Source organism: Saccostrea echinata, unplaced genomic scaffold, assembly GCF_033153115.1.
Source record: "Saccostrea echinata isolate AGI-Se365-2 ecotype Australia unplaced genomic scaffold, CSIRO_AGI_Sech_v1 ptg000033l, whole genome shotgun sequence".
Taxonomy (NCBI): domain Eukaryota; kingdom Metazoa; phylum Mollusca; class Bivalvia; order Ostreida; family Ostreidae; genus Saccostrea; species Saccostrea echinata.
In genome coordinates this window covers 10,512,381-10,584,469 of record NW_026889782.1, presented here as the reverse complement: position 1 = coordinate 10,584,469, position 72,089 = coordinate 10,512,381, and the positions used below count along the sequence as shown (strand labels likewise).

The 72,089-nt window shown below is 33.8% G+C and overlaps 3 protein-coding genes across 4 annotated transcripts; 1 reads left to right on the top strand and 2 right to left on the bottom strand.

The window, feature by feature from the left end:
- Positions 1-25,036: 25,036 nt before the first annotated feature.
- On the bottom strand, positions 25,037-26,191 carry LOC133198109 (probable G-protein coupled receptor Mth-like 4). The gene has a single exon (XM_061334254.1). The coding sequence runs from the start codon at positions 26,189-26,191 to the stop codon at positions 25,037-25,039; it is 1,155 nt and encodes a 384-aa protein (XP_061190238.1).
- Positions 26,192-44,535: 18,344 nt separating this feature from the next.
- LOC133198979 (probable serine carboxypeptidase CPVL) lies at positions 44,536-62,615 on the top strand. 2 transcript variants are annotated; one of them, XM_061334874.1, is made up of 13 exons: positions 44,536-44,614; positions 45,385-45,567; positions 47,111-47,229; positions 47,813-47,927; positions 48,322-48,380; positions 48,632-48,711; positions 49,294-49,360; positions 49,749-49,871; positions 50,789-50,920; positions 58,078-58,176; positions 59,577-59,750; positions 61,061-61,243; positions 61,864-62,615. In XM_061334874.1, the coding sequence occupies exons 2-13, from the start codon at positions 45,390-45,392 to the stop codon at positions 61,957-61,959; spliced, it is 1,425 nt and encodes a 474-aa protein (XP_061190858.1). In that variant the 5' UTR covers positions 44,536-44,614; positions 45,385-45,389; the 3' UTR covers positions 61,960-62,615. The 2 variants fall into 2 exon arrangements, with proteins under 2 accessions (XP_061190858.1, XP_061190859.1); XM_061334875.1 differs by lacking the exon at positions 58,078-58,176 and adding an exon at positions 57,944-58,033.
- Positions 62,616-66,035: 3,420 nt separating this feature from the next.
- On the bottom strand, positions 66,036-69,495 carry LOC133198652 (solute carrier family 22 member 4-like). The gene is made up of 8 exons (XM_061334691.1): positions 69,023-69,495; positions 68,432-68,853; positions 67,836-68,072; positions 67,511-67,645; positions 67,296-67,378; positions 66,901-67,018; positions 66,674-66,746; positions 66,036-66,493 (listed from the first exon to the last, which is right to left on the bottom strand). Exons 1-8 carry the CDS (start codon positions 69,335-69,337, stop codon positions 66,290-66,292), a joined length of 1,587 nt encoding a protein of 528 aa, XP_061190675.1. The 5' UTR covers positions 69,338-69,495; the 3' UTR covers positions 66,036-66,289.
- Between the last annotated feature and the right edge of the window lie 2,594 nt (positions 69,496-72,089).

The window sequence follows — 72,089 nt, the reverse complement described above, 5'->3', positions numbered from 1 at the left end:
ATAAATTGCTGAATTTTAATGAATGAAATCAAATTACTATATTTTATTAATTTGTTTTCTTTTTTTATCTATCAAAACAATTATTTACTGTGATTTCGGGCATCAATGATTATGTTTTCCCCTCGGGACGAAAATATTTTCCTCCGCCCCGCGTCGGGCAATATTTCATTCCTTTGTGTCTAACATACTCAATGTTGCCCTCAACCCCAATCAATATTTGTATTTTAATTGTAAATTACATTTCTTTTGGAAAATCATAAGTATTAAAGCAACATTTTATAGAGTGGACAGATGGATTATTGCATGTGACCTCAGCACAAATCCATGATATACATATTGTTGACGGAAAACCTATACACCAAAATATATTGGGTTAGAGCAAATCTCAAATAGATATTCATGAGAACTAACCCACACGATTTTGCACAAAATACCTCTTTTGAGGAGTTCAAACCTTGAGCCGCATCTGTGAGTCAATTGCGCTTATCTGTTTACTACCAAGCTTAAATCATGATTTGTATTGCAAAAAGAGGTTACTGTTTACATTGTTATACTGCCCTTCTGAACATCTTTCATTTAAGTTTTGAAACATATAGATCGTACAGAGCTTCAGGAGAAATTTAACAAAAGGACATACTGGGATTATCCATGCAACATTTTGTCAGTTTCTACGCTTAACCTATATACTAGGGATTTTAAAAGCAATTTACATGGGAGAATAGTCTATAGACCAATAAAACTTTTATGTTTCCTGTGCTATACGGTATAAGTAGAAATGTACTAAGGATTATAAATCTACTCTCTTTTTCACACACGTATATTTTTTAACACGTTTTATTGTATCGTCTGTATAATTGTGTAAATTACACAAATTCATTTTTTAAAGTAAAATATACAGGATTACATTGCTTTTTAAAATCAAAATAGCAAACTTTACTTCAGAAAAAAATTTCATTTTATAACTAGACTAAGAAGGCAAAAGGGTTAACTAAACACTCGCAATTTTTACCCTGGCAGACTACTGTAATATCGGTTATTTTCGTGGCGGTTTAATTTTCGATGTGTTCGTGGTATCGAGGAAGCCACGAAATCATATTCCTCACAAAATGTAAAATTTCATACTTATAATTACACAACAAACCCTATTCCACGAAATTAAATTCTCAGGAACCAATATTTTTCTCAAACCATGAAAATATGATCCCACGAAAACACGTTATTTTACAAAAAAGTTTTCATTTTGAAGTGGTGTATGATTTTGGGCGTAATGTTGAAGATTGTCCGCTGAAATTTCTATTTTTGCTCCAGGTTATCCTGTACAAATTCCATACCCTTTTATTACAGACACAACTGAGAAAGATTAGCAATCCCTGCAATCCGTTCAAAATTGCAACAAAGTAAGAAAATATTGAAACATTTATAAATGTGTCAAAAATCTGTAATAACCATGACAGTCCTGTCAACGAAAACAGCTTTATATAAACAGAAAATTGAACTTTATTTTCAGTTGTGCTTTCAATATCAGGAGATGAGCAAATTTTGTACGCCGTCGAAATATTAAAAAATATGTTCGTTAAGCAAAAAAAAAAAAAAAAAAAAAAAAAAAAAAAAAAAAAAATTAACGGTACCAGGACAGTGACAATAATAGCAGTTTTGTAGGTCATTAATGTTAAAGTTTTGTCATAACCTGTGTTTTTGCCATCGGATAATATAAGGGAAGTTATAATGTTTAAAGTAACAATAATCAAGGCGCTACCAAATGCATAGAAGAAATACTTAGTAACTGTTTGTCTGATGGATGTTGGAGAATTATCCCATATCTGTTTGGCAGTGAAGACGGTATATTATACCCTGAGGATAACTTACTACAATTAGTATTTTGTTAATTTTTTTTTTCAAACAAGGTTTTTTTTATTTATTTTAACAATAATACATTGATATTTCTTTTTTGGCAATGTCGACTGACTTTGAAAAAAAAAAATTATAAAAAGTCCACCTGTTAAATTTAACCTACAAAATCTGATGGTGCTTACATAAAATTTATCTTTTTATTTCAATGCTCTCCGGTAGAAAAAAAAAAGACTTTTTTTAAAAATAAAAGACAGACAGAAAGCAAGAGGAGCGGATGAATAATAGATGATCGCCGACCGGTAATCACAAAATGTACTTTGATTCAGGTGAGCTAAAACTGTTTCCCTGATAGCTGTAAAATGTTTAAGATTTGCTATTCCTGAAATGTGTTATATCAAGGATTTTTGAGAAGTATGTTTTAAATAACTAATCAAAGAGCATGACTAAAAATGGCCAAAAAACTGGGGGTAAGTGTTCATCTTACTGAGCAACGGTACAATTTACTCTACTTTTTTGCACTTAAATTGTACTTTTATGTTAATAATTTTAACCTATAACATATTATACCAAATGTTATCATGGCAATATATATAATCTTAATTTATGTAAACTATTTTAATAATATTTATGATTGAAAAAATCCTTCAAATTAATGCGCGTAAATTATTTTGTGACCTTTTCTCAAGAAAAGAATATAATATTTGGTATAAAATGATCTAAATTGCCGATAAAATATTTTCTTGTATCAACCTTTTTATGATTTGAGTGCTGACTTATTGGAAGTATCGTATATTTTAAAATAATGAAAGAAAAAGTTGGGACCAGTGATGTTAATTTTGATATATTGGTCCAAATATGCGATTTTCAAGCAAAAAAAAAAACAATGTGAATTTTACTTGACTTCTTCAATATATCTTTATTTCTTGACAAAGTCTCTTGAGTGAATGTGTAAAATTTGTTCTAAAAATATTAAATGAAATATATTTAATAACCCTAGCATATAATATCGAAAGAAATTCTCTGAGTAAAAATAGGTGGGGCTTAAGTTCCAAGATATTAAACTAAAAAGGGGGAAGATTTGAAGAATTTTTTTCTAAATAACCTTCCACCACAAGAACTAATCCCCCATAAATCTTGTTTCTTTATGTTTTGGGGAACAGTTTTTAAATGAAATACTGCTTAATGCAAATATGTAATAAATATTGAATTCTAGTTACATGTAACACTTTTGAAGTAAGAGGTTCTGATCAAACTTTACTCAAAATTAACAAATGACATACCTTTAATTAGATTAATTTTGAAACGTTTACCAAATAAAGAAATGTATTCATTTCTATAACGTATGTCTCTTATAGAGTAGCAGATACTTCTGTAACGGATGTAACAAACTACAATGTAGCTCTAATTGTAACGGGGACCGTTACAGAGGTTCCCTGAACGCTCCTCCTTTTCATTTTTTATCCCATACCTTGTTAAACTCATTGAATTAGGAAAATATGTGTTTTATAGACTATATAATTTATTTTCCTTTTTTGGAAAGAAACGGCGCGCAGATAAGAAAAATGAGCCGTCAGATTTGAGTACACGAGCATGCGCTTGATTTCAAAAATGTCCATATACAGCATCTCAATGTAGGCATAATAAAGAGCTACCATTTAGATTTCAAAGAATTTCACTGAAAAAGCAGAAAACTAGAGCAACCTGAACATTAACCAATCAGAATTCAGCACACGTGCATGCATGCCCTGGTATCAATTTCTGCTGATTCCATAATTTAGGGACTTGTATCATCTAAAATTCATATCTACATGTAAATGAAGTGTATAAGAATAAAAGATTGATATATTTCCTTAAAACATTAAACTAAATTTCAACTCTTAATTGACACATATTAAACAGAAATAATGCACTGAGTGCGAGAAAATCCCTTGAAAACGGACCGAGATATAAATATCTCAGCCCTGAGGACGAGGAAGCCCTTGTTCCCAGTCGCTGAATCACCTAGATACGTCTGTATCAGAGCAGATACATGTACTTAACTAGGTACATGACATATAACTTGATAGTGTTGAACATTTTTTTTTTAATTTCTTCCTAGGGCCTCCGGCCATCGGAGATCATGTTTCCTCTACACTATTCAATACCATTTCGTTATTATTCATTAATTAAACATTTTATATTACTGTAGATCTAATTGTTATTTCACAAGGGCACGTACCATTTGTGTCAATATATGTTTAAAATTATGAAAATATAGTGTCTGAAATGTATGATAGCTCCGATTTCGAACGTTTGAATTGACAGGGTAGCTCAATCGGTAGAGCTCTCGCTCCCTAGTTGAAAGGTCTTTGGTTTGATCCCCGTTTGACAAGCCTATGTCAATAAAAATAGGTACATGTTCGAAGCACCTACCCTAATTACATGTACCAAGCGCTCGGCACTTTGAATTAAAACTTGTGGGACCTTAAAGTTAGCAAAGGAAGTTCCATGTGAAGACTATGTCAATACAGACGTTGGTACGTCTGAAAACCCTCTCTCTCAATGACTACGAGTGCCGAGTAAAGGTTCTTTTGAAGCCCCTGAACTGTAATGGTCACATAATCAAATGATTGAAAACTTCAAAACTTAGTCTATCTAGCCTGCCAGGAGATTATATTACATGGATATGATCAGTTTCAGACAGCTGAGTACTGCCCTGTCAAACATAAATTTCATTTATCAAATAAAATCTGCAACAGTTTACCACGATGTTGCTTTGGACAAAGCTAATGAATTTTCTGAAACTGCATCCGTTGTTTGCAGAACGAATGGCGTGAAGGGAATAATGGCGAAGAAAGTACGAGGCATAGGTAAAAGAGCGGTGTGCCCGTAAGATAAAAAACTACAAGTGTGTCGTATCCCCTTAGGAATATGTAATTCTAGAGATTATAGATGAAAAAAGATTCCGTTTTAATAAACGAGTTTCAAAAATGGCAACCGTCACTGTAGCTCAGTCGGTAGAGCGCTCGCTTCGTGATCAGAAGGTCGTGTTTTCAATTCACGGCCACTACTGACCTAAGTCGATAAAAATAGGTAGCAGTTGTTCCTTCGCCAAACACTTAGCTCTTTGAAGTGAAAGTTGCGAGTCTTTCGAGTGAGACCTTAAAAACTGAGACCCTGCGTCACCGTAGGCGTTGGCACGACAAAGAACCCTCACTGCTCAATGACCCTAAGTGCCTGAGTGTCGAGTAAAGGTCTAAATTTGAAGTCTGTCATCGAAAAATGGGGACATGTCTATATGGGTGAAATATTTTCGAACGGTACGTAAAACAATATGCAATCATTCATTCAATAATTGCAACAATTTATATATATATATATTGTATGTACTACACAATTTGTTTCTACAGATGTATAATACATGTAATTATACATTAACTGCGCATGCACCTGAATCTACTTTCTAAGAAAATCCTTTGGTTAGAATCCATTCTGCATTCACACAGTCACAGATGTACATGTTTGTTACACAGGGACTTGACCTTACATACATTTCTTATTAAACGCAGCCTTGTTAAGGTTGCATAAAGGGGGCGGGGCTTAAAGGGGCGGTGGTTAATTTATACGTAAAGTTTACTGTGTCATCATACTAAAAAAACTCCTCAAACACAAGAAAATAAAATTATCTGCGAATTTAAACGGTATAAGAGTAATGAACTGCATTAAAACTTACGACTGCATTCATTTTTTTCGTACGTTAAATCCCACACAGCAAGATTTAGATATAGACGTATAATTCACTGATCGCAATACACTTGCCGATATGACACCATCATGGTAAAATGTGTCTTTATAAGCAGTGAGAGACGGATCAAGTAATTTTTTAATGGTGAAAAATGGTGAAAATTGCATTTTATTATTTAACAGAATATTATTTACAGATGTTAGATAGACCATTAATACAGAAGTGAAACCTTTGTTTCGTGCCAACATTCAATAATTATTGGGAGAATGTTTTGAATTAATTTTATTATGTTTTTTTTATGTACTGGGTTGGCATGTTTCACATTGAAATGGATCCTTAAATAGCATTTTCACAAGGGCATACACTTATTAGATGTACTGACTATTATCAATTTCACAGAGAAGCTAACTCCCTTGTAAATGCAATCCTTTATTGTTTAGTTCCAGTGACAGCGATATGATGTGATTTACTGTAAATACATAGAAAACAGATATATAAGTATTTGATATTACACATAAACCACACACTCTGCGATTGACAAATTAACATTACTCTGATTATTAAATAAATGTTCTGTTCATTGTAAACAACATTTTTACAATAAATATTGCACATGTACCCTAGTAAATTAGCACATATGAAATTCATATTACTATCAAATCACACAATTTCAAATGAATTACCGTTACTAGAAAATGCTCAAACAAAATATATGATTATTGTAGAGTGCACATGCACCAAATAATTTCACGCAAAAATCACAGCAAATCTTTAACTTTCAATATCACATTATAAATATCAACCTATTATGACATAAATATTCTGCACATAGTTATCAAATCATAAATCTTTCATGCGAACTTTCCAACATGTCACTAAAAATTACACCATAACAGGTGAACATTGAACATCTTTGTAAACAATAATTGATAACAATTATGCACGTAAAAATTTCTTATGAAACGATATACAAATAGATTTCATGTTTAACTTACCAACTTAGAAGTTTTCTCTCACAGGAAAATTGAAGACAAACATGATAATCAGCACAGTGACTAGTAAACACTGGTAAACAATTTCTAAAGTTGTAAAAAGCTCGTGCACCCGCGAAAATTGTAACATTCAAACCAAATCCGGAAAAATCTGCCATTCAAGCTAAATCCAAAAAAAAAATGTTTTGTATAATGTTAAATTTGCTGTAACATTAGATTTTGACTATTTCTTAAATATACATAAAGAAAATATTCCCTAACTTGAAAAGTGCTGCTGCTTTCCCAAAATTGAAAGCGTTGCTTAATAAATAGATATAATACTTGATAAAGGTCACACATATTTAAACTTGAGCCCAATTACTTGAAATGTAAACTGAAAAAAAATGCGATTTCTATTTAAAGCAGCTACACTTTCCAGATACTACAAGACGTAGAAACAATTTATCACTTAAGTTTTTCAATTGAACTAGGGTATACTCTTGCAATATTATTTGTTTATGACCTCAATGCGGTACACATAATATGTATTTATCACGTAACTATCAAATAAGATGACCAAACTAGATTCAATACGGAGTGGGGTATACTATGTTATTTCATTAAATATTAAAGCCATGTGATAATGTTATAGCGTTACAAAAATAATTTCAGTTTAAAAAGGTATCTATTTGTGGATGCCTATATTCTGTTGATTTCTTCATGGTACGTCTTAACATTGCTGCGTTTATATATATATATATATATATATATATATATATATATATATATATATATATATATATATATATATATATATATATATATATATATATATATATATATATATATATAGGATCTCACATGGTCTGTGGTTGGATATTATTTTTTTATCCAACGAGTTATGTATTTTTTATCCCCGAGGCTTGGCGAGTTTGATAAAAAAAAATCAGATCTAACCACAAACCATGGGAGATTCTTTTTATAACATGTTTTATACATTTTTTCCACACGTTTTACAATGTTTTATCTATATAAAAATCAATTACATTTGACTTGATTAAATTTACGCAAAAACCATCGTGACATCACAACAGTGGATATGAAAACGATATCCATGAGCTTATTAGAATTTTAATGCAAATTTCATATTTTCCTCAAAGACCTACAAGAATAAAATACAGATTTATGAGATAGTTCAGAACATTCAACAATTAAAATATAATATGCAATCATTGTTATCAAAGCTATAGACGACATTCCATGTGCATCATTTTCTAAGCAATGCAAGTTCCTTGAAATCGAAATGGCTTACCTCTCTCTTGCTTTTTTTTCAAAACATGGGTAGACTCATGTTCATATCTGCAGTTCATTTGCAGCTATTATTATATACCAACACCAATTTGAATCTTGTCAAGTTTGCATTGACTACCCCTGCAAACAATTTCAAGTATATCAAGTGTATTTATAAAGTTATGGACAAATAATGTTAAGGACCCTCTATACACTGATGAAAAATGTTTTTTGGACTTTGAGAAAATTATATAACATAAAGGAGGATATTTTGAAATTAGCTAACTCATTTTTAATATAGGGAGCGTGCCTTTTTTATTCAGGAAAAATCTTCAAAGACAATGAAGTAATAGAAAAGAAAAATTGCCCACGCTTACTCAAATGGATAAAATACATGCAAATAAAGTTTTCAAATACTCTATCTTGGTCTAATAAAATGTTTAGAATACTTTGATTTATATTAAATTATGTGATATAGTTCAGATTACAATTTATTCTACTTATATGTCAAATGGTTGGTCAGTCTAATTACACAAAAGTACCCTAAAAATAGGGTGCAGTGTAGAGAGGGTCCTTAAGAACAACAATTATGTGCTTATAAGCACGAAAAATGAAAGAATAAAATATGAACTGCATGTAGATACAAATGGGCTAATTAAAGACTTACTTGATTCTTTTGTGCATTACTGCAATTAATCTGTATTAAATTGCATCTCTCACTCTTTTTATAATAAAGTCCTCTGTCATAATTCTTTGAACAGTACCATCAGTTAGTTTCACACATCGCTCTAACCGTTACACGTCTGTCTTTGACAACGTCAGAAACCATTGAACGTTTCCGTCCAACCTCCCATCTTTCGGTCTTCCTGTCCTCTGCTGATCGTTCAGTGGTGACCCTTCACCCTCCCGAAAACACTGAAACCATTTATAAACAAGTTTCCTATTTAAATTCTTTTCACTGTAGTCTGATTAATCAACATAACTGCCTCTACTGGCGATTTCCAAATTTTGAAGCAAAAATGCATTACAGCTTGTTGCGGCGATTTTTTTTTTCATTTCTGACATTTCCTTTCTTCAATGCATCAGAAAAAAACACAGTGTTCATAATCAAAAATGACAATGACGCCATTTAATTCTCAACTGAAGACTAGAAAATGACGTAAATTAAATGTCTTTTAAATTATTGGGCGATTTGGCGCGTTTTTAGGTATTTTTTTTAATGTGTTTGTCTTTTCCCGTCTAATAAAATATAGTTCCAAACATGACCTTTAGCTGTGACGCGGCGACACCCCGTATGTTTTATGTTTTAAATATCTATAAAATTAATTCAATTTAACATTATAAAACTAATTTTTTTAAAATTTTAATTAGATTTATATAAGTGCGTATTTTAGTATGTATTTGATAATATGACGCCAAATATAAAAGATATGGACACTGTTACATTACTGTTGGATCAACCCTTGTGACGTCACAACAGTCTACCCTCGTAGAATCAATTTCTTACATGAATAGTATATACTCTGACGGCTGAATATTCAGTAAGCATATTAAAAAATGAAACTAAAAGCATTGCTCGTAAAGACATGAATAGCCTGTCGTCAGTTTAAAGCTATATTTGGCGTATCTGCGTTAAAAAAAATAAAAATACAAGATTGAGTGTAAATGAACAAGATATTTGTTAATTACGTTCAAATTAAAATTTTCACCGATTTTGAACTTGAATAACCCGACGTTTCTATAGTTAAATTGACTTTAAACTGTGTCTGATATTTAAATTTGGAGTCGGTAAATAAATCGGTTATTGTTTTAAATTTCTGTGAAACGAGATTGATTTAAATTGTATAATGTACAGGAAAGTCCATCTTTATATAAAGCAATAAAACAAATAGAAAGATCTTTTAAATTTTAATTAGTTTGAACTTATCAAAAATACGCCATATATGACTTTAAGATATATACTTTTCCATGATGTGTTTTTATGTCCAAATCAATGCTCAATACAACGTGTGGATCTAACACCTGACAGTACAGCAAACAAACTCTATTTCTGAGAGACTCCTGAAGGGTATCCTAAAACTTACTACTTTCTCTTTCTTAATGTTCAATAATATTGATATATGTACCAACTTTATTAGTTTAATAATTACTATTTGGTATTTAATGTGTCATATCTTGCTTAACAGTTATAAATTTAAAAAAAAATGTACAGCCTCCTTGCAGAGACCCATTTAAAAATACTTTTAATATACAAACACAACTTAAAGAAGAGGCAATTCGAAACGTGAAGTCGAGCGTTTTTAGGGATATCTGATAACTGACCAGAAATAACACTGGTATATGGCGTCTTTTGAAACTTTGCAATTCTGTATAATAAATAATTACATGTTCATTACAAGATTCAAACAAAGAGGTACTTTTTACATACCAAAAACGTGTACTTCCTCTAGTCACCTGTTTTTACCGGATCTTTATGGACATTCATTCTTCTATCCCCAAGGAAAGAGATCCGCGGTAAGCACCCATGTTAAAGACTTTTTAATCTTTTTCCATTAGTTTGAAAGATAGCAACAAACTATGAACAGTAATTATAATATAACTGTAATAAATGCATCCATCAACAGAAGAAATATGTCGATGCCGACCACGTGTTTCGTGGAATTAGAAAATACAAGCGATATACAAGACATTTTTCCCGGTTTGCGTGAGTGGAGTTAAATTTGAGTTATGTTATTAATCAAAAGATGCAATGCAATATATTTAAGGGTATTTAAGGGTAATTACTTAGAAATGTTATGTTTTAATGTTATTACAGTCGCATTTACTCTAAAAACAATGTGATTTGAACTTGGTGTTGGGGAGTAATGGCGGACACCATGAACACATAGCCTCAGGAAGACCACCACATGAAAACATCAAAATTTCAAAAAAATGTGGACAATGACAAGAAAAAAAGCAAAACAAATGGCTGTAGCCATATTATTGATGAATCAAACTAGCATATTATGATTGCATTTTTTAAACTCTTGAATGCTGCAGCTTGCTATGCAGATCTAAGATGTTCAATTTTCCATAATGTAAACAATAGCAGTACAATCATTCAATAATTTTTGTCTCTTAACAATAGGTAATGAGTGCATTAAAAATTTGAAAACTTTGAGCTAGGTTGTTGCTGTATTAAGTGCATTCTTAGCATGTATTATTATGGACCAGAATATATACAAAATGTCTGTACAACCCCCCGTTAAATTGACAATTTCTTCTGTAGAAAATCATTAAAATTTCTTCATGTGATATGAAATGTAGATACATAATACAGTTTAATCGAAAGTGATACATGTAAGCTTAAGCTCGGTTCTAGCAAAATTGCAAATTCGAGGTAATTTTAGATTAGTATTGTCTTCATGATATGCTTTCTCGACAGATTGTAGTTACATATATTTATTCATAAAATTCATTGCTGGTGTACGTGCTGGTCTTATCATAGGTCACATCCAGGATGAATATTTTTGGGTATATTAGAAATTTGATTTTTGTATATAATCGGACCTATCTTTCATGTATGAATTTTGATTTTTTAACAAGATAATTCATCATAGCAGTTAGCTCTGTATTCCCCTGCCTTGTCAAATTACTCATTTAAAAATGATTGGCCAACAATGTGGAAGTCTTTGGAGGCCTTGTTATCCTTTCAGAGGTTTTCAAGAACTTTAATAATTTTATTTATTTAGGGAGCAAACATAGTCCCCCATATTTAATGTTTTAATTTTATATTTGATTAAAAAGGTTATATTTCCGTGTCTAAAATTCCCTTCTGAATACATTTAAAAAAAAAACAAAACAACTATAGACTTGATGCTCTCATGTAAAGCTACATGTAATCCTGTTTTTCGACCTCTACATAATAAGTAGAATCGAGCTGTCCCATTCACTCTGAGATTCTAGCATATTGATGTATATACATTACAAGAAACGTATTCCTTTTAACCGGCGCCTTAATAACAATTCCAGGATGATTTTTTAATGATACGCGAAAGAAAGGTTTCGAAATGACAATTTTACGTCTAGCAAGTAAGATTAAATTGTTTATCTCCTGCAGGCAAATTCAGAGTGAAAATCTTTAAAATCCCCCTTATCCCTTTCAAGTCACTTGTTTTAATGCGTCTTAGTTTCATATCACAAGAAAAAATTAATGTGGTTCGCTGGTGGAATACATATAGCATTACCAGTTTAGTTATAATTTGGAACGAAAATTGACAAAAGCACTGTACAAAATAACAAAATTCTTAATAAAAAATTGGCGGCCGCTGTCGGCCATCGTATGATACGGACGAGCTGCGCTGACATATTGAATAACACACGATAGAGAATAATTGTCTGCCCAGACCCCTTATGATGACACGTTAAGCGTCCAAAATATACAATTCATGCTTTTATTTAACTTTATTTATATCATGGTAGATTGATTACATATTGCTCATACGAAATAAAAGATATGTTTAAATTCTCAATCTCATCTATCAAAGTGTATCGGCCAATTGGTTTTATTGCTTTATTATTTACTTAAATAAATCTTTAAAAATGCCGTGAAAAAAAAATCACGAGGTTTGAAATCAAAGAAATTGAACTTCTCGGGCCCTTCCTTATCATCGAATTTCCAAGCTCACCGAAAAAGTCCGAGAAGACTCGATTGAGTTCAATATGTATTGAATCTCCGACCAGCAGGTTCAGGCCCGTAGAACACGGCCCCCATTTTTTTCTGAGTATTCTATAGTAATTTTTCCTTTAGATACAGATTGCCCCCCCCCCCCATCCCACTTTCTGACGTTTTAAGGTCGAGTACTAGCAAATTTCAGGATTCGGACAATAAATCCCCCCTTTTTTGTCAGATTTTCGGAGAAGTTGCCCCCCCCCCCCCCCACTTTTGAAACCGTTGCTACGGGCCCGAGGTTATAAATCAGTCGAACTATTTCCTTCTTTCGATCGAAACTGAATCAGGGATCCTTGTTTCTTCCTCAGGATCCCAATCCACATCATCACATCATTATACACAGGGCCATTAAAACTGATAAATTCTTACATACATACAGGATAAGGTTTACCAAAAGTGTGGAAAAAAGTATGATGAAATATGTGGAGATAACGAACAGTATTCTAGCTCAAAAGACCATTAAACATTACAAAATAGGAGCAGAGCAAACACGAACCTCTAAGACATCAGAGTTGGGATCAGGTGCCATGGAGGAGTGAGTATCCCCTACCGACCGCTCACACCCGCCATGTGCTCCTTGTCATGATCGGGAAATAACGGAAAATTCCGTCGACAATTCAGTGTGTAAATAATGGCCTATCAATTAGTATGAAAAACATCAGTCAGCATTTGACTTAATGATAGATTGTATTTGCTGACTAGGTCATTGTATCGACCATAGAACTTACGAAATTATGACTTTAAACGTGACTGCTGATATTCTTGTTTCATCAACTTGTTTGTCAATAATTTATCTCGTTTTAGAAATTGTTCATAAGTAGAGCATTCTCTGGCGTATCGAATCAGCTGTGAGATATAAATTCCGTATGCAGGTGATAAGGGTATATTGTGGCATAGGTAAGGGAAGTTGACGGTTGAAAAGTTAAAGTCATCGCGTTTACCATAAAGCTTTGTACTTAGAATATCATTAACGTCTTTTTTCTAATAAAATACCCAAATATGAAACAGATGTGTCAGACTCTGTGGTATCTTTTATCTCAAGCTCAATGAGATATATCGTGTCGACATAAGAATGGAAATAACCATTGTTTATACTTCTATTTCCACTATGGAAGAGTTATACTTCTTAGTGCGCTCTTTTGTGAAAAAGTCGGAAAATGTACAAATCTCGCGGGATTTCTGGGACAAACGTAATATAAACATGTAAACAATATGTTGAATGTCACTGAACAATTCCTAAGAAAATGCAAATGAAATATTTTATTGTTGTGGACTTTATTGTTATTTAGATCGTATGGTACATCTAAATACAGTACACATGCCTCGGAAATGTCGTATTTTTATTAATGGATGATAAATTTAGGGTTCTCGCTCTCTTACATATGTCTTTTAGTTCTTCTATTCTTTAATTGGAATGACAAATACATTTAACATTTAAAATTGGATTGAGATTGACATGTTTTGTATTATTCACAACACCATGCTGTCCCAGTAAGACGACCAAACACGCCTCTAATTTTGAAGAGTTCACTAATGGAAATAAAACGTATTGACAATACGTCGTCGATATATCTTAATGAAGAGTTGAAGACCACAGCCAGTGTTTTCTTCTTTTCTCGTAAACGCTTTTGAACAAATTCTGCTTCAGATGAATACAAAAATAGGTCTGCTAATAACGGGGCGCAATTGGTACCCATGGGAATTTCAATAGATTGTTAGAAGACCCAGTCCCCAAAAACCACATAGATATTGTCAATCAGAAACTCGAGCATCTTTTTAATGTCACCATCAGAGTTTGTTTTTTGACAAAGTAATTTTGCAAATGACCAAAGACAAGGTAAGTAAATGTAGGAGTTCCATTTTTATTGAAAAAGCAGCTGTCAACGATGTCAGAAAGTCTGGACTTTAATTTATTGTGGGGAATAGTTGTATATAAAGTTGAAAAGTCTAAGTTTTTATGTTGTTAATTTTCGTAAAATTTTGTGATTTCAAATGTTCCAAAAGTTCCTTTGATTTTTTAGTATCCACATCTGATTTACACCACTTCTCGAATATATTGTTGCACTGTACTCTTAAAGTTTCTCCTTCAGTACTGTTAATATCTTAGTGAGGAGTAAAGGAAGAGGCTAAGTAGAACATTTACTGGAACCAGCTATGTATCTTTATTTGTAAGGATTTTATGAAGTTTCGGAGTCCAATATAGATATGGTAATTCAAATTCATTTTGGTTGTTGGGCATATTAAAAATATTCAAAACTGACATGTGATTTTGAAGAATTACCTCCTTAGAAAGGAAGCTATGGGTATAAGTTGGATTACCACTTGTAGAATTAAATCCAAGTTCCTCTAAAATACAATTTATATAATGAGCGTTACAAACAGGAATAATGTTGTTACCTGCTTTGTCAGCAGGGACCAGTAAGTACTGATCGTGTAATCTATCTAATTCTTTTTTCACTTCTGCATTATTGAATACAGAAGGATAGATGGTTTTCATACTGCCCCTCAATCGTTTGTTTAATGCGAGATTTTTACATATATCTGATACATTTAATCCATTCTGACAAATTGTCTTGGTCTTCGTTTACATGTCTGAACCAACGCCTGGCGTAATCCTCTACAGAATCCATAACATGTATGAAATTACCACGCCAGTTAAAGGATCGGGGTTCCCTATATTTAGGACTTTTAAAAATTAGTGATCTAAGGTTCTCATTATGAACTATATTTACGTCACCAGTAATAACGTGTCTAGGAGGACTATAGTTATAGGTTGAAGAAGAACATCAACACGAATGAGGATTATGTTTCAGATATTCGATATCCAGGCCCTGTAAAGCTTTCTTGTTATTAAAAAGTTTGGAACAATAGTCGATGTATATTTTTAGGAAATACAAGGTGTAGTCTTCAACTTGAAATTTGGTGGAATACAAGACCGGACCCTTTTGTGATTAAGAATATTACTTATATTAACCGCGTCAATTCCTTTGTTGGCATATTGGGGTTTAAGGAAAAAACAGGTTGTTATAGCAGCATTTTCTTCTGTAAAAACGTGGCGGTTTAAAAAAAAACCCTGTGATTTGCAATATCCATAATTACAGATCCGAGCCTGTATTCTGGTGTCGAGGAATCAAAAAATGGACTTTCCTAGACCTTTTTCAAGTAGACTATTCAGAAGTTTCAAAGGGACAGAGTAAAGTTTGGTGCAAATGTGATAAAGACCTAACTGTTGATTTACATAAGGTAGTAACGTATCAAATGAGACATCGTGTATTAAAGGTGTATTGTAAGACCGATGCCCATGACTACGTTTACGTCTCTGTGTATGGTTGAAAAGTCCCATCACACTGATATTGTTACACTGTGGACTGGAAAGATTCCCAACACTATCGACATTGTCATTGCATCGATAGGGACAGGCCGTCCCTAGTTTTCTAATCCAAAATTCTTCTCGTTGTCTACAGAAAGGTGTACCCAGTGATGGACTGTTTGTATGCTGGTAAATCATTTCTAGAATTCTAACTTTCATTGACAAAATTGAACTAGATGCTGTCATGAGACAGTAATACCCGCACTAAGGTGTTTGCCTCCAAATGCACACTCCTTCATATTGGGCTTAACAAGGAAAAAGTCAAAATAATTCTATAATTTACACAGTACATGTATTCGTCAAATCGAGCATAAAATGCTCAGGTGACCATGTGACCCATGAACCTCTTATACACATTTCATATTTTTAATTCATTACCAGTCTGAAATAACAAAATTTAATTAATGATGTAAATTAGGTTTTGATAAAAGGGGGGGGGGGGTTAAATTTTTGGCCCATAATTGGAACTTTTTAGATTTATTTTCTCAACAGCAAATAATATTATTTTAGTACAAAGCGTTTTTAATGAATATATCAAAATGTGCAAACTTTTTTTAGTATTTGATTAGGCAAAAACCTCCTTGAAAAGCCATACCCAATCAATTTTGTCAGCCCCCCCCCCCCAACACACACACACAATTTGCCTGTTTTTGGAAATAGGCCTAGATGGCAAAGTTATGTTAAAACATCGTTGTTATGATGATTTAAAATTTGTTCTTGTACTGTACATGTATGTGAACACCTTTTTGAAAATTTCTACATCACATTGGGCTTGCGTCACCCTACCAGTACTAGTGCTAGTTTTACCATTATCACTTTTAGATTGCACATGGTGCAGTGTTACATGTATATATCAGTGGAAATTAATTCATTTTGTGTTTTAATTGGATTATATATTTCATGAAGTTGACAAGACCTATGACAGTCCAAGTACAAGTTTAAGTATAGATTGGGGTAAAATAAACCGAAATGCAAATGGTTAGGTTAAAGTTTAAAAAGGATCAAAGATCATCGGCAATCTCCTATGCAGAGTTGTCGTTCGTTTCTCTTTCAGACACTGAATGTATGAGCCGATGGTAGAGAGTGGATCATCGGATGCCACAATAGACGAATTTCACATTCTGAAGAGTTATCTCCCGTTGTCGACATTACATTCAGTTACAGACACAGATCCAGGAATTTTTTCCCGGGGGGGGGGGGGGGGGGGGGGGGGCTTTGGAGTCCACATCACAGTCAAAAAAATTCCATCCCAGAATTTCCTGAGGAGCAAAAAAAAAAAAAAAAAACAAACAAACAAACAAACAAACAAACAAAATAAAAACAATAACGGTGGGGTCCATGTGTTTAAAGGGGGAGGGTATCCAAAGTCATTTTTTATTTGCTTCTGTAAATCAGTATATAGTCCTATTTAAATAACTCTGCAAATTCCGGGGGTGGGGGTGGGGGTCCAATCTCCCTAGCCGCTCCCTGTCCCTGAAATGACAAATGATCATGTGACTCCTAAATAGTAGAAAAACTTTTCCATTTGACTATACATAATTTTGTTTCTTGTGTTATTATGTTATGTACATCTAATGGTTTAAGGTTATGAACCCCTGGAGGTCATCCCCACTCTCTTAATGAACTGGAAATGTTCACAATATGACTACATCAAATTAAATGAAAGTGCATCAATGATAAGATTACTTGACATTTCATTCATGAATTTGGGTCAACCCATGTACCCTTCTAGAATTAGGAATGAAAATCATTCAAAGAGATGGACCATTAAACTATTTGTATATATTCACATTTTTTATGTCAAAACAAAGTATTAGTTTGCATACATGAACAAACAGGGGTCTGGGAATGGGAAGGGACAAGGAGAAGGCGTTATCTCTTTACTTCTAAATTGTTGAAAACTCCTAAAATGAATGTTAACCTCAAATCCGACTTGTACGTCTTCATTATTTTTAAGTGTTGGTGTCTCCATATGAGTGAAAAATTCCCGAGAGGGACATTTAACAGCAAACAAACATTAATGACTTAAAAAACACTACATGTTTATTAGTCAACGGATATACTTCTAGTCATATCTCTAGTTCTCCCTTGAATTAGAAATGATGATATAAATATTTTAAGAATGATTAAGAGTTGAAAAGGTTGTGCATTTTAAAATTCACTAAGCTCTGTGGTTGAATTAGCTATACCAGTTTAGCTTATTTTGCTACTCAAAGCACCTTGATTAACTATTTCTAATCATACTGTTTTCTGAAATGTGAAGTTTTTTCAACATGGATACAAGTCATACCTTTTCAGCTTCTGAAAACAATGCATGAAAAAAAACTGCTTTTCAAATACTGTAACTCTTTCCAAGTACTTGTGATCATAAGTTTTTAGCTCATTTGAGTTTTTCTGGTTTTCTGATCACATTTTGTTTGTCATTCATCTGTCCGCCTCTAAACTTTTCACATTTCTGTCTTCTTTACTAGAACCGCTGGGCCAATTTCAACCAACCCTGCCACAAAGCATCTTCGGGTAAAGGGGATTCAAGTTTGTTCAAGTGAAGGGTCACACCCTCATTCAAGGGGGGATAATCAAGAATTAGTGAAAATTTGGTGGTATCATTTAAAAAAAAGTCTTATCAAGAACCACTGACTGGACCCAAAAAGTTGAAACTTTCTTTACATAGACTTAGTGTAGATTCAAATTTGTTCAAATTATGACCCACTGGGGTAGGGTAGGGGCCACATATGGGGATCCAATGATTTACATAGAAAAATGCAGGGGATTTTTTCCATCATAAATCTTCTTCTCATGAATAGCAAGGGCATTATTGTCATCCGTTTTCGCGAAAAGGACCTAGGGGACATTAAATCTCATTTGTTTGTCAGTCTATCCGTTTGTCTGTCTGTCCGTCTGTCACAATACATTTATCCTTGGTCATAACTTTTGAATAATAAGAGATAGGGCTTTCATATTTCACATGTACATTACCTACAAGAACTTTCTAAAACATACTATGATTTTGAACCCATGATCTTGACCTTGAAGTTTGACCTACTTTTCAAAAAAATTAACATTATTTTAAATTGATCATTTTGAAAGAGAAAAGATAGAGCATTCAAATTATACATGTATATTACCTGTGACAAGACCTTTCTAAATATATCATGACTTTAGACTCTGTGACATTGACCTTGAAGTTTAACCTACTTTTCAAAAATGTTATATTTCCTTATAACTTTTGATTGAGAAGAGAAAGGACTTTCATATTTGACATGTACATTACCTGTAACAAGATGTTTCCAAGCATGCTATGATTTTTTTACCCCTTGTCCTTGATGTTTTACCTAATTTTCAAAAATTTTACCTTTGGTGATTACTTTTGAATGACATATGATAGGGCGTGCATATTTCAAACAATATGTCATAAATAATGGCATCGCATCCACTAGGACACGGAAAGCAGGGGACCACAATTCTTTGAATTTGCTTGTTAGTCATTTTGATATGGAAACATCCTCATATAGTGTAGATTCAAGTTATTTATGCCCTGCCATGAATATGGCCGAGGCATATAGTGTTTGTCATGTCCGACTTCAATCAAACGTGATATGCTGATACATACTGATGTAAGTTTTTCAACTGCATCAACCTTTGTGATCTTGACCTTTCCTTTGACCTTGACCTTACTTTTCTTAAATTAGTGTCTAGATCAGTTTTGAATAAACATTTCAAGATATATTTATCAAACTTCATATGCTGATATATACTGATGAGAGCTTTCAAATACATCAACTTTTTTTACCTTGACTTTTCCTTTGACCTTGACCTCACTTTTTAAATTAGTGTTTATCTACGTTTTAAATAAACCATTTATGATATTTTTATCGAACTTCATATGCTAACAGTAAATGCATACTGATGTAAGCTTTTCAACTGCATCAACATTTTGACATCAACCTTTCCTTTGACCTTGAACTCTCTTTTCTCAAAGAAGTGTTAGGCTCAGTTTTAAATAAATCATTCAAGATATTTTTATCAAACCTAATATGCTGATATGTATTGGTGAGAGCTATTCAACTGCATCAAAAACTTTTCACCTTGCACTTTCCTGTGACCTTGAGCTCCCTTCTCTTTAATTTGTATTTTGCTTAGTTTCAAAGAAACAATCTAAGATATTTTTATGTAAGCATGCACTTATACATAATTTGGTGAGAATTTATCATCTATATCCATTTTTTTTACATTTTAGTTTCAATTTTAAAGAAACTGTTCAAGATATTCTCATCAAACTTCATACACTCATACAAATTTTCATGTTGCATTAGTAATATACATTCGGCGGGGCATTTATGTCCTATGGACATATTTCAAGTTTTCAAATCATGACCCCCGAGGATAGGGTCAGGCCACAAAGTTTTATATAGGAATAAAAGGAAAAAAAATCTTCAAAAAAACAACAAAAGCATGATTAATATGGAAACATTCCCAAGAAGTGTAGATTCAAGTTTATACAAATCATGACCCCATGGGTTAGGGAGGGGCCATTTTTTTCCTGCCCCTATTTGCTATCCACATTGAAATGCAAATTTTAAAACCATTTTACACATCCACAGGACAAAATCAATCATCTTCCAAATGATCATGATTTAAGGCTAGTGCATAAAATATAAGGGAAGTTCTGGGAACCAGGGTGTTTAAACATGTTAAATATTTAAAAAAAAAATTGACCCCATTTGACCTCCAGGGGGAAAATAAAAATTTCAAAACCTTACTGCAGATCTACAGGACACCACCAACCATCTCCCAAAAGTTGATTAGGCTACTGTGTAAAATGTTAGAGGAGTTCTGGGAACCAGGGGCTTTATGCATAAAAAACGTTATTTTTCGACCCCTGTTTGACCCCTGGGTGAAAATGAAAATTCCGAAACCTTACTGCACATCTACAGGACACCACCAAACATCTCACAAAAGATGATTAGGCTACTGTGTAAAATGTAAGAGGAGTTCAGGGAACCAGGGGCTTTTTGCATAAAAAAAACGTCATTTTTCGACCCCCATTTGACCCCCAGGGTGAAAATGAAAATTCCGAAACTTTACTGCACATCTACATGACACCACCAAACATCTCCCAAAAGATGATTAGGCTACTGTGTAAAATGTAAGAGGAGTTTGAGAAAGAAGAGTGTGACAGACGGACGGACGGACGGACGGACGGACAGACATGAGTAACAACAATATAACCGAACTTTCTTTAGAAAGTGCGGGTATAATGATCAGGTAAATTAAAGTGCTTGTAGAAAAGCTGCTGGCCCCAGTTGTTCAATTATGATTCTTATATATTAAAGGTAGAGAGAAAGAAAGAACTGCAACCCACCCTTAAAACACACACATTCGCGTATACCTTTAGAGATTGTAATTTAATTTTCTACGTTTTATTTACTATACCAATAATAACTTTTCCTTTCTTGTTTTTTTTTAATATCTAACTGTAATTTTACGAAGTCCACGAAGTGTCTCGCCTGTCAATCATTCCAAAATGAAAGAAATATCTCCATCGTGATCTGACACATTTCTATTGGTCAACTCTGTGTTGAATGTTGTATTTATCAAACCTTTTAAAATCTTATGTCTTGACCATACCTTTATGTGTATTATGTGTTTATATAAAATAAAAGAATTTTGAAACAACAATTCGTTATTTCTAAATCAAGTTTGGGAAGAACAGCCGATCAGATTAAAGATGACATCTGACCAGATTTATACACAATGGGAATCAGGGTAAAATAAACAGTGTACTGTATGTCGACTGGTTAGACAATAGAATATAACTAGATATCCCCAAAAGTCCCTGCTCAGGAAACTATATACAACGTACAATAATATTTTGGTGATCATTTATTTTTACAAAACTTAAAATTTGATGCAAGCATATAACAAATTAAAGATTATGATTGTCAGCTAAAAGACAATTATTTCGATAACTATTGTGTTACAAAAAGAATTAAAACTGAATATAATATGTTAAAAAACTATTTTATAATATTAGTTGTTACGCAAATATTGTCAATTATTTAGCACAGAAAACCGTAAATATCTGCAGCATATTTATTGACACCCACTATGATATAAAGGGAAATAAAACTGAAGAAGATATGTTAAGAAAATATTTTATTAACTTAAATAATATGCTAAGATCGTCAATTATTTAGCACGCAAAAACCGCATCATATATCCGCAGTATATTTGAAAAAAAAAAGTATAAACTGTTTTTTCCCCCCATTTTTATCTTTTCGAAGATATATTCGGTTTTAATAGCAAAATTTTGTCATGACTCATTTTGTTTTATCCTTATAAAACAGCGAGTAAAAGAGCAAAGAATAATTTAAATCAAAAAGTTTAATTCACACCGAACATCACATCGAGCTCCAATTTTTTAAAATATATAATTAATAATATTTTTGAAAAATAAACTTAAGCATAATCTATATGAAGTCAAAATATTTCTATTTCAAGAAAAAAAAAACAAAAACATTTTTTCTGTCTACAGATGAGATAATTTCGTGTTGATCCGCCATGTTGACTATGACGTACTTTATCCGATGACGGAGCTTCGTTTTAGTCCGAGAGCAGAAGTTCAACCTTCTTATATGTATTAAAAACATGCTTCAAACATGATAGATGTATTTTCAAAAACATGATATATAACAAATATATGTTAAAACATGATACTTATCAAAAATGAAATGTAACAAACATGATATGTAAGCAAAAAAATATTTAACGACCAGGATCTAACTGAGCATGATATATTATGACCATGATACATTATGAGTTTAGCCTCGCTATATATATTAAAGCATGCTTCAAACATGAAATTTAACAAACATGATAGGTAAGATATAATATTTTAAACTACCATATGCATGATCTAACTAGGCATGATATATTATGACTATGGTTTGTTATGAGTATGATCTTAAACAAACATGTATTTAAAACATGGTTTTTAGCAAACAGGATTTATCTTAATAATAAAGGTTAACAAGCAATATTTAATAAATATGACATGGTTACAAACATGATGCATTACAAGTGAGTTTTATATAAAATATGGTATATAAACGACATAATATATAATAGTATTTGATAAAACATTAAGGTGAAATACAACGTTTCAAATGCATTTAGTTCCCTTGATATTATGATAAGAGAGATAACTCTTAATTGAATAAATGTCTATTATTTTTATAATTTTTTAAAAACAAGTTTAATTTTTTTTTTTTTTTGGTAATATTGCTGCGCAAGCTAATGCCTATGCTAAATTAATGTGCTTAGATTCAACTTATAAAACACATTTCTTTTTTGGGAGATAATAAGCATTAAAACAACAGCTTAAATGAGAGATCAGAATGATGTTGAACCTGAGCACGTTAGATGCCATTTGCTGAAGAAAAATCCATACATTTTAACAAGAATACATTGGGTCAGAGCAATCCGCAAAAAATTCAATAGAATTAGAACCGACCAAGAAGCTTTTGCACATAAATTTTTCTTGACGGGATCAAACCTGAACAAGATAAGCTTTGAGTCGATTGTGTTTAACTCTACACTGACAAAACAGAATGTGACAACCTTTCAATTCTAGCAGCACTTACAAGTATTATGAAACGCAAGCTTTTGATCTATACAAATATTATATTTTGAAGTATTTGGCTTAGTGTTGTTCTTTTGCATTATTTTGTTACGAATGACAGAGGAAAGGCTGACCGGAATATGTAAATAGCTGGTGTCTTCATTAGAAGATATAATTGATGAAAATAAATAAGCATACCTGTTTACCAAACTTGAAATCAATATGAATCACACGCGATATTCAAGGTATTTTCTTTTTAATACCCCTTTACGTATCTTTTTACATGCTGTCTTTGCCAAATTCTCGTTAAACATCATGATCAATTCCCAGGTTATTTGTTGAACAATTATGACGTCATCGGTCGGAATTTTTAAACCTAGTGACAGATACACATAAGCATAAAAAATTAAATATTTTTTTTTGCAAAAAGATGCATGTTTAGTCATTTTCAGGAGTTTAATTAAATCTCTAAACACCAATATTAAGAAAACTTGTGTTATAAAATTCACGTCATGTAGCCTACTATGATGTCATATTGTATCACTGATTTAGTCACGTCAGAATAACTGAGTGTTTCCTTAACACTCCTGCGAAGGTCCAGTTTCACAGTAGGTGCTGGCATATAAAAAAAATCCCTCACTACTCAATAGTCCAGTACATGTCTAGATTTACAGCCCTCCACCGGCAAGTGGATGAGTCTCCATATGAGTGAAAAATTCTCTAGAGGAACGTTAAACAACAAAAACAAATTAACAAAAACAAATTTTATCACCCGAGAATATTTCCTCAACCAGATTACTCAATTTCTTTCAAAATAAAGACATACAAAAGCATTGACTTCAGCTGACGAAATGTAATATAAGTCTCAATGCTAAGTAATATTGAGCTCAAATACGTCTTAGAAGTCATAACCCCGTGCAAGCAATCACAAGTCTTCCGGATCAAACTAACAGCAAGTGAAAAAGTGTTTTGTTCGTTTGTTTGTTGTCCCTCTCGAGAATTTTTCACTCATATGGAGACGCCACCACTTGCCGGTGGAGAGCTGCAAATATTGACGAGAAAAGTTGTAGTTTTACATGTTCGGAAAGCAAGAATTTACTTTCAGTAGAAAATTCACGATTGTTCTTTTAATTTTTTTTTAATTTTTCTTTTTTTTCTTTTTTTTCATTATTTTTTAAAATTTATTTATTTATTTATCACTAGTCTTGTTCTTTATTCACTTGATTCAATTTTTTTAAAATGAACTAACACTTCTTTTCATCCGGATAAAACTGAAGACATGTCCAATTATATATGAAATTGTAAATTTGATCACGTATCTGGGTTTATTTATGACGTAACCAGATTATTTGTAGGTGTGCTGGTATACAGTATTTTTTTTTTTTAAACCAAATGGAAAACTTAATATTGGAACTGATTTGATCTTATAATTGGGGGAATGGATCAAATTCAACCCCCCTCCCCCGAAAAAAAAAAATTAACACTGGAAATGTAATTTTCATTTTGAAGTTGTGTTTGTTTTGGAGCGTAATGTTGACGGTTGTCTGCTGAAATTTCTATTTTCGCTCCAAGCTGTCTTGTACAAATTCCACACCCTTTTATTACAGACACAACTGAGAAAGATTAGCAATCCCTGTAAACCGTTCAAAATTGCAACAAAGTACGAAAATATTGAAACATCTATAAAAGAGTCAATAATCTGTAACATCCATGAAAGGCCAGTCAATGTAAACAACTTTATATAAACAGAAAATTGCACTTTATTTCCAGTTGTGCTTTCAATGTCAGGAGTAAAGCAGATTTTATGCGCCGTCAAAATATAAAAAAATATGTTCGTTAAGCAGACAAAAATTAACGGAACCAGGACAGTGACAATGAAAGCGGTTTTGTATGTCATTAATGTTAAAGCTTTGTCATAACCTGTGTTTTTGCCATCGGAAAATATAAGGGAAATTATAATGTTTGAAGTAACAATAATCAAGGCGCTACCAAATGCATACAAGAAATACTTAGTAATTGTTCGTCTGATAGATATTGGACAATTATCCCATCTCTGTTTGGCAGTGAAGACACGAAACATGTGAAAAGAACATATTTGCAGCCAGAAAAATACCAACAGCCATGAAAAGTGTGACAAAGCAGACACTATTTCCAAACCAAAAGTATAAAACAAAGGACGGACGATCAAACAAATCTGTGCCAAAAATAAAAATAAAACTAGTATCATGTTGTTAATACCGGGGAGAGTTCTAATACTTGGGAATAAGCAGTACGTAATTAATGTTAGCAGAAGGGCTACAAGAGATACACATAAACAGATCAAAGTTAAAGTAGATAGAAACCTACTACCGAGTTTCAGAGTCTTCAGTTTTATCTTTGATAAGTCGCTTACACAAACTAGGACTCCAATATTATCTGCTTTAGAATGATAAACTGACAATCCAGAGAATGTATAATCAGTTTGAATATCTACCAATCCAAAATCATTGTTTTTGATTTGAATTTGAGGGCAAGTCAACAGAGGGCTAATTAGATTATTTCTGAATATGTTTGACGCACATTGTCTTTCTGCATGGAAGATAGAGCACTGTCTTTTTCTATTAAATCTCGTTGATATATAAGGCAACATATATGCCTTTTCACTAACAGACATTTCTAACTCAACAGCGGTAGTATTCGAAAGGGTCCAATTTTTAGACATTTTCATGAAATGCATTAGTCGTTTTTCCAAAGCATCTCGGTAAACCCATTTGTCTATAAAAAATTTTACATACAAGTAAAATTCCCCATGTCTAATATTCAAAGTACTGCAGCTCATAGAAATCATGAGAAGAAAATTTTCAAAAATATTGAGCATTTTAGGAGATTGTGTTATTTGACGTATGTTTTTCGTTATCAAGTGTTTCAATTTTAATAGCGTTCCCTTTACTGTTCCAACTGTTCCATTAATATCTGTTAGGATGGAAAATTTGACCTTTGTTGCCAGTGTGTAACGCAGGTTAGTAGTTGTTGCCAGAACCGATACGCAGGTACCATTCCAGAGTTTTTTGCCAGGAAAACAAATAAGGTCCTTGCATATTTTCTGCAAATTACAAAAGAAAATACAAATTGATATTGAATTCCTAGTACCAATTGAAAATAATAAAAATAATAAATAAGCATTAAATTATTTAATTTAAATCGACCGTACCTGATCATTAATAAGTATGTTGATAAATGAAGCCTCTTGTTCCAGTCATCAATTTTAAGTATGCATATTAATCATTAAATCAATTACAAATTCAATTAAATATTGTATTGAGCTGTTCAGTTTAGTTTACAAATGATATCCGTGTTTCATCCGAAAGTTAATAATTTTTCTTTGTTAACCTTTGAATTTTTAGATTAACCTCTTCTTACACCCACAGTTGCTGTGATTCAGTTCATTGAAATAAAACCTATCATTGGCTCGTATTTTGGCTGACGTGCTTATTTCATCCCCATTGTAAGGCCTCTGATTTTATATTAAATTGACTACGTCATGTTCCGTCTACCAGATTTATACATAGGGCTCACGGTAGTAGTGACCATTCAACAGGGGATGCTTACTCTTCTTTGGCACCTAATCTCACCTTTGGAAGTTTCAGAAGTCCGTTTTTTTGTCCTACTCACGCATTTGTATTGTTTGTAGCTTTTTATGAGATCGATTACTTATCTTCACCTTGTCATTCCTAATATTTGTCCTGCATGTGTGTGGATTAACTAATAGCATCCCTGCTTTTCTTCGAAAGAAGATGTTTTAAGATTTTCGTATCTATTCGTATTTATTCCCGAGTTATGTTGACATTTTTTTGTGGTCCTACCCTTATAACTAAAGCCACTATTTAAAAAAAAAAAATATATGAATACAACACTTTGAGATACTTTCTCAAGTTTCGATTAAAATTTATCCCACAGAACATTTCTGAAATGGAAGGAGGCTCGAAAAAGAATTGATATCTTGACTGAAAAATATTTGAGAAATTAAAAAAAGGTAATTGTCCAAATTCGAAAATCGTATTGCCTAGAGTTGTGGGATTAAGGTGGGTTGGGTGGGGGCTAGTGTTCATTTTTTTTTAAATACCTTAACATCTTGAGATTTAAATTTGCTATAAAAAAGTGGACAACGGGCCCTTCAATTAAATCTTTTAATGCCATTAACCCATGATACTAATTTCTCGTAGGAGGGAGGAAATATTTGTCGATAAAGCAATTTCACTTTGTGTTAAGGACGATAACATTAGAGATACGTTGTATGCATTGATTGGTATACAGTGTATATCTATTTGGGATTTAAGGATAACCATTATTATTTTTGACAACTCTTATTGTAGATACGTCAGTGTGAAAATTAATAATCACGAATGATGACATTCTTCATTAATGCAGAATTGATTAGCGGCGAGAAACATTCGGGAGTGAAAGGTGGGTGTAAAACTCACGGATGCTTTTTGCACTCGGATAAATTTACTTTTACAGAAATTTGGGTGCAAAAGATGTAAATATTAATTTCTTAGAATGTAACAAATCTGTCGAATTTCATCTATATTCAATATCGTCTCTTTACTTTTTTTCTCTTCCCCTATGAATCTATATAATTTTACAGCACTGGGTATATGATATGTGAAGATACCGAACAGTAATTATGCTCAAAGTCCAACCGAATTGTGGGTAAAAGAAAGACAGGCTTCTTAAAACAGAGTTGAGGCCAGATGTCATGAACATTATTATGAAATTCTAAAAATCCCAAAACTTTAAATGGCTTTTTATTTATTTACCATGATTTTCAGAATTTCTGGTAGAGGGGTGTATGTGGCCATAACAAGCCATTCACAGACCTTTTCCAACTTCAACTTTCTGGAGTTATAGGTTGAAAGTTGGGGTATCAAAGTGATTAGATCTTATTCATAATTCTGATTTCAAAACATTAAGTTCTTGGGAGTTAGATTTCTATTCCGGTCCTGGTGAATTTGCACTTTCAGCTCATTTTTTTCTACATATGATCAACAAAAAGACAAGTATGAAACAAATAATAGAAAAATGGTGCTTACAAGACTGTCATCGTAGATTTGGTTCGGTAAACAGCTTGCAGATTTCTGCTGTAATGACAGGTCATCATTTTTATCATATGCAGCTAGTGAAAATGGCGACCGGAAGCTAAAATCATATATAATAGTACTGATAAAATCATCACTCGTGGTGAAGTACCAAGAGACAAATTCAACACAGTTGGAATTATTCACTCCATTGCACATTTGGCAGAAAACATTTTTGTACTCGGTGCAAGCATGAACGTTTTGAAATTGAAGACAAGCATTGACTAGGCTTGAATCTGTTCCTGGCTTACAAGTCTGGATTATCTGAGATTGACTAACTTCCATTGGGTTGCATATTAAACAGAATTTATTTTTATAGAGCGTTTGACCTGACCGTACCGGAGAAAATATCAAGGCATCAACATGTTCACAAGCTATTAATACATCTTCATTATATGTTTTCCATGTCCCAGACACGTTACAAGATGATATATCTACATCATATAAATCACTACATCTCTCTGTGTTATACGGGACATGAAATCTTATATCACATGAAAGCCTTCTAAAGGTGTCAATCACATGTTGGAATGATTGAAAATGAAGATAATTTACGTATGATTTGCAGCTTACTTTCAAGGACCATGAACGAACATCGGTGATACTGTTAGAGAGTTGATTATTATATTCTCCGTCTTGGATTTTTTCACACAGGTAACAGAAAAAGTTTACGTAGGTTTCCATGTTTTCACTTGTTGCTCGAACAGGAATTGAATGATAAAAATGGAAATCCTTTCTCCCTGCACAGAGATTTGCAAAAACATTTGTTTGAAGGCATCCATTTATTGCCCGAAAGTCTTGAACTGTATCATTTCCCTTACTTCCAGGGTATCGATCACTGATGCATGTCCATTTTTGCTTTAAAGAAAAATCGTCACAGCATTGGAACGTGCACCCCACATTGCAAGAACAATTTCCTTGTAGTGGCAATGTATAGTTCGGTAAGAACCCTGGTGTGCAGGCACCTTTTCCTGACAAAGAGAAACCGACATGAATGAGATTTGTCATGTTGAGAGAATAAGGAAAAATTGAGGGATTTGAAGTCGGTGAAGTAGCAAGCGAATCAGTATGATCTGGTAGATCGGAAAATTCTACCCATGCTGGATATTCAGTCTGCATTGAATTCAGGGTTGACTTCGTGCTCTCTGTATTAAATTTAGTTGTGTCTACATCTGAATTGCCCAAATTCTTTTGTACATAAAATTTAACATGTTCTTCAAGATATCCGAATTCAATGTTAAATATGAAGTCATCCCCAAAGTATGTTTCGTCCGATTTAAAGACTCTAACATCTCCAAAGTACTCGGTATTATAATCACCATGGTTGCAAACGAAACAAAAATAATTCTTGTGTGGAAATGAAGCTGGCAAAGCAGGCAGCTTCAAACAAGCATCCTCAAAGGCGCTTGGGTTTTCACACGAATTTATCAAAAACTGTTCTTCAAATTTAGGGGGATTGCAAATTTTGCAGAATATATTTTTAAACGTACCATAACGACTTTCATAGGCGCTTAGACATGCTTTTTCTATTTGCTTGTCATAATGAGTCCAAGTACCTGTTACATTGCATGCTTTAATTTTGGTAGTATAAGCTGTAGAACAACGCTTTATGTTATTCCCGAGGTATGGATGCTCATAATAAATACCACAGGATTCTGACTTGGCGTAGGCAACAAGGTCTTCGGAAGAAGAACGTTGGTTGAAATCCGTTGGATATTCGCATTTGAAATTTAGTACCCATTCGATGTAATTTACCTCATTGTGACAGAAGGAACAGAATTTGTTTTTATATGATACCCAGGCTGTTGATTTTGTAACAGGTGGTTGTTGTAATTGATCACTCTCTCCTTCTTCCTTTGTGCAGTTTTTGGATAAACTGACGTCTGTGCCTACAGGGCAGTATGAAATAAGTAGATCTGGACTTGCTGTTCTGAACGGAACTACGTGTGTATCGACACATTCCAGAAGCCCATATTTAAAGAAAACGTCGGGGCAGCATGGCGCATTGGACCAATGGAAAAAACAGTCGTATTCATCACAAGAACAATAAGGACACCTGTTTGGAGGGACGACATCGCTTCGAATCCCTAGTGAACCCAAAAGCGACTTATTGCAGATGATCTCAGTTCCACAAAGAAGAATGCTTTGCAAAAGTATTTGAGTTGCATTAAAATCAAAGTCTTCTTTGATCTTAACACCGCCCTGGGTTGGATAAGCAATCGCACCATTATTCACAATCATAAAAACTAAACTTAAGAGCCACTGCATGATATCTAACATCTCAAATGAGATACATGTATATTTCCTGGTATCTCAAAGAGCCAAAACTAAAATCTCTCCTGAGATAGTTTTAGCATGAAAGAGGTATTCCTCGCATCTACCAATGAATCAAAAGAAGCTTTTTTCTAGAGTTCTTTTTTTATTATCTCACGAAATCAGCGATTGTTTTCATATATATAGGGTTGCATCGGTTATTTGTTTCACCTTCCTTCATGATCTTATTAGGAAATTGGCAATTAAGGTTTACAATAAGGTGCCAAAGCTACAATTTTCCAAAAGATAATTGGATATTATATCCTGCGGATCATTTACAAGATTTGTGTTTTTGTTCATATCTTTTAACAGCAACTATATCCGAAAGCCAATGTTTGGAAAATTGTGATTTCATACATTTAAAAACAATCGATGGTTTATATCAAACTTTTTTTTAAAGTGACCTAATATTTTTAACAGTTTGGTTACATATAGAGGGTTACACAAACCTTGGAAAAAAACCTTTCAAATTGCCAAAACGTGATTTTGTTTGTTTGTTTGTTGTTTAACGTCCCTCTCGAGAATGTTTCACTCATATGGAGACGCCATCACTTGCCGTTGGAGAACTGTAAATTTTGACCTATGCTCGGCACTCAGGGTCAGTGATCAGTGAGGGATCTTTTTCGCTCCAGCACCTACTGCGACACGGGACCTCGGTTTATACCGTCTCATCCGAAGGACCGGTCTCCAGGTCCCACAGTGGGATTTGAACCCGCGACGTAACTCCTTACTCCGCGACTCTAGAGCAGACGCTCTACCACTGCGCCACACGGGCGACAAACGTGACTTTGTAAACAATTATTAGCCAGACGTTAAAAATTATCAAATAAGATATTCTAGGTATAGATGACACATGATGATTTCTAGGAACAATTCATTTTGTCCACAACAAGATTAGATGTTCGCTTTAGAAACCATTACATTATTTAAAAAAAATATATACACTGTATGGCATATTTTGACGTAAATAATGATTTATCTGGTAGCATGTAATACGAAATATTAAAGGGAGACTCTTAATATTATTCATTTATTATATTTAAAGAAATATTTCATTGAAGTATAAAATTAAAAAAAAATCTGTTTTTTGCATATTATGAGCTTTGTTATTAACGCAAAAATATTTTCAAAATTTGCGAAATTATCATTTGTTCATCATTAATTAAGATGTTTTAAATTATGTATGGAATGAAAACCTAATTTATACTGATTTTTAACATTGATTACAGGCAAAGTACTATAATTCTACTCACGGGTTAGGCACAATCATTTTAGTTTTGAATATTAATCATCTCAGAAAGGTGTTCCTTTTCGCATTACGTCACGTTCGGTGCTTTTCTTAGCTCTATTCTATAAATTATTTTTATTCACTGTCTTCTAGCAGCTGATTGGTTGAAACCAAACAACATATTCGTGACAACAGGTAACTAAGTATTAAACAAGGGTTTTGACAAACCGCCGTCCAGTCAGACTGTAGTAGGTGGAATTAATAAATGCAGTCATGCTTCCCTTTATATTCAAATCGTCTATTAATAGGCATTTAGCTTCAACGAAGAGCGAAAAGAACAAGGCTAATGAAATGGGTCCTAAAAGCATAGTTTATGCTGGTCAATGTTTGAGTTTTTTCCCATTTTAGCTAAAAATAACATTTGATAATGCCAGCCTTTAGTCTATAAATAAAAAAAATTCTCCATGCTAGTTTTTAAAACATTTGCAAAGTTTGTGAATGTAGTTCCAGCAAATAGTTTGATAAAACAGTTTATGAGTCTTTTTTTTTTTAAAGGGAATAAACATATAAAGTCTGAGATGCTAATTTTAAAGAAATAATATACGACATCAGATTTCACACAATCAAAATTTCGGCACAAAGGCATTTATTTTTTTTTTCCACAAACAATATAAGATATACAATATTAAGGTATATTTCCAGAAACCTGAAATGTCATCTCTTTGGCTTCATTAATGTTACAGAATAAACAGTGGAATGTAACTTTTTTTCTGAGGCTTTACATGCAGAAGAATCGTCTTTTTAAGGAGAGGGGGGATTAGTGAGAAAAAAGTACAACTTACCTGAACAATCTTTGACTAAGAAAAAAGGGTTGTCTAAGCTCGGAAATCCTATTTTGTGGATGGTAGAGGGAAGATTTATACTTTTTTACTTTCTCGAAAAACACAATTATTTGGGGAGGATTTGAATATACGAGGGTTGTTAGAAAAGTTCGCGGACAAGTTCTATTGTAAGCGCGCTATTTGCATGAAATCAGTGAAACTCTGCAGGTAAAAACTATACGTATTTTCAAATTAATATGCAAAAAATTTGGTGTTTTTTTTTTAAATATACAGCAAAATTATTAAGATAAAACATGCTTCACGGAGCATGTTACTTTTTCACACTTTTACATTTCAGAGAAATAGTTTTGAAATTAAAAATTTCATCGTTGTAGTGCGTAAAGAATTATGATATTTCATCTCTCGCTAAGATATTTATGAAACGTCATTTGGCAAAATTCTAAATTTAATTGGAGGAGTTATGACTGTTTTATCACTTATTATAGATGGTCAACGCGTAAAAACAATGTCAAAAAATGGTAAAGTCATTGAACGTCTTGGAGCACCGAGCTATGTTTGCAGACAGGAAATTGCCCGAAAGAGATTAAAATGTGTTTAGATGGTGCTGGGGATGGCCTGCACGTATCTAGTACCAAAGTGTTCAAGTGGTAACAACTTTGTAAGAATGGAAGGATAGACATTTTTGATTATCATCTCCTCCTATACCCCAATATCCTGCTTATCGGATGGACGTTGCGCCTATGTATTTTGCATTGTTTCTCATATCTGATCGCTGAACTGCGTAGAATTGTTTTAGAGATCTCATTAATATCCGGATACACCACAAAGACATCAGAAAATATATAACATGTCTTGATATACTTATTCAATTTTTAAGTCAGAAAAAGACATGAAACGTCTATAAAAATGACTGTGAAAAAGCTTCACAGGTCTGGAATCAGGTTGTCGCGTCACCTAACGTCACAAAACGTCAAGTGATTGATCCGTGAAATCTACGAGCGCGCACAAAAAATCAATGTATATTTTTCAAAATTTTAGTAAATGGACCAGATCTTTTAAATACTAATAAACAAAAGATACGAATTTAATTAGACACACGTCATTCTTCAAAGCTTACAATATATTTCGCGTAAATCAACGTGTCCGCGAACTTTTCTAACAACCCTATTATTGCAACAAAAAGTGTGGGGAAGGGGCCTTTCAGTGAAGATTCATTTTTTTTTTTTTTTTGTACAAATGAATGAAAAATGTAACCACTATAAGCAGTATTCGTAAAATTTGTAAACAATAGTTTTACAAGATGACGGAAAAAGCCTTAGCGTTCCTTTTAGCTTTATTTCACAGCTGCTTAGCTGACAGCAGCCAGGAAGTTCTAAAGCGCTGACTTAAATTAATCCGACCTCCAATTGATTTCCAAAGATTTTCCTTAATCTTATTCTCCTAATTAAGTGACTTGGCCATCGAGCCAATGGGGATATAAAGATGAAAACGAGCTACTAGCTCTTAGATCAAAACCTTCTATACTGTCCAGATTCAAATTTTAACGCTTTGTATAATATAAGTAATGGATATATGCCGAATACTGTTCTATATGTAAAATTATCAGACTGTTTGAGGCCCGTTAGGGCCGAAAACAGTCTGATAATTTTACATATAGAATTGTATGAGGCATATATCTTACTTAAAACATTGCTATTTAAATGTCCAAAAGTTACCTGGAGGAGTCCGATAATTACACAATAGGAGTTCAGGCATCAATAGTTTCTACCTGAAACCATCTAATAAGTAGACAAAAGAAAAGAGACAGTTTTTTTTTCTTTAGACAGTACAGTCTGTAAAATCAGTGAGTGAACTCTTTTGTTTCATTCATTCAATGGCAGTTGTTTGGTTTAGCAGGAACTATGGACAGTGGTCAGGTGATGAAGGATTTTTTTATGATTCGGAATATTTTTTTTATTAAGTGCGTTTGACATTGATACAGATACAGTGTTGGATGATATTTTCAAACGTATTTAAAGTAAAAATGCGGATTTTTATCTAAAATTTTGATTGGATGATATAATGAAAATCTTGGGTTTTAAAAGTGCGGTCATTGGCGAACAAACCTCGTTAAATGAAGAGATTCGCAGACTGGTTCTTTATCAGAAATGGATTTAAATTGGCTTAGTCACAGTGCTGTATCGAAAACGCTTTTCAAAAAACCGAATGGAAAGTGTTACTTTTGAGGAAGGTTAAATCTCCAGTTTCCTCTTCTTGGATTTGTTATTTTTAACAACATAATTTCCTCGCGTTCACTTTCCCTGAATTTTTTCTCCCTAACCTTTTTTTTGGTTTCTGGACAAATTAAACCTTGATTTCACTCTAGTTGTTGTTTTTTAACTACTGTCCAATTTTGTTATCACTGCCGTCCGATAATATATTATTGGACTGCTAATTATTATTATCGGACGGCTACAGGTAAATTTTTAGACTGCAAGATCAAAGGCATGACGTCACAGCAATGCTTTAAGTACATGTATACACGCTACTGAGAAAAATGGTATAGAAAAGTGACAAAAAATGCCATCAACGTAACTTAATTTTCTTGCAATACACATAAAGCTTCTTTTAAACATATGGTTTATCCAAAGAAATAACGCTCACATTCATTTAAATAGAGGTAAAATATAAAATTTAAACGATACATGTGTATCAGCTAAAGTTAAGCATATACAAAAAATTATCTGAAAAAGAGTCCCAATTTACCATCCCTAATTTTAGGCTGTTCCAGGAAGCAATTATTTCATATAATAAAATGATTTATTTGAAGAACAGAAGAAGTGATTTGATGACTTTATTGCCATTAACCAGCAATGCAGTTTAAAATTACTTAAAAATGATTGCAGGTGTTTTAATGATAAATCCTTAAAATGTGAGTCAGGTAAAGAAATTGCGTCTTTTATGCAGGGGTAGCAACTCCCCCCCCCCCCCCCCAAATAAATATGCAGACATGCAAGAAAATATTCAAAATGATTCTTTATGTTCTTTCTTCCAATGCCTGTAGTTTCTTAAATCAGAGACATTTATGTCTCTGCTTAAGCTGTGCTTTTAATTTCTGTATTTTCCCAAAATTCATTTGCTGAATAATATTTGTTTTGTTTTTAAAATGGCAGCAAGTTATTGAATGACAAAAGTACACATAAAAGTAAAGTTTTCGCCATCAATTCATACCAGTTGTATCTAAGCATTAAATGCGAGTATTTATGTCAATGTTCTCACTTTTGAAAATTCTTGAATCCACGCTTTAGCTGATCTATTCGATGCAATGTTTAGTGCATTTTGATACACACGCGCTGACCATCATATTCCTGTTTACGCAATAGCCTAGACAACTGCACGTATTTTGAGAAGACCCATCATAACCCAAGCCTGTTTTGAGCAGTATTGTTTACATCTCTATATTTAGAAATCGCGTCATTTACCAAACCACCAGCTTATCAATGACAGCTTACACTGGGACTTCATATCCGGGATTCAAACGTAATGTGTCATCTCTCTCAAACCGACGCATTGGATTATTTGTTCGGATGAAATATATGGAGATAACGAACAGTATTCAAGCTCAAAAAGTCCATTAATCAATACAAAATAGGAGCAGAGCAAACACGGACCTCCAAACATCAGAGGTGGGATCAGGTGCCATGGAGGAGTGAGCATCCCCTGCCGACCGGTCACACCCCCCGTGTGCTCCTTGTCATGATCGGGAAATAAAGGAAAATTCCGTCGACAATTCAGTGTGTAAATAATGGCCTAACAATTAGTGTGAAAAACGTCAGTCAGCATTTGATTCAATGATAAATTGTATTTGCTGGCAAGGTCATTGTATCGACATAGAACTTACGAAATGATGACTTTAAACGAGACTGCTGATATTCTTGTTTCATCAACTTATTTGTCAATAATTTACCTCGTTTTAGAAATTGTACATACGTAGAGCATGCTCTTGCGTATCGAATCAACTGAGAGATATATACCCCGTATGCAGGTGATGAAGGTATATTGCTGCATAAGTAAGGGAAGTTGACGATTGAAAAGTTAAAGTCATCACGTTTATCATAAAGCTTGGTTGTTAGATTACCATTAAGGTCTTTTTCAAGTAAAATATCCAATTATGAAACAGATGTGTCAGACTCTGTGGTATCTTTTATCTCAAGTTCACAAGGATATATCGTATCGACATAAGAATGGAAATAGCCATTGTTAATTGACAATACGTCGTCGATATATCTAAATGTCCAGTTGAAGGCCACAGCAAGTGTTTTCTTCTTTTCACGTACAAGATTTTGGACAAATTCTGCTTCATATGAATACAGAAAAAGGTCTGCTAATAACGGGGCGCAATTGGTACCCATGGGAATTCCAATAGATTGTTGGAAGACCTGGTCTCCAAAAACCACATAGATATTGTCAATCAGAAACTCAAGCATCTTTTTAATGTCAACTTCAGAGTACTTGTGTGAACAATCAGAATGTTTTTTAACAAAATAATTTTGCAAATGACCAATGACAAGGTAAGTATATTTACGAGTTCCATTTTTATTGAAAAAGCAGCTGTCAATGATATCAAAAAGCTTGGACTTTATTTTATCGTGGGGAATGGTTGTGTATAAAGTTGAAAAGTCGTAAGTTTTTAAGCTGTTGATTTTGGTAAAATCTTGTGATTTCAAATTTTCCAAAAGTTCCTTGGAATTTTTAAGTATCCACATCTGATTTACACCACTTCTCGAATATATTGTTGCACAGTACTCTTGAAGTTTCTCCTTCACCACTGTTAATATCTTAGTGAGGAGTAAAGATAGAGGCTTGGTTGAACATTTACTGGAACCCGCTATGTATCTTTGTTTGTAAGGATTTTTATGAAGTTTCGGAATCCAATATAAATATGGTAATTCAAATTCATTTTGGTTGTTTGGAATATTAAAAATATTCAAAACTGACATATGATTTTGAAGAATTTCTTCCTTAGAAAGGGAACTGTGAGTATAAGTTGGATTACCACTTGTAGAATTAAATCCAAGTTCCTCTAAAATACATTTAATATAATGAGCCTTGCAAACAAAGACAATGTTGTTACCTGCTTTGTCAGCAGGGACCAGTACGTACTGATCATGTAATCTATCTAATTCTTTTTTCACTTCTGGATTATTGAATACAGAAGGATAGATGGTTTTCATATTGCCTCTCAATCTTTTAATGCGCGATTTTAACATACATCTGATACATTTAATCCATTCTGACAAAATGTCAAGGTCTTCTTTTTCATGTCTGGTCCATCGCCTGGCGTAGTCCTATACAGAATCCATAATATTTATGAAATTCCGACGCCAGTTGAAGGATCTGGGTTCCCTAAATTTAGGACCTTTTAAAATTAGTGATCTAAGGTCCTCATTATTAACTATATTTACGTCACCAGTGATAACGTGTCCAGCAGGACTATAGTTATAGGGCGAAGAAGAACATGAACACGATGGAGGATTATGCTTCAGATATTCGATATCCAGGCCCTGTAAAGTTTTCTTGTAATTAAAAAGTTTGGAAGCAATAGTCGATGTATATTTGTAGGACAAATTATAAATATAAGTCCAGACGAATTAAAAATCGTTCGAACAAATTAGAAAATTGTTCGGAAGAATTAGATATTTGTTCGGACGAATTATTATACTTTGTTCAAACGATTAATGTGAAGTTGAACAATTTGTGTAATCCTGAGTTTTATACATGCGGATTTAACAAGACTCTTTCAAGGTCATAAATACGTGACTGTATATATTACGGAGAGGGTTAAATTTTTTTCTTAAATTTAAACAATTGCACCATTATGTGGCTTGTTGGACGAATAGCATACACACGTTTGAACCAAACATGTGATATAAGTCAGATTAGATGATTGGTTCCGATTATTCGGAAATGCTAATACACTGTAAGATGTTGATTAATTCCCATTACATGTATTCGGAAATGCTAATACACTATAAGATGTTGATTAATTCCAATTATTCGGAAATGCTAATACACTATTAGATGCTGATTAATTCCAATTATTCGGAAATGCTAATACACTAGAAGATGTTGATTAATTCCAATTATTCGGAAATGCTAATACACTAGAAGATGCTGATTAATTCCAATTATTCGGAAATGCTAATACACTATAAGATGTTGATTAATTCCAATTATTCGGAAATGCTAATACACTGTAAGATGTTGATTAATTCCAATTATTCGGAAATGCTAATACACTGTAAGATGTTGATTAATTCCAATTATTCGGAAATGCTAATACACTATAAGATGTTGATTAATACCAATTATTCGGAAATGCTAATACACTATAAGATGTTGATTAATTCCAATTATTCGGAAATGCTAATACATTATAAGATGTTTATTAATTCCAATTATTCAGAAATGCTAATGCACTATAAGATGTTGATTAATTCCAATTATTCGGAAATGTTAATACACTATAAGATGCTGATTAATTCCCATTATTCGGAAATGCTAATACACTATAAGATGCTGATTAATTCAAATTATTCGGAAATGCTAATACATTATAAGATGTTGATTAATTCCAATTATTCGGAAATGCTAATACATTATAAGATGTTGATTAATTCCCATTATTCGGAAATGCTAATACACAATAAGATGTCTATTATGTCTAAAGTCTGCCATTTTGAAGGTGCATTTTTCTGAATGCCTACTAGTCATATGGGTCTACAACTCGAAAGTTTATGAGTAAATCAAAATGCAATTTCATTATCTTATTAATTAAACATGTAGCCATAACAAGTGCTTGTGCTCCTGAACTTCTATAAGAAGCAAGAGGTCCACGGGCCTTATATGTCACTTGAGTATCATGTAACAACTTTCCAACAATTAAATTTGGTTCGTTTTTTAAACCAGAGGCGCCGTCACGGTAGCTCAGCGCTCGCTCCGTGATCGGAAGGTTGTGTGTTCGAATCACGGCAGCGACAGACCTAAGTCAATAAAAAAATAGGTAGCAACTGTTCCTTCGTAAAGAGCTCGGCACTTTCAAGTGAAAGTTGCGGGTCCTTCGGATGAGACCTTAGAAACCGAGGCCCCGTGTCACGGTAAGCGTTGACACGATAAAAAAACCCTTACTGCTCAATGGTCTTGAGTGCCGAGTAAAGGTCTAATTTTGAAGCCCTTCACCGGTATATGATGACGTCTCTATCTGAGTGAAAAATTCTCGCACGGGACGTAAAACAACATACAATCAATCAATCAATAAACAAGAGGCCATGATATTCACAATTTTGAAAGAGGCACCACTGCTCATCATAACTATACACTTAGAATGCTTAGATTGATTACTTAATTCCCAGAGTCAGAGCAGAGGAACAAGGAAAAAATGCATTTTCACTATATAATCAGTAGTGCCCCACCCAACAGGACCCCCTGATCCTGGGACCACACATTTCACAATTTTGGAAAAGGCACTCTTGCTCATAATAAATGTTTGATTAATACCAAAGAGCAGATTTCAAAGTCTTAATTCATTTTCAGTATATATAATCATTAGAGCCCCCCACCCCATCCCACAGTACCCCTGACCCATGGGCCTTGAAATTCACAATTCTGGAAGAAGCACCCTTGCTCATTATAACTATGTACTTAGATCATTGACATAATACCCAGGAGCAGAGGAGAAGATTTTCAAAGAATTAATGCATTTTCACTATATAATCAATACAGCCCCATCTTAAAACCAGAATCCCTGAACCAGGGGCCATGAAATTCACAATTTTAGAAGAGGCACCCTTCCTCATCATAACTATGTACATAGTTAATTGGTTTAATACCCAGGAGCAGAGGAGATTTTCAAAGAATTAATGCATTTTCACTATATAATCAATAGAGCCCCGCCCTAACACCAGAACCCCTGACCCAGGGGCCATGAAATTCACAATTTTGGAAGAAACACGCTTGCTCAACATAACTATGTACTTGGTTCATCGGCTTAATACCCAGGAGCAGAGGAGAAGATTTTCAAAGAATTAGTGCATTTTCATTATATAATCAATAGAGCCCCGCTTTAACATCAGAACCCCTGACCATGGGACCATGAAATTCACAATTTTGGAAGAGGCAGCCTTGTTCATCATAACTATGCATTTAGTTTGTTTGCTTAATAGCCACAAACAGAGAAGAAGATTTTTTAAAGAAATAATGCATTTTCACTATATATTCAACAGTGCACCACCCTAGCACTAGAACCCCTGACCCTGTTGTCATGAATTTCAGAATTCTGGTAGAGGGCTCAATGCTTATTACAATCCTGCGAACAGTTTGGCTGCTTGATGTCCAGGAGTAAAGAAGAAGAGTTTTAAACTGTTTCTCATAGGAAATTTCATTGTAGAAACGTTATATTTATAAATGCTAATGATTAGCAAAATATTTTATGTAGATAGTTTATTTTTTAAAAAGAAATCACTCAACTTTTAATTTTCTACAACAAAATATTTTCGTTCGTCGGCGTGCAGTTTAAATGCTATTAAATTTAAGTTCAATGTAAAGGATTAAGATAGAATTTGTTTTTTCTTTTTAATGATAATTTTGCTGCAACATAAATTTATTTCATAACCAATTTTGCCATACCTAATTTTTTGTAAAAATAATAATAAAAAAGTTGACGTAGGGATTTTTTTATTCTATACTTCTCCGTAGTAACTTCATTTTTTCTCTTATTGCTTTTTTTTTTCAATTTGCAAACTCTTAATTGTCAATATTTTCAAATTAAGTGAATTGGTAATGAAAAAAAAAAACAATTTAATATTGTTTTTAATTGAATGCATGTAACTTTATTGGAAAAATAATACGAATTTCTGGGTTGACATTTTGTTTTAAGTTGCAATACCCCGCTCCCCATTTTTGTAATATTGGAAAGTCTTTGGCCCTAGCTATCTTTGAAACAAATTATATATATTTATTTGATAACTTAAAAAAAAAAAAATTAAACGCCTCTTCGCTATAGAAAGAGATTTTTACTTTCACGTAAACTTGGTTATTCCGACATTTATTATCAGTACAGTGTATATATGAATAAATGAATTCAAAAATTGTCTTTAAAGTCTCTTAAATAGAGATTTTTAGAACTGTATCATTCTCATTCCAGAGTTATATGTATCATTCCCATGTACACCTCTGGAAAGAGAAAGTTTCTAGATGAAACGAATTCGAATATACTATTGAATTTGAAACGAATCTGAACCGAAGGGATCTCGATTTTAGATTCATTTTCCAAAATATCGCTAATAGGACACAAAGAGTTACAGACAGTGTATTTAAAAAAACAGTGCAATGACATTGTATCTTCACCGGCATTTAATGCCGGCGTCCACAAGGTTTTTGTATTGGGTCCATTTTTAATTCTTAATATTTTGAAACTGCAGTTGGGAACTGTTTAGTGATAAATACAAGATCCACAATGCCATGTACAGAATTTATAATTATTTAATTATATATATTTATAATTATTTAGTTCCTGATTACTTATGTGGTATTATTCCTGACATGCGATGTGACGCATCCGCGTATAGAACAAAAAATTCTCAAAATTATAATATACCAATATGTGCACTGCAAACTCGTTCCGACTGTACCTGTATTTTACAGGCACTTGTTTCTGTATATATATATATATATATATATATATATATATATATATATATATATATATATATATATATATATATATATATATATATATATATATATACAATTACAATGTATAATATCTATTTGTTTAAATCATTCAGTATAATATAATACTCACCCCTTGAAAACCGTTGTCAACCTCGGCTACGGGTTAAAATATATTACAGCTAGAAACAAGTGCCTGTGAACTACGTGTGAAGTCAGAACGAGTTTACTAGTGTCTATGCTGTACACAGCCGTAGGAACCGGTGAGGGGGGCGAGAGGTGCCGATATATAAAATACTATAGAAAACATATCTACTATATGCTTGTGCCCCCTCAACAAAAAACGTCTGATGACCCCCCCCCTTTTTTTGCTTGTCAAGGAAGTTTTGGTAGTTGATAGTGCCCCCCCCCCCCCAACCGAAAATGTATGGCTGCCCCCCTCCCCCCAAAAAAAACCCCCTGAAATTGCTTCCTACGGGCCTGTTGTAGTCGACATGTGGAATTTTCTATCGTTTGACACCAAGCACATGAGCTCACTCTTTTCTTTAGGAAGTAAAATTATACAAAAAATAACAGTAGATCTGCATTAATTCAATTTTGGAAAAAAGAAGATACAATATACTGCACATCTGTGACTAGACTTCGACACATTTGTGTGCTAAAGATTGATCTTAGTATATTCTTGTAACACTATATCTAGCTCATTGACTCTTGTTTATCCAATCGCTTATGGGATATTGGAAAAACAAGAGCAAAATGAACTAGATATAATGTCTAGTTATATTATGTCGCTTATAGGACATGAGAAAAAAAATAATGACATATGTGCGTCTTCTGTGTGTACCTTCCCACAAAGCAGGGTGTGTGTGTGAGGAGGGGGGGGGGGGCAATAAAGTGAAAAAATTGACAAGCAAAAGCAAAAAGAAAAGATATTCAATAATTCTGGGATACATGTAGGATATCCTACAGTATATTTAACAGTAATTGAACAATCAATTAGGGTATCACGAAATATTCTGATGGGTGACGATCGATCGAGTTCACGCTAGCGAATGAGTTCATACCCATCAGAATATCACGTGATACACTGGCGGATTTAAAGGGATGCCCAGGGGGCCCGGGCCCCACCTTTTGTGTCCAAAATATACATAAGATTTAATATATATATTTTTTGTGTGGCTGTGGACCACTACTCCGACCCAACTGGTCGCCCCCCCCCCTTTCAAGATTCCTTGATCCGCCATTGTTCAGATACCCCAAATAATTGTTCAGTAAGGAACTTGTATCATGTCAATCATCGACCAAATGACCTTTTGATTTAATTCCACCTAAATTGACAATATTTTTCGCCTCATTTTCATTTTACTTGCTAAGTGACAAGATGGATATATCAATTTAGCAAAAGCCCCACATTTCCGGACCCATTCGAAATTCATGCTATACCTTATGAATGTGGTATTACGTATATATCTTTGAAGTAATTGTAAGTGCAATAATTTCTTAAGGTATCATCGTGCCGCTACATGACGTCTGACCCCCGGAATTAAACTTTGCTCTTGTAAACTTTTAAAGGTTCATCTAGGAACAATATTTGAAAATGTAAATATTTGAATGTATACATTTTTCTAATCTATTCTTACTTTATACCAAGTTATGTGGTCAATTTGTATATCTATCTTTAATTTAAAAGAAAAAAAAAACAAAACAAAAAAAACCCTATCGAATGCGTCTAGGAACGAATCAACAAGTCATCAAAACACGTGAGTGTCATGTGACAATTATAGCGGATGATAAAAAAAACATTTAAACAGAACGACCAGGAAACAGTGTCTGATCGCTGGTTTTAAACACTTAATACATAGGTCAAAAAGGTAATTCCCCTGTATTAATGCATATAATCAAACTTTCTTTTTAGGATAGCTGTTATGGTTTCGAATTTCCTCATCTTATATTCATAATGTTGCATGTTCATACCCCCCCCCTTTTGTGTATTTTTTGTTTTAGCTTTTGCTTGTTTGATACTTGTTTCTTAGGGAGAGGGGGTTTCAATACCATAAGTCATTTGTAAAATAGTTTATTATTCGATATGGTTCATTTCTATTAATTTTATGTCTATTAAATAATACAATTTAGGTTAAACCTTGTATCTTAGAGGTGTCTGTAAACAGGAACATATTTTTTTTCTCACTTATCCATATTTCTTGATTATCAGTATAATCAAAGAAAAAGTCATATTCCATTTCGAGAAAATCTAAATTTACATATTCACAATATTAAGTCTAACCTGTCATGTGATTATGAACACATGATGGCTTAACACTTAACTCTTCAATATCAGAAACTAAACTAAATTGCTAAGGTGAGAGGAACACGGAGAAAAAAAAATTGACGTGGCACTGTAGGGAAAATTATTGTCAAAGAGATGTGAAAAACAGTTGAAAGAAAACTAGCATTTGAAATTATGACACAGTAAAAAATAGTTTCTTAGGCCTGGCAGTATTTATATAAAATACTATATTCTGAATGGTCACATGCATGCCTCAAAGGTAGTACTTATTTATTTAGATACATGGTGGGGTCTGGCCAATCTATAAGCATCCCCTGTGAGAAGATCCCCATCTATGTATTTTTTTTATTCTAGGGAAGATGTCAATCATCACATATAACCTTTTTGGTATTCTGTGCCTGACACCTCTGATTACAGCCAGGAGTGGATTTAGGGGGATGTTTCCTGACAAATACCCACCAATGCTGCACAATGGAATAGACCCAGGCAGTCCACTATTCTTGACTCCGTATGTGGAGAAGGGACAGTTTGATATGGGTAAGAGTCAGACAGTAGTATATTTAACATTCTCTAAGCATAAAGAAGGGACAGTTTGATATATTTAGCATCCACTTTTCTGGACTCTGTACAATTATGTACATGTACATAGAAAAGGGACAGTTTGCAGGCACGTAGCTAGGCATACGCAAGTATGCAAGTGCTTCCACATCATTTTCACAAAAAAAAAAAAAATAATAATAATAATAATAAAACAAAAATTAAATCCCATCATAAATCAGGCAATACTTTTTCTTCTTTATCTATAATTTCATGATGAGGAAATAAGCATTTTAAACGTTGAAACTCAGATTATTTTGATGAAACTCTCTTTCTGGATACTCGACATTAAGTGACAGAAATGCTGAAAATTCACCCCCAAACCCCCTGTCTTGATTTGCTTCCACATTAACACCCCCTACATGTAGCTATGCCCCTGGTTTGATATGGGGCCAAAATAAAATTATTGTTTGTTTGGAATTGCCTCCCACCTCACTGAAATGACCCCTCCTGGAAAAATTTTACTGACCGAAAATAAGAAGATTTTATTTTATTCAATCAGTTCTTGGCCTGTTACCACATGTGCCACCCAATCACTTAATAAGTGTAGGATGAAATATATGGAGATAACGAACAGTATTCAAGCTCAAAAGTCCATTATACAATACAAAATAGGAGCAGAGCAAACATGGACCTCCAAACATCAGAGATGGGATCAGGATCTAAGCAAAACTGGGTTCGTGGTTGATGGGAGATACCCTTATAAAAAGGCAGAAAATAGTGTGTTCATTCCTTATTGAGATTTTTATCATCAATTTTTAATTTAACTTTAATGTTGAAGAAAAAAAATAATTTCCCTCCCTCCCTACTGGGTCTGAAACCTCCCAGGTGGCAATTCCAAACAAGCAATTTTTTAAGGATGGCATGGGTAGGATGGCAATATAATGTCAGTACAGTATCCTGGGAATTTATTCTTATACTAGTATAATTAAAATTTATATAAATTGAACAATAACCAGAAACTTGAAAATTTCGTCTTTCTTATAAATATAATATTACTATCTCACAAAAAATAATGTGTTATCTGATTCAGTATTCGAGATTGAGTATTGAATCTTCTGTTTAATAAATATTACATTTTCTTTGATTTTCCCTTGCCCCTGTCTTCTAGTAACACAGTGTCATAGACTGTGACATCATAGCTGAGTGGTTGAGATGTCATAACTGAGCTATTGTGAGATTGATAACATTGTAAACATGGACTTCTACAATATATTTGGAGAAGCTTTGACAGTTTAAATCTCTGTATAGATGGTTTATTTACTCTATCTTATAACAGGCTAGAGAGTATTTTTACAACAGTCTTCATGAAGGGAAGGAAAATCAAGAATTTTGTTACACTTTTGATATTCTTTCACACTGTGACAAAATATCACTTTTGTACAATAAATAAATTACGGTATTTCACTGTGGAAAGTGTAATAAATGTAACAATTTTTAGTCTATTAATAAGGAATCAGTTAACATTAACTTTTATTTTCAGCTCAGAAGCTAAGTAAAGTGGGACCTCTAGAAGGAACCAATCTAGAGAGCTTTGCAGGATTTTTCACGGTTAATAAAACCACAAATAGCAATATGTTCTTCTGGTTTTTTCCTGCTCAGGTAAGAACCAAAGGAAATGTAATGCAAATGTAATAAAATATCAATAGTATAGGCAAGACCATTTACAATGTAATCTTAATGTAATAAAAATTAATAATTAATGTTTTAATTATTTGCAGTGTACATGAATTTGTGCCATACTTGTCTATAGAACATTATTTCCTTTAACTGAAAAGTAAACAATGTCATACTGATCCTAAATAGACCAGTGGTTTCCCCTTTGTGGGTGGAGTGAAAAGCCCTTGTTGGGGGACAAGGGTGTGAAGTCCCCATTGATTGAACTATATGGAGAGCTCTCATGTCACATGAAATTTGAGTTTTTAGCATCTTCCTACACTCTTGGTTAAGAATTTTGAAACTGTATAGTACTGGGAAATTTTTGCCCCTGTTTTATTTTCACTCTTTTCACCCTAATCACTGGTGAGCAAATTGAAAACAAGTGGAATTCATAGAATACAGTACAATTTTTGAAACATAACTGTGACTGGGCAAAACTGTCCGTTTGAAAGGGCGAAAAAAACATGGGATGAAAATAACCCTGTATACATTAGATAATTAAGACTGAGATTTCCGTCGATTTTAGACAAACCCAGAGACAGCACCAGTGGTACTCTGGTTACAAGGTGGCCCCGGTGGCTCCTCCCTGTTTGGACTGTTTGTGGAAAATGGGCCAATCATGGTGGACAAAAATATCAAGTGTAAGTTTACATGGGATAAATTGATGTTACTCATTTTGTTATGTCATTTTCTGGAATCAACAGATTTTTTTATTTGAGGTAATACTTTGTAATACCAATGATAAATTGTGAATTGAGGAGTGACGAAAAAGTCTCAGCCAGAGTAATTGAGGGTAATACTATGTCTTTAATGAATAAAGATGCAGATACATTTACATAAGCAAAGTCATTTTATAAGTAACCTTAACCTGATCTCACAGATGTGTTCAGCTAGTTTTTTTTTTTTTTTTTTATGAAGAGTGGGGCATAAAAATATATGTAGGGATCTCTTACCAATGTAGGTTGTTACATGTAGATTGAATTACACAGGTGACTGTATAATTTTGTGTGTATTGAAATTTGTTCTCAATTTCAGTGAGCAACAGAAAAGTGACATGGAACACAAAGTACTCCATGCTGTACATTGACAACCCTGTAAGTGTGTCTGTGTGTGAAATATAGCCTAATCATATGTCTGTATCAAGTTCACTGTTAACAATATATATTAACTAAAGGACTGTCTTTTAGTAGCAAGTATAAATTTAAAATGTTAAAACGTCAGGTGCCTGTGGATCAAACATAAAAGTTATAAAAAATCAAAAGGTTTGAGGGGAGTAATGTAATTGACATTTGGAACTTGATTTCCTAGAAGTTTATTTCAGTATGCTAATATTCTGCTTACATAGGTTGGGACAGGTTTTAGTTTCACAGGAAAAGATGAGGGATACGCCACTAATGAACAGGATGTTGCAAGAGATTTATACAGGTATTATGAATCTTTTAATAACTTGAGTTGAAATTACAAGGTACATGTACATGTATATGAACTAGTCTAAAAAAATGTCTTAGAGATGTAAAAGTTGAAGATAACAAACAGTGATCAAGCTCATAAATCATGTAAAAATCATAAATCGTGAATTGGGCAAAAACACTGACCCCTTGAAACACCAGAGGTGGGATCAGGTGCCTAGGAGGAGTAAGCGTCCCCTGTCAACTCGTCACACCCACCACGAACCATTTGTATTGATCAGGTATGCAGAGTACTCTGTTGTCAAATTAATTATAAAAGCAATGGTTTAACAATTGGTATGGAACATGTCAGATACATAATTTTATCAAAATATACAGTGGAGTCCATTTGACAAAAGTAGTAGTCTAGTCTCTGAATCTCAGTCTCAGTCTAAACAGGTCTGACCCATTCAAGGTATCCAAGCGTTTGATGTTGGACTGTATCTCAAAGATTTTACTTGGTCGCAATGAGTTTGAGTTAGCTAGGTTTGAATATAAATATGGCCATTATGTGAAGATGAATTATGAGATTTTTCTGCTTATGGTGTTTAATTTACAGCTGCCTGACACAATTCTTCCAAGTTTTTCACCAGTTCCAGAAAAATGATTTTTATGCCACAGGAGAGGTACATTTATATATGAACTTTTACATGTAATTAAAAGCATTTCTTATCATTCATTGACACTTTATCAAGCAGGTCAAAAGCCCCCCCCCCATTACTAAGGTTTGCCACCTCAGTAATAGCCTCTGTTGACATGTTTATTTTTGCATGTCAAGGAATGTCTTAGTTCTCTTTGGTTGCCTCCCCCCCACCCTCCTTTCCAACCACAAACTGAACTTTTCTTTTTGCCTGTAATTCATGTTTCACTTTAATTTATGTACCTATGTATAAATGCAAGTCGTTTCAAGCATGCTTAATTTTTCCTGTCCTAATTATCCAATTTTTTCCCACAACTATTTAATCCAGTATTGATTTTTCTAGCTTGATAAATGTGTTGATGATTTACTTACAGTCTTACGCTGGTAAATATGTCCCTGCCATTTCATACAAAATTCACATGGAAAATCCAAGTGCAAAGACCAAAATCAACTTCAAAGGCATGGCAATTGGTGATGGTCTCTGTGACCCTGAAACAGTAAGTAGATCAGCTGCAATTGTACTGTAGATGTGGTTATATTGACAGCTTACAAAATTATTAATTACCTTTCTTTAAAAATTTGGCCAGTGGAAACATAGACAGTCTAATATATAGCTGCTTAGATATCTATATATATAACAATGATGAGAAAATTTCGAATTGAAAAAAAATGATGATCATTGTAATTTAGTTTTAATTTACATTTATATACATATGACTTGATCTTTAAGAGTGAAAAGCTAAAATTTTTAAATAAGAAAGTTATTCTTAAGGAAGCTTGATAAACAGCCAGGAATGACATGTTCTGATTGGCTACATAGCCTGTGATGCCATTTCAGATGTCATTTTATGCAGTTTTAAAAATTTATATGCACTTAGTTATATTTTCTTTATGAAATGCATTAATAACAAGGATACTGTAAACCTTTATTCAGGTACGAGAATATTCCCAAGTATTGCAACCTAGTTTAACTCTTGAATAAATAATCGCAGCGGACCAATTATTTTGCTTTGTATTTGTAGAGAAAGTTTCCTCAGTAGTGAAAAATAATTGTTGCGGATTGATTTCAAAACTGACGATCGTCAATAAGAATGACGTGAATAATAGTTGGTTTTCAGTACATGAATATATGAGTCTTCAGCAAATATTGTAGGTCTAACTTTAAAAATTTTTACTGTTGTCAATTTTATGGATGATTTTTTCATCCCTTTTCAATACGGTATTTTTTGGTTTAAGCTTGTTTATTGTAACTTATATGGTATTTTTGGTTTTAGCTTGTTTACTATAACATATACAGTATTTTTTGGTTTTAGCTTGTTTATTGTAACATATACAGTATTTTTTGGTTTAAGCTTGTTTATTTTGACAATACATTATAGAACACGTACAGTATATTTATTTACCTTTCAAACAGATGATGGGTCAATATGCTACATTCATGTACAGTATTGGTTTACTAGACGAGAAACAGAGAGCCTACTTCCAAGACATGACAGATAAAGCTACTGTTTACATCAGAGGGAAAAACTTTAAAGCAGCTTTTGATGTAAGTCAACCTAGTTAGAAAAAAGATTTATTTCACTCCCTTATTTACATGTACCATAATATAGACTTTTTTTGTCTGTCTGTTAGCATAAAAGTCTTGACTGCACAAGACAGTTCAGTTGCACCCAATGAAAATCTAAGAGATTTTGTGCTTAGAAAAGCATGCATTATTACACTGTAATTTTTTATAATATAGGAATATCATGTGGAGGTGTCCTAATGGGGCAAATATCCCTCCTTAATATGAAACTTCTTAAACTCTCTCCTCAAGGCTTTTTATCTTTCTGTTCACTCCGATAGAATTTTGTTTAAGACTTATTATTTTTTGAAATAAAAAAAAAAAATGATTTATGATTAAAATGCACACAGATTCCACATACCTTGCAGGGCAAAATGTGACAGAAATGGCAATTTCACAATTTTATAAAAGAATCATAACATTCCGTTAATTTTATCCCATTGAGAGTCGTCTCTCTTTTGTCAGGGTTGATGAACCTTAAATTAACCTTGTGCATAACTTCTAAATCGTGGTTATAGGGCCAGACCTGGGGTCAATTACTTTGAAATGTTATGCATTAATTACAATTACTTTGAAATTTTTTCCATTACTATTACCATTACCATTACTCTCATTCAGAAAAGTAATTAATTAAATTACAATTACTTCGTTAAAGTAATCAATTACACTACAGATTACATTTTATAAGAGAAAAACACAAATTTTATATCTATACTTTTCACACTTTGTGCTCGGTTAATGTGCTTTCCCTCAGGTCTATAAGTCAGAGTGGTTTTGAATTTTGGATTCATTTATCATGTTCTTGTTGTTTACTAATCTACAGTTGACAAAAAAGTGGATCAGAACACTTTCAATGTTGTAGTTTTGTTCAGTCTCTGATGTTAGTTCCTCGTTTTTTTTTTTTTTTTTTTTTAAAAGCATTCTGAAAGTATTGCATTAGCAATACCAGTCCCCTACTGGCAAGTGTAATCTGATTCCCATCAAAAATTGAAAATGACATAATTCTGTCAAAATCATTGAAGCGGAATCTGTATCTGTATTTGTACATTGTAGAATCCAGTTATGGCTTTTTTACAACGGTAGAGAGAGCGCCGGATATTACTGGCGTCGATGTTGCTGTAGGGCGGTCTTAAATTCCTCTACAGTTTTTGCATGCACGACTGAGTCCGGTAGTTGATTCCAATGAATGCACATGTCCACAAAAAAATGAGTGTTGATATTGTGGTGTTCTACTGGTTGGTATGACTAAGCATTTGCGGTTGTTACACATGTGTTTCTGGATTATATTTGTTGTATGATGGTCCTTGAAATGTCTTGGTTTAATTTGGCGCTTGGGTTTGGCTTTTGTTATGAATGAGTGAGGCGGTAGTGACGGCACCATCCCCTCAACCACTTTGTACATGAGTATAAGTCTCAGGCTTGTTCTTCTTTCCTCCAGGGTGTCAATGTCGAGGCTCTTTCTCATAGATGTTATTGCTCCCAGGTTCCTGTTGCTGTAGTCCTTTTTAATAAATCTGATGGCTCTATTTTGTATCTTTTCTAATTTATCTATATCCCCTTTGAGGTATGGATTCCAGATACATGTAGTAGCTCCATATTCCATGATGGATCTAACAAGGGATATATATGCGGTTTTTCTGCATTGCTCTGGGACATTTCAGAGATTCCTTCTTAAGAAGCCTAAGGTGGTGTTTGCTTTCTTACTGATGTTATTTATGTGCAGACTCCATTTGAGATCATTGGAAATTTCAAGTCCAAGGTACGGGTTGTTTTGTACTTCTTGGAGGATGTGGTTGTTAAGTTGGTATAATTTTGTTGTTTTCTGGTTTATTGACATAATGTAGCACTTTTTAGCATTGAATCTCATGCCCCACTTATTTGCCAAGTCTTCTAGATTGTTCAAATCATTTTGTAGTAATTTTTGGTCCTTGCTGCTGTTGATGGTTCTATTTTAAAGGCAATCATCGGCAAATAAGCTTACTGATGAGTTTACGGCATCTGGTAGGTCGTTAATGTGGCATAAGAACATTATCATGCTGAGGACTGTACCCTGCGGCACTCCCGAGTCTACTGATGTTTCTTCAGACTCTATTCCTTCTACTATTGTTTTCATTTTCCTTGTTGTTAGGAAGTTGTTAAGCCAAGTGTGAAGTGCCCCTTGGATGCCATATTGATGTAGTTTATGGAGTAATTTGTCATGAGGTACGGTGTCAAAGGCCTTTGAAAAATCTAGGATGGCAACGTCAACTTGATGTGACTTGTCGTGTTCTGTGAGGAAGTCATTAAGCATTGTTAGGAGTTGTGTCTCACATGAGTATCCTGATCTAAAGCCATGATTTAAGTTAGTGAGTATGTTGTTTGTTTCCAGGTGTTTCATGATATGCCTGCAAATGATGTGTTCTAGGATCTTACATGTGACTGAGGTAAGAGAGACTGTCCTGTAGTTTCCGGGAAGGTGTTTATCTCCCTTTTTAAAGATACTAGATATATTTGCATCCCTCCAGTCTTTTGGTAACTCCCCAGTGTTGATCGATTTTTGCAGGATGATTTTCAAGATTGGTGCCAAATTGGTTGCACATTCTTGTAGTATGTGGTTTGGTATGTTATCAGGAAAAGATGCTTTGGATGGATTTACCTGCTTTAACAACTTCTCTAGGCCATTCAGGTCAATTTTAATTGATGTTATAGTGTGTCTGGACTTGATTCTTGTGTCTGGCATATCTCCTTTTGATGATTTTGTGAAGATAGATTTGAATTGATTGAGTAGTATTTCTGCCTTCCCTTTGCTGTCGTTTACCAAAGTTGTTCCTTTTTTGAGTGGTGCTATTCCATTTGAATCTTGCCTCTTTGATTTAACATACTTCCAGAATGGTTTGTTGTTACTGTTCTGGAGTCCTTCAAATATGTTAGAATTGACATATTCCCACTCCGCTCTTCTTAGTGATCTTTTGCATTCTTTCTGGTATGCTTTGTAGTTGGACCATTTTTTGGTTTTTCTGGCCTGGTTGTAAAGCCTTTGTTTCCGTCTAAGCATTTTCTTGTGTTTGTGTTTTATCCATGGGATGTTATTCCTTGATCTTATTTCTTTGTTTGGTATGTTTATGTCCATTGTCTTGAAGACTTATATTTTGAATGTTGACCATAGCTGTTGTACTGAGTCATTTCTTTTGTTGTTATCGTCTATTGTTGTTTGGAGTTCCTCTAGATCTTTGTTTATATTACTCCGGTTTGCCTTACTGTATATATAGCATTTTCTAGTTGGTGTACAATTGTAGTGTACCTTTGTGTCCATATCTGTAATTATGATGTCATGATCCGATATGCCTGGTACATTTATAGATGATTTTACTAAAGTTGGATTTGAGACAAAAACCAGGTCCAGAAGGTGATCTTCTCTAGTTGGATGTTCATGTATTTGTGTGAGATTGTTCGCGCTCATGATGTCGGCGAGTTCTTGTTGTATTTCTCTGTCTGGTCCCTTTGCTGTTTGTAAGTTCCAGTTTATATCTGGGCAGTTGAAGTCTCCTGTGATTATTTTGTTTGTGGTGTTGTTATCGTCTATTATTTCTAATGACTTCTTTAATTCGTCCAAGTGTTTCTGTTCTCTGTGTGGTATATAAAATGAGCCAATGAGTAGGTCCTTGCTGTTCTTTACTTTGATTTTTACCCACTGCATTTCTCCTTCTGTTATGAATTCTGGTTTTTCGATTGATGTTATAGATTTTTCTACGAGGATGAAGACACCCCCTCCTAGTGTACCTCTGTCGTTTCTTTATACATTGTATTCTGGTGGGAATATTTTGCTGGATTTAATTGCGTTCTTTGATGGATTTTGTCCTGGTTTTACCCCTTTAAGCCAGGATTCTGTCCCACATACTATATCTGGTTTTAAATAATGTATAGCTGTTTCGAATTTTTCTTTTTTATCTTTTATGCTTCGGCAGTTGATAGTCGTAATTCGTAGATTTTTTTAGGTGGAACATCGTAGGGATTGCTGTCCATTCTGGATTTTGTAGAATTATGGTTGGTATGACTGTTGTTATTCTTTCCCAGGCCATTTTATTTGTTCATTGGACTGCTTGCTCGTAATGGGCTAAAAACTGATTTTACAGAGTCGATGGGTTAAATCTAGTACCGTGAGTCCTTAGTATATGTTTGATTGTTCTATTTCATAACTTCTAAAAGTGAAAGTGTTGACATTAATGCTTTCACATTTGCAACATAGCCATTGTACGTTTGAGCGCTCGAGAAGCTCATAATCATGGGTACATAATTCTATACACGATTTATGATGTCAGATGTCACATGCATCACAACATACCACTTGGCATTTCCAGGTCACAGGTAATTTACATAGGCCACATGGGAAAATGCTTTAGTTGTTTGGTCCAGGGTTTAATTCGATGTCCCCGGATAGTATGATTATCAAAAGTGTCAGGTTTGTCGCTTTATTGTTTCTGAGCGGGATGTATATTGGTCTTCTTCCCATCATATTCATTTTAGTGTTCATAAGTTGGTATGTGGTTTATTGGTAATTCCATGATTTGACATGGTGTTCAGTGTTGCTTATGGTAAAATGGAGTAGTAGGAGTAGAGTCAGTGCAAACATGAAGAACCAGTATAGCGCGGAAAAACCCGTACTGATGGATCTGTTTACACTGTCTCGTTACTTACCACTCGGTGTTTCCCAGCAATCTCTCTTAATTTGTTCTGATATCTTTTTCAACCAGACTGTGGATAGCAATGGGCCTGGGTGAATTCCGTCCACGTAGAGGTTGAAGTTGTGGCGCTTTATTGTTTTCAATTTACGACCATCTCCTACTTTGACCTTTTTGTTGGTTTGCAGGTCAGATGTGAATTCTGGAGAGTATGATCCTAGTGTTTTGTTAATTTCTCTGACTTCTTTGTTTAGGTTGTATATCTGATTTGCTAGGGCTACATCTTGATCGTCAAATGTGTCTGGGTCCTTGTGTCCTTTCCCTTTGTTCCATTTTTTGATTGAATAAATGGGTGTGTTTAAGATGGTTAGTTTTGAGCTTGGGTATTGTTTGATAATTTCTGATATTTCTCTGTATTTTTGGAGATTTTTTGTATTTTGTCTTCACTGTTGTTTCTAAGACTGATGTACTTTTTGTTTTTGCTTGTGAGGTCGCACGTTCCTATCCAAACATATAACCAGATGTCTCCGTGGTTTACAATACTTTTTGCGAATGAAATGCAAACTTAATCTATAACTAATCAAGATAAAGTCACATACCAAAAATCAGCTCGATATCTGCTAGGGTTTAGAAAAAAATGTGGAAAACGGTTAAAAATTGAAAAGGTCGTAATTCCGTCAAAAATCAATGAAGCAGAACGAAATGCAAACTTGAACTGTAACTCATCAAAGTACACTCACATACCAAAAATCAGCTTAATATCTGCAAGCATTTAGGAAAAAGTGCTGAAAATCAAGTGGAACGAACTGACAGACAGACAGAGGGACAGCTATATGGACGGACAGACGCAGAAGAAACTTATTGTCCCTCCAGTTTCATTGTTAGGGGACTAATAAATGATAAACATTTCATACTATATGTTTTATGTAAAGTGATATTTAATTAACAGATAATACTGTAATTGTAAAACCAGTATGTTTTAATAATTTAATGGATTAATTAGCACTTGTAATTAGCTGGTCAGGCATAATCAATGAAGCTATAAATTTAAAACAACCAAAGGTGATAATTACCACTACCCCAGGTCTGTATAGGGCTTTCATATTTCACATTAATAATATGTATTCCTTGTGACAAAACCTTTCTTAGGGTACCAACATTTTTTTTTACCTCATGACCTTAGAGTTTGACCTAATTACGGTAATCGTTTAACTTGGCCATAATTTCTGAGCAGTTTATACTAGGGCAAAATTTAACCTTGGCCAAAAGCTGCTATACAAGGGCATCATTGTTTCACAAAGGCATCTTATTTTTACTTAAAGCTCAATTGAAAGTCAGTGTAACTAATACAGCTTTTTAGCTCACCTGAGCTGAAAGCTCAAGTGAGCTTTTCTGATCACCCGTTGTCCGTCGTCCGTCCGTCTGTAAACTTTTCATATTTTGGACTTCTTCTCAAGAACCACTGGGCCAATTTTAACCAAACTTGGTACAAAGCAACCTTGGGTGAAGGGGAGTTTAAATTTTTAAATGAAGGGCCAAGTCCCCTTCAAAGGGGAGATAATCAAGAAAATACAAAAATTGGGCGGGGTCATTAAAAAATCTTCTTCTCAAGAACCACTGGGCCAGAAAAGCTGAAACTTATGTGGAAGCATGCTGGGGTAGTGTAGATTCTAAATTGTTCAAATCATGACCCCCGGGGGTAGGGCGGGGCCACAATAGGGAATCCAAGTTTTACATTGAAATATGTAGGAAAAATCTTTAAAAATCTTCTTCTCAAGAACCACTGGGCCTGAAAAGCTGAAACTTATGTGGAAGCATGCTGGGGTAGTGTAGATTCTAAATTGTTCAAATCATGACCCCCAGAGTAGGGCGGGGCCACAATAGGGAATCCAAGTTTAACATTGAAATATATAGGAAAAATCTTTAAAAATCTTCTTCTCAAGAACCACTGGACCTGAAAAGCTGAAACTTATGTGGAAGCATCCTGGGGTAGTGTAGGTTCTAAATTGTTCAAATCATGACCCCCGGGGATAGGGCGGGGCCACAATAGGGAATCCAAGTTTTACATTGAAATATATAGGAAAAATCTTTAAAAATCTTCTTCTCAAGAACCACTGGGCCAGATAAGCTGAAACTTACTTGGAAGCATCCTGGGGTAGTGTAGATTCCAATTTTTCAAATCGTGACCCCTGGGGATAGGGCGGGGCCACAATAAGTACTACCGGGGGGGGGGGGGGGGGAGAAATCAGGTGAAAAACAGCAAGGCCAAAGTTACTCAGGTGAGCACTGTGGCCCATGGGCCTCTTGTTAAAATATTTAATGAAAATTTGCATTCTTCACTTTTTAGATCATTAGTCAACTTATTTTGGGTGGCACAAAGTCGTATTTCTACAACAATACAAACATTGGCGACAATTTCAATTTTTTACGTACAAAGGTAAGGTAAATCTGCTTGAATTTTGCTTTCTTTTCTATTTATAGATATTTGACATGCTTTTGAACGGCGACCTAACTCCAAATGCGCCATACTTTTACAATGTTTCTAACATACATAACTACTACAACTTCTTACTGACAGAGGTAATTACAAAATAGGCCATCTTTAAAAAAATGTTTGTTACCCTCCCCTGACTGACTTGCTAAAAATGGCCCAACTCAAAACTTTTTTAACCTCCAGGAAGCAATTATTTTTTTTATGCATTGCAGAAAATAGATTTTGAAAATTCTGCATTGAAATTGAAATTTTCTAGGAAAACAAAATTTCTAACCCACCTACCGACCCAATTTTTTCATCCTTAGTCAGGAGAGGGCAAACAAACATTTTTTTTTAAAGTTGGCCTTTTGCAAATCTTTTTAAGGCTCATAGTCCTGTTCAATTATATAAAATTTTGCTTTAACTGTATTGATTTTTCCAAAGAAATATAATTTTTAATTGAAATGCATGCAAATTCAGCATATCCTGCCAGCCAAAATTGGACAGAAATGGCCAATTACCTTGACTATTATGTAAAAAATTAATAGTCATCTGAATCAGATTTATCTCTTATATCGGGGGGGGGGGGGGGGGGGGGGGGGGGGGGGGTCAATAAATCTGAATTATAGGAAGTAAATTTTTTACAATTAATCTTTTTCTTTTTAAAGGTCATAAGGTAAAACTTTTAAAGGAAACTTTATGTAGTGATGTTGATAGCACTCTGTTGTAACGCAAGCACTTCTCAGAATTTGTTTTGTGTTTGATTTGCCAGCTTTTTTCAGTAAATTAAAAAAAAAAATTAATCTGTTTTTGGTTGAATTTTCATTTCTTCTTCTGAAACAGTTATGCATATTGAAAAGTAATGATCTTCTGAATCATCACTTTGAAGAAGATCTGAATGCTTATGCTTGTCTAATTTTCTTCTTTTCAATAAACTGCTTACAAAATAAGTTGCAGGATATTGTGTGTTCCAATTACACCTTGAAGCCAGATGCTTCATTTGCTTCATTTCAACTCTTGAACGTATTATTCTTTTTTGTCTGTATTTCATATGCATATTAGTAAATAATGTGAGGAAGATCTTATCGTTTTTGAAGGTCATGACAGAAAGGTCAAGATCTATTGAAAATTCAAACTTTATATATGAAAGATAACATAGAGTTCAATTAAAATGCAAGTAATTATCATAAATGAAAACAGTACCTACAGATTCATATTAAGTTGAAAGTCAGGTTAAAGTTCATATAGTATAGTTCATCTTCAGGGATCGAGCCTCTTTGACAATGAATTTTTAGGGGAAGGAGGCCCTGTCCCTACTGGATGTATCACTTTCATTAATCAGCTTTGGATTTGTATGGTGTATGTGTGTGTTGGGGAAGGGGGGGGGGTCAGAGTAAAAAAAAAAAGAGAGAAATGAGAGGGGGGCAATGGAAGTGTAGCATCTCCATGTTCACTCACTGCTTCATTTTAATCCTAGTAGCAATATTATTCAGTTTTCTTCTTGTAGGAGCCAGAAGAGTTTAATTATTATGGAAATTACGTCGCCAAACCTGAAGTCCGTGCAGCCATCCATGTTGGTAATCTGACGTATAACAGTGGTACCCAGGTAGAGATGCATCTCATTAATGATGTCATGGATACTGTCAAACCGTGGATCGTCACCATTATGGAGAATTATAAGGTTAAGCTTCATTGTGAATTTTTTTCGGTCACCTGTGTTATTCAGGTGACCTATCATTTGTTTTCAACCTGTCTACATGTATCAACATTCAAAATTTTCAGCTTTTACTCAGAAACAGCCTAATTAATTTCAATCATTACAATTTATGAGCAGTTTTAATACAAGTTATGAGCAGAAACAACAAGGACTTCTGAAAACTCATGTGGGAACACTTGCCATTGAGAATTAAGCATCCCCTGTAAACCGGTCCCCTACCATGAACTCCTTGTCATGGTTGGGTAATGGGAAAATCAGAAGACAATTTAGTGTGTTCATTAGTTCACTGAAAATAATGGCCTAACAATTTGAACGAAAAATGTCAGTCAACTTAATGACAGATTGTATTTGCAAACAAGGTCATGGCATCCATCATAGAATTTGTGAAATTTTGACTTTAAACGAAATCATTGAGGGAAAAAAAATGTGTGTATATGGTTACCCGATTGATCCTTATTTTATGTGCTGATCTAAATAATTTTGCATGTTTCTTTAAAACTCTTGGCCAATTTAAACCAAACTTACTACAAAGCATCCCTGTGTGTAGGGGATTTATGTTTGTTCAAAGAAGTGCTATGCCCTCTTTCAAGGTGAGATAATAAGGATTTAGTTAAAATTTAATGCTTCTCAATACCCACTGGGCAAGTAAAGATGAAACTTATGTGAAAGTTTCATTACATAGTGTAGATTGAAGTTTGTTCAAATCATGACCCGGTCTAAGGTGAGGCTACATCCTCAGGTAGTGTCGATTCATTCTTGTCCATATCATGACCCCTGAGGTAAGGTTGGGCCTCACTTGTAGATCAAAATTTTACTAAGGGATACATAGGAGAAATCTGTAAAAATATTTTAATGTCATGATTAGCCATATAAATATGGAAGCATCTTCAGTTAATGTAGATTCAAGTTTGTTCAAATCGTGACCCCCTTACCCGGTCCTCCAGGGGTAGGGTGAGACCACATATATTCTAACTTTCAATACTGAACTGATTTCTAATTTTCAGGTGAGTGATGGGGCACATGGGCCTCTTTTTATGAGCTTTTTATAGTAAAGAAACATATTTTTTAGGGCTACACTGTAAACATATAGAAAAAATCGTTAGGAACTTAAACAAAAAAGCCTTATGGGGGGTTACTGGGGTAGAGATGGTCTGTACTGCAAATGAGAGGGGGTTGGTTACTATGAAATCCCCCCCCCCCTCCCTGATACTACAAGTCTGAAGGAATAAAGCATTACTGCATTCCAAGCATAATTTATAGTTTTACTTTATCAGGTTATGTTTTACAATGGTCAGTTGGATATCATTATTCCTGTTCCGATGACCGAGTATTTCCTTCTGTCCATTGATTGGTCAGGGAAGGACATGTACCGGACCACTGACAGGTTAATCTGGAGGATAAACCCCAACGACAAGGAGGTGGCAGGCTACGTCAGACAGGTCAAGAATTTCTATCAGGTAAACCTTATTTATTAATAAGTTTAAGTAAAAAGTTCAAGTTTAAATATAACCAAATGTGATGGGTGTAAATGTGTAGGTAAAGAAGTGAAATACAACCTTGTAGTCTGAGAAAAATCTTGAGCTTGGTTATCTGTGAGAGCAATTGAACGCTAAAATTAAACAAAAATACAAAAAGCCAGATGTCAAGGTTTAGTTGTAAATCAGTGAGTCACCTACATGTGTCTCTGCATGTCGAAAGACTTTCTGTCGAAAAAAATTCTTAATAAAACAGAATTATACAAATTTTTGATGATTAGAAATGTTTGAAATTATTACATATGGTTCTCTCATCCTGGTGTAGACTTGACTTTTAGTAGACTTTAATTTTATCACGATTGTATACATGTATATATTACAGTTGAATTTCAGTATCTCAATGATCAAGTATTGATAATATCTCAAAATTTATGGATATGAGGAAATGACTTGGAAGTTCTGTATTATAATCCCGTATCTCAAAACCTTTGGACATCCCTCAGTTTCTCCTTTGAACCCCATTGATTTTGAGATAAAGAAGTTTGACTGAAGTGTATAGGTGTATTTAAAGTGAGTCCTTGTTTAATATCCATATTTTACAGGTGATTGTACGAAATGCCGGACATATCCTACCGTACGACCAACCAGAGAGGGGCTACGACATGATACAAAGATTTATAGAAAATAAGACTTTCTAAACAAATATATATCCATAATATTATACATTTTTGTATCTATCTATTTTTTCTTACTTTTACTACTTAAAATTAAAAAAAACTATATTAATAATACTTGCAACATTTCCACTACATATTTAGTTTTGATCCAGTCTCTCTCTCTCTCTCTCTCTCTCTCTCTCTGAATTGTTGATGAGAACTTTTCTCTGTTATTTTACAGTCATGTCTCTATTGTTATTGTTACAATTCATGAGAAATTCTTTTTATGCCCCCCTTCGAAGAAGGAAGGGCATATTGCTTTTGCTGCTGTCTCTTGGTCGATCTGTCGGTCCATCAGTAGTTTCCGTTCATTTTCTTAGCAGAGGTTGCACATACTGAAATGAAATTTGGTATACAGATTAATCAAAAAGTTTTGTTTGAGTATGATCGAGCAATTTTTGACAGAGTTATGCCCCTTGGACCTGGAAAAAGGGGGGGGGGGGGCATAAGTGTTTCACAATCATCTCTTGTTTTAAGGTTAAATATCATCATCAGGCCATCCCCTATAAGGATAACTAATCGTTCCTTCAAGCTTACGATATCGTAAAACGTATCAAAACCATTGAAATGCATCATTCCATCTGTTTCTACTCTCAACATCGAATTTAAAACTTCTTAATAAAAAAAATCGATTTGCATTCGAGTTTGCTATATATTACTTAGGTTGAAGTGCTATGACCATCTGATAAGAGAGAGAACTCTCACTTGGTTAAATGACATGCAGTTATTCCTTTATAAAATTTTAAGTTAGCAGGTCATTTTGACCCGCAAGGTTTGCTGAGATTGTGTGGATTTTCTCAATCTAAATATTTCTTTAAGAAGATCATTAGCGTTTAAAGGTTAAGTTTATGAGTGAACAGAGAAATGGTGACCTTAATATATTTTTTTCAACCTAGACATGAGATAATTGAGATATTTTGATGTTTGCTGTAAGTAATGATTTATAAAATTTATGGGAGCCAGCCATTTCCTACACTCTATAGAGAATCAATCCTTTATATGAATTTTCTGGGTATTGGTGTGCTAGCTGATATGGATTTTATATGTAGTGATATGCTTATTGATATGGATTTTCTTGGTATTGATGTGCCAGCTGATATGGATTTTCTTGGTATTGATGTGCTCAGCTGGTTTGAGTTTTTGAGTATCATTAATGTTCTAGCTGAGACGGATTTTCTGGGTATTGATGTGCTAACTGATATAGATTTCCTGGGTATTGATATGCTAGCTAAATAAAGGTTTTCACCTCTATTCATTTTTATTAAAATTTAATTTGTTTTAGCTCATTGATTTATCCAAAAGTCTAATTTATGAATTTAAATTCTAATGATTTCAGCATGCCTTGCAGAGGAAAATTTGACAAATAATGTTGTAAAGAAAAAAAAATCATCCAAATATGAGTTATCTCGCTTATCAGAGAATAAGTGAATCTTAATGTCATGTGAACTTATTGCTTTTGTTTATATTTGTTTAATAATACATTTTAAAAAGAAGGGTCGGTTATCTTTACTTTTACCTGAAATAGCATGTTTAACCCTTGACTAAGTGGAATTTGTGTCAGTGTAAATTTCATAATTCAAAGTTCAAAAGTTTAGACAAGCGATTGATAAACAGTTAACCATGAGATCAATCTTCACTGCTCTCAAAAGAAATAAAACAGTCGTTTGAACTATAAAAAAAAAATGTTTATTTTTTTTAGATTTATTTTTTTAAATTGATTTTCAAATAAAAATGTCTTTCATGAAAACCCGAATTGTAAGTATGTATGATATAAGGTACACCATCCTATTCCAATTCTGTGTACAATGCCTATATAAAAAAAAACCGTAGATAGAAATTTCATTAGGGGGAGGGTGACGAAGAAAATTTAACCCCCAAAAAGGACATAAATGTATGCTGAAGAGAAAAAAAATATCCACAGGCGGGAAAAGACGGCAGTTGTCAGGGTAAAGGACTTCAGCAGACAGAAAAAAAGGAATTCAGCAGACAGGAAAAAATGTGTTCTATAGTTTAGTGGGGGATGCCTAGTGCATACTTCCGGTTCCTACGGGCCTGTAAATTCATGTAACTTACGGGTATGTTCAATATAAGACATTACCCAGTAATTAACACATTACACCGTTTAAAGTTAGAAGAAGTAAATACAAGGGAACCAATACAACACGGCAGTAGAGGGAGGTTTATAACGCTCCCCTTTTTTTTTTTTAATTTTGGGCAATTTTATTTAATTTTTGCTGGCCCCCGTTTTTTGTACCACATGTGCTCCTGGAATACGTTTATAGTTATTTATAGAACCGTGCTTGACCTCACAGTCTTCCATTATGAATGTATTATTCAGTAAAAGATGCACAGTTTTAAATTCGCAGTGATGTCGTCGCGAAAAGAAAAGATTTTGTTTCATAAAAGTCCATTTCTTATCTAGAAAAACGATTCAATCGGTATAAAAGTCCAATTCGTTGTAAACGTTTTTCACTTAGCATGTTATCAAACAACATGCATTTTTCAGTTGTTCGAATAAATCTGAAGAGGGGTGAAGTGGTACATTGTAACCACTTAAGTTTGAAGGACCGTTATGAAACGTCGCATTTATCAGCAGATTATGAAAGACTTTATCAGAAGGTCGGGACATTTTATGAAAGAAAGGATTAATTCTGAAAACAAGTGTTATTCGCTGAATTGGAAAAGTCACTACTCTGAAACATGAAAGGTATAGGAAATTGTAAAATTTTTACCTCAAGTGTCTTTTCTGATCACCCGTTGTCCGTCGTCCGTCCTCTAGCTGTCCGTCTGTCCGTCCTTCTGTAAACTTCTCACATTTTCAGCTTCTTCTCAAGAACCACTGGGCAAAGCATTTTTGGGTAAAGGGGAGTTTAGATTATTAAAATAAAGGGCCAAACCCCTTTCAAAGGGGGGGGGGGGATAATCAAGAAAAGACAAAAATTGGGTAGGGTCATTAAGATATCTTCTTCTCAAGAACCACTGGGCCAGAAAAGCTGAAAATTATGTTGAAATATTCTAGGGTAGTGTAAATTTTAAATTGTTCAAATCATGACCCCCCGAGGGTAGAGCGGGGCCACAATAGGGAATCCAAGTTTTACATTGAAATATGTAGTAAAAAATTTTAAAAATCTTCTTCTCAAGAACCACTGGGCCAGAAAAGCTGAAACTTATGTGGAAGCATTCTGAGGTAGTGTAAATTCTAATTGTTTAAATCATGACCCCCGGGGATAGGGCGGGACCACAATAGGGAATCCAGGCTTTACATTGAAATATGTAGAAAAATCTTTAAAAATCTTCTCAAGAACCACTGGGCCGGAAAAGCTGAAACTTATGTGGAAGGAATCTGGGGTAGTGTAGATTCTAAATTGTTCAAATCATGACCCCCAGGAGTAGGGCGGGGTCACACTAGGGAATCCAAGTTTTACATTAAAATATGTAGTAAAAATCTTCCTCTCAAGAACCACTGGACTAGAAAAGCTGAAACTTATGTGGAACATTCTGGGGTGTTGAAGATTTTAAATTGTTCCAATCATGACCCTTGTAAGTAGGGCGGGGCCACAAAAGGGAATGCAATTTTCACATTGAAATTCATAGGAAAAATCTTTAAAAATCTTCTCAAGAACCACTCTGCCAGAAAAGCTGAAACATAAGTGGAAGCATCCGGAGGTAGTGTAGATTCTAATTGTTCAAATCATGACCCCTGGGGGTAGGGCGGGGCCACAATAAGTACTACAAGTTGGAAATCACGTGAAAAACAGTAAGATCAAAGTTACTCAAGTGAGCGTTGTGGCCCATGGGCCTCTTGTTGAAATTATTTAAGGTAAATTTGTTACATATTAATGGTTATATCTACCAATAAAGTAGGAAATTGACAAACTAAGTTCAACTTTCCCCCACAACATGCATGATACCTTAACCTTTTTATAAATTGAACTACGTTCCCTTAGGTCTTAATATAAACATATCTTTATGATCATGGCAAGTACATTGATTCATCTAATGTACATTTTTACATTTGAAAAAAAAAAAAAAAAAAAAAAAAAAAAAAACCGCACGCATCAGTTAAAACTCACTTTATATTAATTTTCTGTAATGCATTATAGGACAGTCTCTGAGTGTCCTTTGTTAAAAAAAAAACAAGAAAAAAAATATGAAAAAGAATATAGGCATCAACTTATCATTCAGTCAGTATAACCTTTTTCAACACATAAACATGAACATTAAACAAAGCATTTTTTTTTTACAATTCTATAAATAATTTCTATTTGTACAGATGGAGGCATTTCAAATAAGAAATGAAATGACGATTATTTTAATATTTCTCTTTCTCTTTTAATTCGTATGCTAGGATTGTTACGTTTTCCTTTTGATTTTTATGTTCCATCTTTTTGGTCTTTTCGGGAATTAAGTTCTCTAATGCTTTTCCTTTCGTCTCCGGAAGTAAGACACAGAACACCGCTGAAATCAGCATGCATCCGCCACATATATAGTACATCACACCAGGAATAGTTTTACTCTGAGAAAAAAATACACATATTTAAAAAAAGAAAAAATTTATGCAAAACATAATTGATCGAATTCTTGTAGGCATTGCTTTGATTTTCTTGCCATTAATGATATTTCATATTCATAATTTTACGATTGATGTATATTAAAAATCCTCCAAATTAAGACTGAATTTGTTTGGATTACTCACAATGTGGACTATTTGAGGGGCGACCATTGCACCAATCCTGGCGGATGAATTTGCCATACCATACCCAATATTTCTAAAATGTATGAAATAAAAATCTCATTCTGAATGGGGAAATGGTTTTTAAACTTCCCACTGTAGGCCTAGAAGTTTGTCTATTTTTCACTTTAAATGCTTTTTTTTACCTATATCAATTTTTATATTTCCTTATGTTTCTTTCAAGGGTATACCTAACTACTGTGGGGTAACTCTCCGTGGTGAAGATAATAAGTGCCGCCCATCCGGCGGACACGCCCATTTTAGAAATGAGGGCGGCGATATTAATAATCTCTCCGGACTGCGGTGGATCTACAGGAAAAATGAAAAGTTATAACCGCACGTCTAAACGTTTAGATTTATAAATGAAAAAAAAAAAAAATGACATTTTTGATATTTGTAAGAATTTCAAGTAGGCTTTTTTTTTTTTTGTTCTGTCACCATTTAACAGCATATAAATCTAAATACAGACAGAGAAAGAAAGAGAGATGAATTAGCATAAAAAATTAAGGTATATGTTATCACTTAAACATGTAAACTTTTGATCGTACTCCAAAAGGAATGTGGGCGCATTTATACGATAGCTGACCTATAATTTGCACTGTCCCGACGGTAGCCCCGCCTACTGCTGCAATTATGAAAAACAGGAAGCAAGTCCACCGTCTTCCAATACTGCAATAGAAAAAATCAAAGAATACAAGAGACAAAACCCGGCCGTTATTATTGTATTCCTTCTTTGTGTAAATATAGAGTAAATCACGTCAATGCTGAATATCTATAATCAATGGCACAGGACCAGTTTACCAATTGTTTAAGAACCACGTGATTAAAGTGGCGGGAATCTCCACGGCACTGAGAAGAAACATGTTGAGGTAGAGACTTCCCGAGAGCTGCTCCACTCCGAAAGAAATGGCGTAGTAAGCATATCCACAGGCCACCCTGATAAAAAAAAAAAAAGAGAAATTCTTGTGTCAAAAAAAAGCTTCTGGATAAAAATTCTTTTCTTTTTAATATAGCTCCAGCGTACTGATATACGACCGTGGTTTTCAAAAGAAATAAAGTGATAATATTTAGTAGATCTAAATATATGGCTTTGACATACTTGTATATCGTAAGGGAATCAACTTACCAACTTGTCCATAATAGAAAAGAGTTCTTCAGAAGCCTCCTGTTTTTAAAGATGTCAATCACTGTGTGGTTCTTGTGTTTCTTTTGACCTTTTTCTTCTTCAGTAATGTCATAAAGTCTTTTTATACAGGCCTTTGGAGGTTCTCGGTTGTTTATGGTAGCTATACGTTTAATGGCATTCTCTGCTTCTGTAAACTTATTGTTAGCCATAGACCATCGGAAACTTTCTGGAATTATGCTACAAAAATACACAAAGACTATTATAAACCAAAAAAAATATTCAAACTATAAAAAATAGAGTGTATGTTCAGCTCATATAATGTTCAGAAATATAAATATACGGGTGTATATATATTTGCCTTTAAAGGCAACAATGTGAATTTAAACAAGTACTGTAAATTAAACAAAATGTGTTCCAAAGCGCTTATAGATATGAATTCATTTAAGCAGTGTGTCTTCATGTTCACTTCACCAATGCTAAGTAATATTTTCTTTAATCAACACGAGAAAGCACATTAATGAATGAAAATAAGTCGCCAAAATTCGAATTCTGCTATAATGTTCACGTATAGTAGTCACTTGTCTTTTCAAACTTACAAAATTCCAAGGAGAAATGGTGCTGTGACGATAGCTGTGGCGAAGTGAAGGTACGCCCAGTCATGCAGCCACCAGGAAAATAGTCCATAAAAGGCGGCAAACGTCGCCCATGCAGGAATAGCGGAAATCATAGAGCGCCATCTCATGGGTACAAATTCGGTTGTAAAACTGTAGAAAGTTGTCAGATACATTCCACAACCGAACCCTATCAAAAATCTGAAAACCGTAAACATTTCCCAGGACACGGAGAACCCTGCACCTACGTTGCAGACAGTTAAAGCGAAAATGGAGAGAAAAAAGGTTGGTTTTCTTCCAATGGAGTCCGCCATTTGTCCAGCAATTGGGGAACTGACTAAAAGACCCGCCATTTGTATTGTGGTTGTGAAAGACGTAATCCAATCGCTGTCACAAACTAGCTCAAACTAAAATGAAACCATTGAAAAGATAAACTTACAAGAGAGGATAAGTTATGAAATGATTTAGACGAAATGAAAAAAAAGATTGGCATCCCTTTGCGCGGCTAAATATATTTATATATTGTGCAACTTATCACTTGTTCACTAAACGTGCATATCTTGCACATTTTCTTACCTCGCTGACAACAGTATTCATTTCAGACGAAAATCTTTTAGATGCACATGAACCTGTCATATTAGCCGGGGGTTCACATTTCTTGAACAGCTCTGAAGTTGAAGAGTTCGTCTCTGATGTTGCATTATATGATGACGTCATCTTGGAAATATTGCACCACCAATCTGGCGTGGCACCACCAAACGTCATCATAAGCATGCTCCACGTGACCGTGATCTTCGTCCCAAACAGGATGAGAATCAAAATCCATTGAAACTTTCCAAATCCGCCGCACTCCTTGACGATGTCCTCGAGTAGCTCGCTGATGGCATCCATTTTGGATCAAATATAATTCCAGGATTATCTAGTGTAGGTGATAGATTTTACGCTATAACTAATACGAATTATGAGATGTGATGTGGTTCTACTCTTTTGGGAGAATAGGTTTTTATTTTTCTTTTTTAAATAACCAAATTTCTGATTTTGACAGGGCAACAAATATCTAGAAGTGTGCTTGATTCTTGACCTATTTCATTATACTCTGACCTTATCAAACCAGTTTCTATAGATATATGCATGAGATCTCCAGAATCAGATGTATATATGTTTGTTCTTAGTTCTCGTAAAATCAAAATATAATAAGAAAGTCTTGTAACTAGGTGGCACTGAATTGACAGATGGCATATTTTTATCTAGCATAAAGTTTTCTATCAAAGTGTAAATATTGAACTGGATTTGAGTAAAACTTTCGTGAAAATACAACGTACATCATTATATTTCAGTTATTCGTTTGCATATACCACTTGATTTTTTTTCTAAAAACTTTTCATAACAAATATATAAATGTGTATAGGGTAAAAGTACTTTTGGTTTAATGCCACGAACAGAAATGCCTTATGCTGACAAAATATTAATCAGCTCTCGGGGCAAGATCTAGACATCATCCCCAAAACTTTCTTTTTCCTTAATATTTTTACGGAGAAGTATGTTAGTAATGTTGATGCCCGAGTGTCTGTTAGCTGCGTGTACGCATTTGTGTGTGTGTGTGTGTGTGTGTTGGGGGGAGGGGTGAGATACGTCAAAAAATAAAAAAAATAATTATCGTAAATAAAGATCTTTTTGTGATATGTTAGTTTATTGTGTTGCAATGCCTTTTCCATGTATCTACCTAGTTTTACATAATGAATCTACAGTGTTTAATTTTTCTACCTTATTTACCCCCCCCCCCCCCCCTAATTTTTGGTCTAACAAATCAGTAGAGCTCTGAAACTAAGGAAGATAACTATTTAAAATATATTAAAAATATATCTAATTAATAATTCTATTCAAAAGCTTAACTGTCAGTCATTGTTCTTTTTTTTCCCTTTTCAACAACTATGAAGTTGTGTATGTTCTTAAAACATAACCATAGGAACGCAGGGGTGGGGGTTGTGCCCCCTCCGATCAATCTTGCTGATACATGTATATAATATACTATACAAAACATAGCTAGATATGACGTTTTGCTTGAAAAGGAATTATTTCTTTATACAGCCCCCAAACTGAAAATATTTGCAACCCGAACTGAAATTTCTTAATAAGGGCTGCAAAACATAACATTCTAGCACTAAAAAAGAAATTGAACGATCGAACAACTCAGCCATGCATGCATGTATCTTGAATGAAAAAAGATTACAGCACTTTCAAATGTTAAATTAGAATCACCATTTAAAAAAAGGCTTTCAAAATCATACCTGTTTTTTTTTTTCAATCTTTAGCTGAATATTATTATTCCAATTTTCAGAAAATGCTTTTTAAGTTTCACAGATGTTGTTAATGCTGTATTTGTATAAATGCAAATTTCCTGCAGGTAAATGTAAAAATATCTTGTTGATGAAATGCAAATTAAAACGCCTAAAGCTAGTTTGATACCGTCGCCCATTTAGAGGGCTTTAAACTCTAATTATAGAATCACGCTATTTTCTGGACTTTGAGAAAAGTACAAGTATCACATAAAGATTCAAAAGATTCAGTTCTTTATTTTTCTTAAGACCCTATAATATATATCATATTTCTTCAGGAAAAAACGAGAAACACTCTTTAACTAACATCGGGAAACTACACGCAAATAATTGGTCACTATCAGAGTCGAATAACATCATAAGAGTACTTTAATCTAAGCATCACATATTGTGTCATTCATGAAAATTTCTTTTAATTATTTCTTAAATCTAAGGGCAGATCACTGTAACTGCATTAAACTTGGCATAAAATTACAACTTTTCAGTGTGTAATGTTGTAAGTCTCCTTAATGATGATCTTTCAAATATACGCCATATGACGTGTATGTATGTGGCGTACTCAAAAAAGTAATAACCCCTAAATTGTATCGTTTTGATGATTTTAAACGGACCCACGTAAAGAACCGCCACATTACAATAAAAATCGTTTATAGCGAAGTCCTAGGACCTGTGGTTTATTACTTAGCTGTATCTATAATTCGTTATAGCCCTATAACGAATTCGTTTAAGTATACATAGCGAATTCCTATACACTTTACACATTATCCTTCAAGATGTATACAGAATATGTTATGAAATAGTATTAAATACAAAACGTACCTTGATAAACAAAAAAATGTTTATGATTTAAATTTCAAATATAAAGACTTACAGAAGATAACGTCAAATCAGTTTTTATGCCCCTGTAATCGAAGATTCGAGGGCATATAGTTTTTGCCCTGTCCGTCCGTCCGTCTGTCTAGCTGTATGTTTGTCCGCAAAAACTTAAACATTGCCATAACTTTTGATTGGTTGAAGCTATGGCTTTCATATTTCACATGTGTATTTCTTGTGACAAGACCTTTCTTTGGGTACCATCATTTTTGACCTTGAAGTTTGACCCACTTTTGCAAAATTTTATGAGACTTTAACCTTGCCCTTAACTTTTGAACAGTTGGTGCTTGGGCTTTCATACTGCACAAGTGTTTTCTTGTAAAAAGACCTTTCTTTGGACACCAACAACTTTGACCCTTTGACCTTTACCTTGGAGTTTGACTTACTGTTGAAAAAAACTTTAACCTTAGCTATAACTTTTGAATAGTTTGTGC

What these genes read in the sequence shown, in the direction of transcription:
- LOC133198652 (XM_061334691.1), bottom strand. Translation starts at nt 69,337, where the DNA reads ATGGATGCCATCAGCGAGCTACTCGAGGACATCGTCAAGGAGTGCGGC. An exon ending in ACGTGGTTCTTAAACAATTG is followed by an intron (nt 67,379 to 67,510) that starts GTAAACTGGTCC and finishes TTTCTATTGCAG; the next exon opens with TATTGGAAGACGGTGGACTT. An exon ending in CGGGACAGTGCAAATTATAG is followed by an intron (nt 67,019 to 67,295) that starts GTCAGCTATCGT and finishes TTTTTCCTGTAG; the next exon opens with ATCCACCGCAGTCCGGAGAG.
- LOC133198979 (XM_061334874.1), top strand. Translation starts at nt 45,390, where the DNA reads ATGTCAATCATCACATATAACCTTTTTGGTATTCTGTGCCTGACACCT. An exon ending in TCTGGTTTTTTCCTGCTCAG is followed by an intron (nt 47,230 to 47,812) that starts GTAAGAACCAAA and finishes CGTCGATTTTAG; the next exon opens with ACAAACCCAGAGACAGCACC. An exon ending in ACAACTTCTTACTGACAGAG is followed by an intron (nt 58,177 to 59,576) that starts GTAATTACAAAA and finishes TTCTTCTTGTAG; the next exon opens with GAGCCAGAAGAGTTTAATTA.
- LOC133198109 (XM_061334254.1), bottom strand. Translation starts at nt 26,191, where the DNA reads ATGTCTGTTAGTGAAAAGGCATATATGTTGCCTTATATATCAACGAGA.